The sequence below is a fragment of the Ixodes scapularis genome, unplaced genomic scaffold (assembly GCF_016920785.2).
Source record: "Ixodes scapularis isolate PalLabHiFi unplaced genomic scaffold, ASM1692078v2 PGA_scaffold4__175_contigs__length_147842914, whole genome shotgun sequence".
Classification (NCBI taxonomy): Eukaryota; Metazoa; Arthropoda; class Arachnida; order Ixodida; family Ixodidae; genus Ixodes; species Ixodes scapularis.
Genome location: NW_024609879.1, coordinates 25,310,186 through 25,382,274, shown reverse-complemented (window position 1 = coordinate 25,382,274; position 72,089 = coordinate 25,310,186). Strand labels below are relative to the sequence as shown.

Here is a 72,089-nt window from a genome sequence, read left to right as displayed (position 1 = left end):
GGCCGCTCTCAGTCGCTTGCCGGACGAGAGAGCCTGGAGGGTCATCCGGCTGTCCTTCCTCTCCAAGTGACCGGTTTCAGCCGACGCCACCGCGCTGTTCTAATTCGTGTTTCTCGGTTTGTCCCACAGGAGCTCGGTAAACACCTTACCGTCACACACACGTGCATGCGTGCTTGTCCGTTTAAACCTGTATCTTCACTTCCTGACACGACTGTTTAAATGTCTCCTAAACAAATATAAACCATCGTTCCTGAAATAACGAATTTCACAAAGTATGAAACTTAAAATATATAAAAGGCACGAACAATTCTTTTTTTTTGGCATGAAGGTAATTATACCTAAAATAATAAATGCATCTCGAAGCCTATCGCTGGTGTGAATTTATTTGCAGAAAAAAAAAAAAAAAACTGTAGGTATGGACAACTATTTAATTCTTTTTTTTCCCGCCTCGCTGGCCTTGAAAGGTGAACTGTTTTATATTTTTACTGAGACGATTAGGTATGAGCACGGACAACAATATTAACTTGCTTAATCACACGTCCTGGTTTGTCCGAAGATCTCAATCGAGTCCCATATTATGCAGTGAACTAAGTAAAGCACAGTAAAGGTTAAGCGACTACGTGCTGAATGGTACGTTCTGGTACGATTAGAGTCGTATTCGAAAGAGCTTTTTTTTAAACTTTTGACGAAAGGCCGTAGCTTGGTTTCAAGTGTACCTAAAAAGCTCAAAGCCACGAAATTTGAGTTAGCTCGCTTTCCAAACGCAGGGAGCATGATTGAAATTAATTCGGACATTTTGTGCAATCTTCCGAGCCCTGGGAATTCTGTTTACCACCAAGAAAACAATGGTGGGCATCTGGTAACCTCTCGTGAATGTCATGTCAACGCAACGGGTGTCAAGTTTTATCGTAACGCTGTTATGTTGCATTCGCCGTAACCAAATATGAAATAAGCTTAAGCGTCTGTCCTTAGTTTATCAGTATAAGGTAACAGTTTAGCGAAGGCAGTAGCGCAATTAAATATTTCTGATTGTGGCTCGTCTCTGCGGGCGGGTAATAGCGCCTGCCACAAATGCGCGTTTGGACCTGTCTATACATTTATGTAACATCATGGTTTTTGAATTGTTAAAGGACGCGACCTTTTTAAGTCCGTGTAAAATGCGGTGAAGATAAGGAATGACCGATACTTTCTTTTTTCTTTTTTAACTGGTTCCTCCAGCATGAAATCGGAACTAATCTATACGAGTTTTATTAAACTATCGCATGCTGATGAAATAATTGAGTCTGAGTATCCTGAATCCCTAATCCTTTGAACCTGGGAAGTGAAGCTAACGCCCATTGTGTGAAGAAATGATTTTGTTAAAGCGGATTTCAAACAGGAATAGACTATTCCTATTTTTACGAGCTTCGAATGCGCTGACTGGTAGTTTAGCAAACTCTTTGATGTTCTAGGATGATATAACCAGCAAATGTGTTCTATTGTAAATTCAACGAGGAGATCTAAAAACTGAATTCGACTCTCTTTTGGGGTCTCATAAGTGAACCTAAGGCCTTGGTTAAGCTCATGGAATACTTTAAGGACATGATCTAGTGTTTTTTCGCAACCGGAGGCTTCAACAAATACCAAAAAAATCATCAACATATCTAAAGATCTTAATGGTGTGATTTTCCAATTTTTGAACTAGAGCTCTACCTATTTTCCCGAGGAAAATATCGCTTAGTACAGGCGCTACTCTTGACCCTATACAAACACCTGACTTTTGAACGAACACTTTTTCCTCCCACCCTATAAAAGTAGATTTTAAATACACAGATAATAGCTTAAGGAAACGTTCAACTGTTATTCCGCATTGCGTTCTAAACTTAGTTTCGTTGTTATACTCCAAAATGCACTCTTGAACGCTTACCATGAGGTCATCATGAGGCAAAGAGTAGTATAAGTCTTCTACATCAATGATGAATGCTGTGCACCCCTCTAGATTGCTGTCTTGTAGAAAATCGATAATCACTTTGGAGTTGGGGATACGTAAAGGGTCAACGATTGAGAGCGAATTTAGGTGTTTTTGTAAATATCTCGAGATTTCGTGTTGCCAAGTGTTGCGTTCCGATACTATGGCGCGGAAAGGGATACCGGGTTTATGGGTTTTAGCAGAGAAAAACACCATTAACGTGAGGTCTTCTCCTTTTTGGGCTGCTGACGCGACTTTGTGTAAGTTGAGTTGAGTGAGAAACTTAATGGTTCTTCTTTTTATCTCAGCTGGACGTTCCGATACATCTCTAAAATTCTTTTGGATAGCTATATTAGCTTCCTCGAAGAATGAACCATTCGCTGTAACTACAAAACACCCCTTTTTGTCGGATAACATAACATTCAAGTTGTTGGATGAGAGAAAGTTAATCGTCGGATCTAAACTGTGGGATCTTTTGGGGCTACCTTCACTTTTCAGTAAGACGTCTACATATTCGGTGATGCACCTAGGTTTGTCCTCCTCTGGTACATTCCGTGAAATGAACCTGGACAAAACCAATTTGTCAACGCGTTTAAGGGTGGGCTCAAAGCAAAACTTCAGTCCTTTTTTCAGGATGTTCTGGTGTTGTTCTGGGACAGGTAGATCACCCAAGACGACAACGTTACCTTCCATTGGATCAGATTTCTTCTTGGGTGGTAATGTAAGACGAACCTGGTTCCAAAGAAACTCAGTGGCCTGTGCTGTGGTCCTTGACCATCCTGCTAAAAGACGAGAGGCTTGGTTCCGGTTTCGCATATATTTATTATTTTATTTGTGAATTCGGAGATGGCTTGATATCCTGTTTTTAAAGCTCGAAAGCAATTTAGATTGAACAATCATTTGCTTACCTCTAAGTTTATTTTGCCCTCCACTCAATTTACGGTGGTTTATCTTTTACTTTATTAATTATAGCGTAGCGCGCACGCCCTTATTTAACGCGACAGGAAAACGCAGTGTTCGCGTTCAGTTCGTCCTTTCAAAAAAATTGTGGTTGATCCGAATTATTTCTCATCCTTCCGTAAAAAAACTAAACGTTACGCCCCACATTATGCTGTAATCTTGAGGCACTTATTCTGGGTTGTTGGAAATATATTGCAGCGATTACTAACAAATGTTGCATCATTTGCTGAAGTTATTCTGTACACGATCTGATGAAGTCATTACCCTCGGTGAACGTATATAATGTTCATAATCATCATCACTAGACGTGGCACCGCGGGCCTCCGTGGTACGGGCTTTCTCATGTTCCGCGGTGCCGCGGCATTCCTGAGCCAATAAAAGTTATTATTATTATTATTATTATTATTATTGTTGCTGTTATATCTTGGCAACAACAACTTTTGTATACATATTTGTTCTGCTTACATGATTATTGACACCCGATGAAGAGTAATGCCAACATTTTAGACACACAAGTGCTGGTGCAATGTTAAAAAAAGGCCCAAATAATACAGTCAAATAGGCCCTCTCAAATGCGGAATGCAATGAAAAACCTTATATTACAACTTTATGATATTGGATAGTAGGCCAATATTCTGTAAATAGCAGGAGTAATCCGAAACACATTGGGCAATTTTTATGGGCCCTGTTTGCGGCGTATTTCGGACAGTAATAATTACTAGTTAATACAAATTACGGAGAAAATTTAGGGAATATCGACACAAGCAAGAAGGCTTACAATTAGTCATACTTCTTCCAGCCTGCTATAGTCCGCAGGCGACTTGTCATACTTAGTCCGCAAGTTACGATCGATATAGGGTGGAGGTTAGTAGCATGCTATAGTACGCTACTAAGTTACCACTCATACTTAGCATACTTTTTTCCGCAGGCGACTATCGGCGGTGTGTGGTATATAGTCCAGCATACCTACTCCGACGGCGATCGTCGGTACGCGCAGCTGGCTCCCAAATAACGAAGCATATATCCGCCCGTGAACACACGGCATCACGGGTTGTTCATCACAAGGGTTTCGTGTTACCGGTAAATAGCAATGAACCCCGAAAGTTTTCCCACAAGACGGTTTCATCGAAATTGAGGAAAACCGCAAAACCCCAAATTAATGCTGTTGTAGGGCGCCGAGCGCCATGAAGAGAAGAAGAGGAGCGCAAGCGTCAGGGAGCGCGCGACACTGGACAGAGCGTGCAGAACGGCCGACGATCTCGGTGGGTACCGAAGCAACGCCTCCGAAGATATCTTTCATAGCGTTAGATATTGTAAAGTGTAAATAGTGTAAATAAATATGTAGGACTTGCATTTGTTCCCTACATATTTGGTGACCCCGCTACGCACGCATTCCTCAACGTTTTCGCCGCCCTCGTACGATACATGGCCACTAGACAACCCAGTGAAGACGTCGGTGCGGTTCGTCTTCGACTCCCGCCGTTTTGCTCATCTGACGCCCCCTATGGTTCGCTCAAGTGGAGGCTCAGTTTTCTACAGCAAAGATCACGGGACAACTGACGAAATTCCACCAAGTCATTGCAGTTTTGTCACCATAAGTCGCAGCAGAGGTCTGGGACCTAATTCTCACGCCACCAAATCAGAACCCGTACGACACCCTCAAAGCGGAACTGCTATGAAGAACGTCCATTTCCCAACAACAACGACTACAGGAACTGCTGACAAAAGGAGACCTTCGCAATAAAACGCCATCCCAAATGCTTCGACGCCTCCAGCAACTGCTTGGTGACTCTCCTACGACATTTTACCCTTTGGTTCTTCGAGAAATTTTTCTCCAGCGGCTACCGGCGACTGTCAGGATGGTGCTGGGACCAACAACGAACATCACCATCGAAGCTTTGGCACATCTCGCGGACAGAGTCGTTGAGGTAGCCTCACCGGCTATATCAACGGTAGCTACAGACTCTCTGGCTGTTAACAGGTCGCAGCAAGAGAACAGCGACACAAGAAAACTTCTGGTCACAGATGTCATCGAGGACACGCGGATGCAGATCAACCAGTGGAGAACGCAAGTGGCCGCACTCATGACCTCTGCTCCATCGAGATCTCGCCAGCGTTCAAGGTCTCGTTCTTCACAGTTCGGACGCTCCTCACCACGACCCGGATCTCCTCCACCAGGTATCTGCTGGTACCGCTGGAAGTTTGAACACAAAGCACTAAAATGTCGAGCTCCATGTACAGCGTCGGAAAACGGGCCAGCGCGACACTTGAGGTGGCTAGTCGGAGCGCTCACTCCACCTCCCGCCTGTTTTTGTCACAGGCAAATACTATAAACCACGATTTGTGGTAGACACGGGTGCCGAAGTGAGCATTCTCCCCACGCCGCCCAGCATATCCCCGAGCAAGAGACAGCCATGTACACTACAGACAGCCAACAAGACACCTAATCTAACTTATGGCGAATCTTCCCTCACCCTCGACATAGGGCTTCGCCGAACCTTCCGCTGGATATTTCTCGTCGCGGCTGTCGTTTACCCGATACTTGGCGCAGACTTCCTTCGTCACTACGATCTCCTGGTAGACATGCTTCATCTTCGCCTAATAGATGAAACCACTCGCTTGACCGTGCAAGGCATGGAAATGAACTCGCCTCTTCTTCCACCGATCATCCCTGATCGTCCTCTTTCACCCAACGACCACCTTCTCAAGGAGCCCAAGTGTCTCACATGTCCGAACAACTTTTCCCGACCCGCACCAAATGACGTGACCCACCATATTGTAACGACGGGTGCTCCCACCTATACTCGACCTCGACGACTTGCTCCTGAACGTCTGAAGATCGCCAAGGCAGAGTTCGAACACATGCTGTAATTGGGCATCATTCGTCTTTCTTCGAGTCTGTGGGCTTCGCCTCTACATATGGTACCTAAAAAGGATCCCGGAGAGCGGACACCTTGCGGCGACTACCGTGCCCTAAATTACGCCACACTACCAGACAGGTATCCGATACCACACATCCAGGGCGTTTCACTATCCCTTCACGGCTCAACCATTTTTTCGAAGATAGATCTTGTTATGGCCTACCGGTAGAACCTGCAGATGTTGCTAAAACGGCCATCACGACAGCGTTTCGTCTGTTTGAGTAACTTCGAATGCCCTTCGGACTCAGAAATGCAGCCCGAACCTTCCAAAGGTTCATTGACACCGTCCTCAGAGAATTGCCTTTCTGCTTCGCATATGTCGATGATTTCCTAATCTTCAGTCGAAACGAGACTGAACACATCCAACATCTGCGACTATTTTTCCAGCGCCTCGCCGATTATGGTGTTAACATCAACAAAGGAAAATGTCAACTCGGGGCATCGCATCTAGAATTTCTAGGCCACGAAGTAGATCAACACTGCATACGTCCCCTTCCAACAAAAGTGCTGGCAGTCACCAATTTTCCAACACCCACAGCCATCCGCCACCTTCGCGAGTTCCTTGGACTGGTGAACATTTATCGGCGATTTGTTCCCCAGAGCGCTGCGATTCTGTTGCCCCTCACTTCTGTGCTGAAAGGAACCAAGACACCCTCGTCTTCTGTGCAGTGGACACCGATCGCAGAGTAAGCTTTTAGCCGAGCGAAGCTGGGACTAGCAAATGCGACGATTCTGTCACATCCCCAGTACAACACTCCAACTAACATCATGGTGGACGCCTCCGACGTCGCCGCAGGAGCTGTCTTAAAACTAATCGGCACTGTCTGGAAGCCGGTTGCTTTCTTTTCAAGACAACTGACGTCGGCGGAACAAGGTTACAGCACTTTCGAACGCGAGGTCTTAGCTATATACACTGCAATCCGCCATTTTCGAAATTTTCTCCGGCGAAGAGAGTTCTTCGTTCTGACAAACCACAAGCCCCTCACGTATGCTCTGCAAAATGGCACAGACGCACACTCACCTCGCGAGACACGGCCCTTGGCTTATGTTGCCGAATATACGACCAACATCCGCCATGTCAAAGGCAACAACAACCCTGTTGCTGAGGCTTTGTCCAGGAGCACTCCAATTTCCTGTGGACTGGGTTTCCCTCCTGCTGTCGACTATGATTCAATAAGCGTTGCCCAGCAACAGGAGCAAGAGCTTAAACATCTACGCCAATTTCCCAATCGGCTTGCATTTAGAAGATTATCTTGAAAAAGTAATCTCCTCGAAGGCAAGCCGACCAGGCACATTGAAAGTACATTGAAAAAGAAAAAAAAAAAAAAAAAAAAAAAAAAAACTTCACTTGAAGATATATTTTATTCAGAGCTTTATTTTATGTTCATCCAGAACGCAGCCCTGAAATGAACGTCTCTAAGGCTGTCTCCTTTTTTGGAACCCTATACCTTATATTCTGTACCTCTGTTATCGGGGCAGGGACGTTTTCAGAGTACTCGGGTTACGGGTTCGTTTCCTGAAGGCAGGGAATCATTATGTCCCTATCATTATTTTGACAAGAAAGCCCCGATAAACCCTGATTTATTGTGCGATGCCACGATTTTATACAAAAAAACATTGGATCTGTGAAAAAATAACGGGAAAAGCACATTAGCACCCGAATAACAATAACAATAAACCCTGAAAACGCGGTATTCCAATCATAAGGTGCCAAGGGAATCTTAGTTATGTACCAAATAGTTCAAATTACCACTTTGCTACAGTTCATTTCTTGTGTAACGAGCCCTTCTTCTGTCATCACTGCTCTTCCTTTTATTAATCCGGACATTCTGGTGAGCCTGGCGGCCCAATACATCTGCCGTACAAGGGTAGCCTCTTTGCGTATCAATCAGGGTACCTGTCCTCAAGAATTACTTGGCCTAGTGGGACTTTTGGCTGCCTCGACGGGTCACTCCAAGAGAATTCGCAAAGTCCTACGCTCGGAATACTGCCGACAAGCCCGGTTCCTTAAAGATTTTTTGTAGACGGCGTGTCCCGCACAAAAGGGGGCCTCGCGGAGACACTGTCTGTCCTTCTTTGATTTGAACAAGTCAGTGGGAGAGGTAGCCGAGTTTTTCTGGCAGCAAATTCGATGGAAGTTGCCAACTAAAATAAACGTTCCACCTCAAATATGTAGCTTTTCCTATTTTGGGAGGCAAGGTCCTCAGCCTTCATCCCAAAGTTCTGCACGCCGCCGACTCCCCAACCTTCTCAGCTTCTGAAGTTATCTCGAAGTGAGTCCAGCAGAGTGGATGAAGGCTTTAGACAACAATGTGTTTGGGAATGAGTAGATGCTCTTTGCAGCATGCCAGCCCGCACCACACGTCTTCATGATCCTCGTCCAATGGTCAGATATGCACTTCACAATCAGGTACGCATACAACGAGCAGACAAGGAAGGATCCTTTGTGCTCCTTTCAGAGGGAATGTTCCAAGACAGAGCTAATGCGGCCGAGAACAATAACTTTTCCCCAGATACTGTTTCCCTCAAAGAAGCCAAACATGGGGCAGTATACCCTTGTTCTACGATGTCGTTGCCGCAACTGGCCGTCAACACCAAGAAAGCGGAAGGGTTGCACCTCCAGGTGTTCTTCTATGCCAAGACACAAAAGGAGGCCTGTCCATTCCAGGCTATTGTCACGGACCGAGGTATTTTAGCGCCAAGTGGCTGCCTACCTCCAAGAGCACCTCTCCAGCTTAAGCCTCTGTGATCCATTTCTGTTCCGCAATTCTAAAGCAGTGGTGGAGTCACTGTGGTTAGAGATATTTGGCCATTATGAGATTGTTAGTGTGGATGTTGAAGATCTCTTTCATTCCATCCCCCATCCACCTCTGCTTTCCGCGGTTCAATCGTGCAATAAATGTAACGGCGAGCTCGCATTTCGTAATGCTACCGGCATCTCCATGGAGGACTTTTTAGAGCTTTTAATTTTTTACCTGAAGTCTACGTACACCGGATGGAGAGACGACCTTTAACTCCAAAAGTCAGGTGTATGTATTGGGTCGTGCGTTGCCCCTGTTTTCGGCGACATCTTCGTGTACAGGTTTCATCAAAGTGTCCATGATTCCCTGAATTCGCTGCCTCCACGAAAAGGGTTTCGATATGTTGGTGACTTTTTTATTGTATACGAGACGAGGTGGAAGGTGATGTTGTGCATCAGGTAGTCGAGAGCTTCGTTAAGTGCTGTTCCGGACTAATCTATACGTTCGAAAAAACCAAGGATGGGACCCTGCGATTTTTTTATTTATCGCTATCGGCCCAAACCAATCACCTATGCTAGTCGTACTCTCCCCGGTCAAAAAAAGCCATTCTGCCCTACACATACTTCCACCCTAGGAGTCTGAAAAATGGGCATAGCCATGTCATTCTAGGCTCGGCCTTGAAAAAATCGTGTTTTCATAGCGTGAAGCTCCTCTAAACTTGAAAGCCTTAAGGCGTCCGGTTACCCTCACGCAGTTCTAATGGAGGTCATGGGGTCATTGTTGAAGAAGGTTAAAAGGGATTGTAGCAACAGGAAAAATGTACAAAAGAAGCGTCCGGGCATAGTCCCGTACCTGCATAAATTGTCTCACAATTTAAAGCAAATCGCCAAGAGGTATGATGTCCCCGTGGTGCTTCCGCTCTCCCCCCCCCCCCCCCCCCCCCCAAAGGTTAGCCAAGATCTGCGCAAATGTGGGCTACATCCTTGACAATCGGTCACGAGCCGCATGCCAGAAGAAGTGCCAGAACAAGTTTTTCACCTGCAAGATTCCTCTGACGTGTGGCAGGTTCTACATAGGCCAGACTGAACCATGCCTTAACGACCGGCTCAGAGAACATTTGTATTCATTTCAAGCCACAGGAGGAGGGCACCTGCCTATACACTGTCGCTCCTGTCAGTGAACACCGACTTTTGGTGAAACAGTTGTTCTTGAGAGATTTCAAGACAGGACTACTCGAGAGATCTACGAGGCTTTTTGAAATTCAGAAGAAAGGACACCAATGCGTCAGTCATCCGTCCCTGTCGCTGAGTGCTAAGGAGGTGTCTTCTTTGGCCAACGCCTATTCGCACTAATTTTGGCAGGCCAGGCGTAAAAGTGTCGTTTCTTACTTTTTTTCTCTTTCCCCCCTTCTTAAGTTTTCTTTTTATTATTTTATTTTTTTCTTTTATTCCTTTTCTATCAAGTATGTACATACTTTCTTTCCTTTCTTTTTCTTTTCTTTCATATTTTCTTCACTTCACGTGGGGTTCTATTTTCGTGGCTTCTTTTACCTACTTTTCTCCTCTTTGTAAATAAATTAGTTGGGAGTCAGCGCTTTTTCGTTCTACTACTTGTCTCTTCCTCCAACGTTTTGTGCGCTGTTTTATCTTAGTGCCAAGGGATAAAGCAGATCGCATGTAGCGTCACTACTTCAGACAACAGTCAATAGATACCGTAAAGAGCAGAATAAACCTCCTATATTCGCTATTACTTCAGTTACGACAATACGGTTCTCGCAAACCAAGAGCACAAATAACTTTTGGACCTACACGCACCCACAAAAAAGAAAAACGCATACATAACTTCTTATTAAAGTATGCCTACGAAACACTGCACACCTGAAAAAGATTAAACTTGCCTTGATATTTGATGAACCTGGGGAACACGAGTGTGTGTTTTGAATGCAGCGCGTCCGAATCTACCCATAGCTTCCGGAAACCAAGTATTGCGAATTATAACGTTACGCTAATGCACGAATGACATATTCTCAGTTCGCTGGGTTTACTGGAATAAGCAAAGAAAGTTTACGTTTTTAAGAAAATTGTGAAAATACAACTTTGGGAAGCGTTTTATCAGACAGTTATGATATAATCATTTGTGACTGTAACGTAAGTAATATAAATATTAGAATTATTAACGTGTATGTGCCGAATGATAATAATAATAGAAAAGTGTTTCTTGATAGTATTCTGCCTTAGAATGTGAAAGAAAGTTGTTATCTTGGGTGACTTCAATGGCGTGCACGAAGCGACTGTTAGGGCCATCAATATTGAGCAGTATGATAGTTGCGCAAAATATTTAAAACGAACGACATCATATATTTAAAATTAAATATTAGGCAGAAGTTTGTCTGGCTGGGGAAATAATTATTAAAACATGACGACCAACCAATCCCTAAATCAGGGGCCCAACGTTTCAAAACCGGTTCGGCTTCTTCTTCAGGGGCGATTATGGAGGAAAGGAGCCGCCATCTTCTTCTTCCTCTATGACGGTTGCGTCTGTGCACGATCCCATCATATTTTGTATTCATGATGTGGCGAACAACCAAAGAGGCAGTGCAAGCTTGCGCTTTACACGTTTCCGTTCGACGAGTGGTTCTCATCGTGACAGAATTTACGGGTCGATCGAAATATTGACTGTAGATGAGAAATACGCTATGTTTTCCTTTTTTAACACGCTCTAGTTTCCTTTTTTATTGGTGGGCAACTTGAAAAGTCCAAGTATTAGTGGGATGTGTGAAAGTCTATAAACAGCATTCCGGAGGATGAGCTTAACGATGAAACTGTACAGAAACTGACCAGTATGACATGGGAGGGCGATAGAAGCGCACCTGATAATTTAAACAAACTTCAAAATGCTCAATAAATCTTTGAGCGTTCGAGCGTTCCGGTGGGTTAGTTTATCGGAAGAAAATCGAGGATAATCTCTTTTCTGGAGGAGTTTGAGAGAGTCCGTACATTCGAATGCGAATATCGGGGAAGGTTAGTGAACGACATTAGGTTAGTAAAAAACAATATTGTCACGAATGACAAATGGTGAGGCGGAGAATAACTGAAGAAACTAAACGTCTAATGGGGCGAACTTGTGCCCCAAACAAAAACAGAGAAGGGCTAGCGTCTTAGGCGTCGATGTCGGCGAAACAGCAGGATCGAGCGCTTGGGCGAGACTGGCTTTGGCTCGCCACGCGAAGCGCCTTATGTACACGCGTGGGCTTCCGGAATAATGGGCGTAGAAGGTTCGACGCGTAGAACATTCGGACCTAGAATAAGCAACAGTGTTCTTGAATGCACCAAAACATCAAACTAAGAGAATAAAAATAAATACGAGTAACTCCCAGTAATCGAACCCTGGCTCTTCGCGTGGGAGGGAAGCACGATAACCGTTAGTCCACGGCCGCACTGCCTACTTGGCCAGCTGTGCGCGGGGCAACATCACGCACAGGAAGCATAGAAGTATAGACCGTTTTCGTGTGACTATTGTCATAGTAAAATAAGACGATTTGGGTTAGGCGACGAAACCGAGAGTAAATATTTTATGCATAACAGCAATGAAACCGCACAGCCAACGAAAACGTACAACTATTGGCACACACCCATCGATATCTTGCGCCTTTCCATCGCCAAATAAAGTGATTTGCTGCATCGCCCCAACTCAGCTACATCAAAAATATACATAGCAGCGCCACAAAAAAAAAAAAAAAAAAAAGAAAAAAAAAAGGTTTTTAGAGGTGACTTTGTCCGCACTTGTGCCGAAAGATATATTTTCGATGAGCGTCCCACTAAAAAGCATTAAGGTCTCAGTCTGGACATGCAAAGAAAGGAAAACTTAAAGCGGAAAAACAGGATGCAGTGGCCATTCGAGAAGCGTTCACGAAGCATTTAGAAAGCATTCATTGAATGCTATAGAACTCTTCTGTGTACTCTCATCCCCAGCCACCTAGGAGGCGTATCCGGTATGGGCGACCAAAAAAATAATCCAACGTTTCAACCTGCAAATAGAAAAAATAAAGGGGAGGAAAAACGAGAAGGTGTGACGGTTACGCTCATATCCTAAATGCCTTCTATTGGCGTGGCAAAGGCAAAACAATGTTTTCGCCCATACTGGAAGTGACGTCAATTCAAGATGGCGATGCACTTGCAGAAAACGTCTATACTAATCTCTTCCAGGGGATGTAACGTGAGAATGTCGCCAAGCTTCAAGAGTATCTGGCGGTTAAGTGCATTATTGATCACAAGATAAAGAGAGGCTAAAAGGGCCAATAGGCGTGGCCCAACTTTCACCCGCAATCGATGATTCCCAGACTAAACGGTCTCCAGGACCCAAGGATTTGACTGCGGAAATATATGAGAATTGCAAAAACGTCATGGTTGGGTTCCTTCGTGCAGTGGTACTTAAAACACGGAAGTGACAACCGCATTTATAAATAAAAGTGTACTGTACTAATCCCAAGTGTCGTCGATGATGAAAAGCTACAAAACTATAAAGTCCTATCGACCAATAGGGGTCAGTAAAGTGGATCATAAAGAATTGATTAAGATATTCCCCAGAATATTAAAGGAGGTTATTTGTGAAATAATCGGAGAGCACCAGACATGACCCAATAAAGGAAGGTGTACTGTAGCAAACATTTACTTTGCAAAATTTATATTAGATTTGTGTGAGGAGCATCTGGATCAGGTGGCATTGTTTCAGACCTTTAACTTTAATAATATCTTTAACAATAAATTTGTTTATTTCCATCAATCATGATGGGTGCCCTAAAAGGGGAAAAAAAAGCTGCCGTCGGCAGCTTGACTGGTCCTCGAGCCCTAGACACTGGTCAAGCACAATCATGCGGATAATTTGCAAAAGACAACTTATTGAGTAAGAACATCTCACGCACTGTGTATCGTATAAAACAAAGCACATAATTGCTGACAACACTTTCCTTAATCTCACCTTATATAGCGTGCAACACTGTGTATGGTTTAAAATATGAAGACATGTAAACGTGGGCAAATTTATTATGTGTTTTGTTCAAGTACCAGAGACCGGATGTACCACCCAAGTTAATGAACGCACAACAACGCGCATTAATGTATTGTCTGCCTGAAACAAGGCTCCGTTATATCACCTCTATTGTTTAAAGTTTATTAATAGGCTTTTTTTGTAAAAATGCTCTTAAGAAGAATATATAGACGGATCCAAGCTCCAGACTAGAGAGAGATCAAATTGGTGGCGTATTCAGACGTCAAGGCCTTATTTTGTATGGATTACGCAAAAATTTCAGAAGTGGCGAGGAACCTAAAATCATTTCATGAGCTATCAAGTACGGCAGTCAAAAGGGAAAAGTTCTGTCGTCTTTGTCATAACACGTGGGCAATGAATCTAATATTTGCAATGGAACCACTTTTACGCAAACGCAAACTGAATATTTGGGAGTTACGTTGCTGCGCAATTGAGGGCCAAATGTTTAGTGGTCGACTGTTGTCCAGAAAAATGGAGAAGGTACAATTTCTCAATATTTTGGCGCGCTACTGCTTGTAGCGTCCTCTTAAATGTTAGGTCTCGTGATATGCTTTAAGTCTTAAAGTGCACCACTGCGAATTCATAAAAGCTGCAGAGGGACTTTACTCTCTTTATCTGGAGTTCAGAGTGGGAAAGAATTTGCCGCGGCACCCTTCCCTATTGCATCAGAAAAGGATGGCCTTTTTTGCATGTTTTTTTTATCATACGCACACCAGCTGGGAGCACGTGGAGCGAAAGCTCGCGCTGCAGAACCTAAGACTCCTCGGGTCAATCTCCACCCCGACCCGCTTCAATGTGGATGAGCATCGTACCTGCGTGCGGTCGTGCTCCACTAGTGCGTGGTGCACGTTAAAGACCCCAGACTAACGGTTGTACTCCACTGGCCAGTTTGATCTTCTGCAGCTGAGACACCAGAAGACCATTGAGGCTGACTAACTGCCGGCTGTGTAAACATACTCAACATTATTATTATTATTTTGATCAGACCATCCCCTTTCTGCGCGCTCTAATCCAGACCAGGTTGTCAGTAGACATTTTTTCGTTCGTTGTTCCATCGTGCTCTCGTAAGAAAACCAGGATAGGTAGCCTTCTTTGCGAACTAATGGTTTGTATGCATGTATGTACTTCTGGCGGCAATTGCCCTTTTTAACGAGCGTCTATAAAATAGACATGCCATTAAAAAAAGAAGATAAAGAGAAAGATAATGAAAAGGAACTAGAAAGTCTGAGAAATGGTTCGTAGGAACTCTGAAGTATCACGAGTGGGCTTTCCACCATGCCTCGAGCCTCCTCTTTGAGCACATCACATGTTTGTTCTCCTCCGTAAAACCGAGGGCCTGCTCAATGCGGGTGCCGACGTCTGTCGCAGGTACGATTGCCGGACACTCAAGAAGCAAATGTTGGATAGTTTCTTCTACCTCACCACATGCACTGCACACGGTTTCGGTCACGTTCACATCGTACCGATGCCTGTAGATGCGGGTGCGTAAGGCACCACCGCGGGCCTCGGCAAGGAGTCGGCTGCCCAGTGTGTTTCCACACCAGCGGACGGCAGCGATGTTGGTCTTGAAAGTCGCGTATAGGTGCATGCTGGAATGTTCTTCCATGTCGGCTCTCCACCGACTGGTCTCGGCGGTGTTAATTTGTCCTCTCACCTGCGCAACCCAATCTTTCTTTGTAGAGGGCTCGTCGCTCATCGAGAAAGCGCCGTACTTTGTCCCAAAGCCGATTGGTACGCCTCCTCCATGTCGTGTGTAGGTTCTTTAACTGAATGTATAAAAAAACCATTCGTGCCCAGCGATCTCCGTCCATATGTCGCAGTCGGGCGTAATACTCCAGCTTGCTGCTGGCCTCCCGTGCCTCAAACGAGGACCAGCCAAGGTCACCTTGTACAAGTTGATTAGGCACTCTCCCGTGACATCCCAGAGCCTGGTGCCCGATATCTATTTGTCGTCGCTCAAGGTGTTCCCTAATTTCTCTGGGGACAGATGTAACAGCATTGGCGAAAGGGAGGCCTGGTACAGCGACAGCTTTCCACAGTTCCCGGGTTATTAAATAACGGTCGCAGCTCCACAGGCTCTTTCGACGAAGCACATTGCGCTTTCTCAGTGCCGATGTCTTGAGGTTTCGGTGGTGTTCTGCCAGATAATCTGCTGAAGTAGTTAGTGTAACCCCGAGGTATTTGTGCTTGGTACTAACAGGGAGCACAGCGTTCTGAATGGTAAGGGATTGAAGGACCTCCATGTCTCCGGAGAAAAGCACAATTGCCGACTTTATGGCATTGAACCGTAGTCGAAGTCGAGCCGCTTCTGTTTCACAGGCGATGAGCAGCACATTCATGTCTGGCACGCTATCAGCCATAAGGACAACGTCATCTGCAAAAGCGAGTCCAGGAAGCCGCCAATTGACGACGTTTCCATGCAGAGTGTGTTGCAGGGAAAAGCCAACGCCCGTGCGGTCTACTGCTTTCTCTATATCGGATGTGTAGAGCATGTAAAGAACAAGTGACAGCGAGCAGCCCTGACGTAGTCCTCCTCACACCAGAACGTCATTAGAGGCGACCCCGTTAAACGTTGCCATCACGTGATTGCCATCATATAGTCGTTGTATTAAGCCTACCCTGGGTTCAAGCATGTTGAGCTGTTGAAGTTGTTTTAGCATCAGAGAATGGGGGACACTGTCATATGCCTTAGCAACGTCAAGAAAGCAACCGATGAGATTCCGCTTTTCCACCCGCGAGGTCTCTATGCACTGCGTCAGGATGAATACGTTGTCATCAAGCCGACGATCTTTTCGAAAACCGTTTTGTAGTTCCGTGAGTCCGTGAGAACACCAGTACTCTCGGCCCAATAGGATATGCGCGAATTGGGAATGTTTGCAAACAGCCTCTATGCCACAGCTGTGACAGTGAGAGGGCGATAGTCACTCAATCGTTGTGTGTTGCCTCCTTTCTTGGGAATGAACGTGACTCGACCACGTCTCCAATCACTGGGAACTGGATCCTCTCCGCGAACTATGCGACTAAATAGGTGCGCCATTTGATCTCGTGAATCTGATTTCAAGCGCTTCAACATCTTAGCCGAGATTCCGTCCAAGCCCTGCGATGTATTCGCGTGTAATCACGTGAGTGCGCGATTTATATGCACCCGTCCCACAAGGGTTACATATTCATCTGTAGAGGCCATCGATGGGAACACTTCGTTGGGCCAGACTTGGTCATGTCTGTTTTCTGCAGGAATTTCCACATCAGAGCCAAACAGAAGGTAGAGTTGTTGCTCAAGCAGTTCTCCAACACTTTGAACTGGACCTCCACTGTCATAATCAAGGAGTTGAGGAACACTGTCTTTGCCATCTAGAGATCTCATATATCTCCAGAATTTTTCTACAGCTCTTTTTCCGCCATCTCTAATCTCCGCCATGACATTGCATTCGTGTGTTTGTTTTTTTGCTTCCACAATGTCTTGCGTGATTGCCTTGTTCTTTCGGCACTCTTCTCATAGCCGCAAGGTAAAAGGACTCTTCCCAAAGGTCTTCACCGCTTGTCTGTGTCGCCGGTTAGATTCCTGTTGCATTCGAATTGCTTGTTTAATTTCAACATCCCACCATGGAACAAGGTTTTGCTTTCCTCCCGTCTCCTTTACGATGGAGTGCTTAGCAATGACTATCCTCAACTCGGTTGCAAAATCATCATAGCTGCGGGCTTGCGCACGTCGAGTACTCTCTTCAAAATGTTGGACAACAATATCTATGTCTTCTTCGCGCAGTAGGGTTGTAACCTTGCGCGGTGTGCAGTTCCGAGTTTTTCCAACAGTACCAAAGTGCAGGAAGATGCTGTTGTGGTCGCTGCTGACACTGCACTCGCCCTCTTTATCCACAACCATTTTTTGAAGACGCCTGCCAAGTCTGTTTGACGCGAGTGCATTATCTATGCAGGTCCGATGGTCTCGCACTGTCCATGTATATTGTCCCTCACACTCTTCCCTTAGGTTCAATATTTCCAGTTCGAGATCCTCTGCCAATTGTCTCATCATCCTGCCGTTGCAATCTTCCCGCATGTCTAATTCAACCAGATGTCCGTTAAAAACTCCCAATATAAGCACGAAGATGCCTCGATCCAATTTGTGGATATCTCGACGCACACACTCAAGGACGTTTCTATTGTCTTCGTGGCAGCTGCTTCCCACAGAAATGAAAATGATGCACACAGCTGCCAACACGTTGCCAATTTTTCCATGCACCCATAGGTGTTCCCGGCAATCTTCCGATGTTCGAAGCCATGGTTGTCCATTACTGGACCAAAGGAGTCCAATGCCTCCACCTCGCCGCTCTCCTTGAACTCTATTACAGCCAGTCCAGCACCAGGCTGGGTCTATAGGGGGGGTTCTCCATGTCTCGCAAGTGGGTTTCCGCCACGCCAAATAGAGAATGACCCTTATTGTAAAGAACCGCGTACAATTCATGCCACTTTCGCTGCCGCCTTGCACCATTGACATTCATTTTATTTTTTTTTTGTCTGCGCGTTTTTGTTTGGTGTATTTGTCAAGCGCCAAATAAAAGTGGTTAACTCGAGACCTTATTGAAACCGTGTTTCGTTTTCCGGTACCGTTCAGCGTTGCATGTGGGCTCAGGGCATTACGTTATATTACGTGTTTAAAATATGTCCATTCCATTTGCTATAGCTACATCTTCCTTTAAACTACACACGGGTATTTTTCCTGCGAAAACTTCCTTTATAGGAGAAATATATGAACGCCGTGAGGTGTCCACTGTTTTTATATGAAAGACACCTGAAGCCCTGAAACGCATATATTTAAAATGCAGGGACGCATTTCTTTTTTTCTGGGATGTCCTCAAGCAAAGTACTAAACAAACAACCTTCCGACGACACCACACGGAGTTAGGTTCATTCCCGTAGAAAAACACTTTGAAATATGTACTGATTATTTCATAATCCTGGGCCTACATGCCATATTTCTAACTAGAAGGCCGTACCTATTGCTGAAATAGATGCGCTACTCGAGAGGCTGTATTTTACTGAAACTGCAGGCGGTGTAATAAGTGAGTATGCGGCCTTATTTCGCCCACCTGAATAGGTACACCGTTTGGGCAGCCTTGAACTTCTTGGAGAAAAAAGATATCTTCATGCGCGCGTTGTTTGGCGCGAAAATAACGTTTTCGTTTAAAGCGTTTGGTTTTTTTGTAAGAAAAAAAACAACAAAAAAAAACAAAAAACTCATAGGCGGGTTTGGATTTCGGCCGAGGTGCGCCATCTGACGGAGGCTAATTGTGAAGGTGTAGTGTAACCGAGATTTTGGTTGCACGATCGTAAATGTTCAAATGTTATTTGCAAAACTGACCCAACCTAGTGTCAAGTCCGCGCAACGCTTACCGTTGAACAAAATGAGTCAGCGCATTAGATAACAACCGAACGCAAATGTGAGAACCAGCCTTAAGACCACGCCAGTCTCACATTACTCCAGGGTAACTGCACTCCCTTAATTGTTTAGCAGTGGAGTTTGAAAATAACCGCAACACCTACACTTATGCGGTTTGTGCAGGTGAGTATTACGGCTAGGGGGACATAGCATAGGGGGCGAATCGTAGCGATCAGTCGGTTAGTTAAGCAAGATTTGTAAATTACCTTCTTTAATTAGTGAATTTTAATTAGGCTTCACTTATAAACTTGCTGAGCATCATCGAAAACAACTCAATCAACTCTTTCTAGAAGGGTATAACTAGGGCTCCGCGTTTTCGGTTTTTATTTTTTTTTCAAAATTCGGCGTACTTTTTTCGGTGTTTATTTTAAAATTCAATTTTCGTTTTTTTTTCGGTGTATATCTATTCCCCAAAAAGTTTACCGATTGTTTTCGGTGAATTTGAAAGAAGCACAATCGGACACCGGGTGAGATGATCCTTGTAGCTCAGATATTTGTGATCACTCAAAGAATAACGACACATATATATGCATCGTCATCGCTACAACTTCCTTCAGGACACACCTCGAAATCGGGGAATTCGCGGGCATAATCTTCAGCGCTATTCTTTTTCCTTCCCATTCTGACAACGTGACCGTCTGAGGTGGTGAACGTGAAAAGACCAGAAAATGGAAAAAAAAAAAAGAAATCCATTGTATTGATGTTTTCAACCACAGGGAAGTTTGAGAGAGTGTGTTAAGAAAGGTATTAACGGCTCTCTTCGATCCTCCGAAGTGCATCAAGCGAAAAACCTCATACTAACTCACACCCGAACTTTTTTTTTTTTTTTTTTGGACCGAGAACTTTACACACTAAGCCCGATCACAAAAAGGGCACATATGTCCCTTGAAGGCCAATCCAAGACCTCTTTTGTTGCATTTTGAACCTTGGGAGAGGGCAATTACGAAGGTGTCACACAATGTCGAACATTGCAAAGCCCTCTCTCTCTCTCCCCCTCCCCCACCGTACTTTTATCGGTTAAAACCGAAAACGCCGAACCTACAAACTGACCTTTTTCGGTTAAAACCGATTTTTTGAAAATGGATTCGGCGTACTGCGATCGGTTTTTATCGGTCCAAATCGAAAACTCCGAACCCCAGGTATAACGCAGGGGCAGCACATTACGGCGTTCCATAACAACGCTCCATTTGCACGCACTTCTAGGTGTCGGTTTCTTATTGGAGCGCATCTCTGCGCCCGCGTTCATGCTCTCCAGTGGCTGCGACACATAATACACGTGCACGCCACTTCCCTCCATCCTACGAGGAAGGCGAGGGGTTGGCTTCGCGCCGCGAGCACTGGGCAGCAGGACCCTGGCCGCAAAGAAGCGCTCCGATAAGAAACTGCAATCTAGGAACGCGTTCATATTAGGTGCTTTTTCAAAACGCCGTAAAACGCTGCCCCTGTCATATTTCTCTTTAAAAAGAGTTGATTTAGCGGTTTCCGATGGTGATCCTCAAGTCTGTGATTGGAACCTTATGTCCAATTTCACCCTTTAAAAAGCTAACAAACAAATTACATTTAATTAGAGGACTGATTGTTACGATTAGCCCCCCCCCCCCCCCCCTCCCCTATGTCCCCCTGGAAGTATAACTCATCTGCACATGCAGCGTAGATCTAGCTTTCACAGCCTTTTTTAAAGAAATCTGTAAAGCTTAAAAAAAACACAAAAAGCACCTTTTATTCTTACATGGAACTAAGATGATCGCTGAAATATGTTTTGTTTCGGAAACTTGCAAAAAAAACATAAGCAAACTGCACTTTTTTTTCTTTTTCACTTAGGTTCCGCATACCTTAACGGACTCTGCGAAGAACTATTTCGTTTCGGTATAGTGGAAGATGTCGCTCATACATACTCCATGGTTTCCGCTGCTGCTCACGAGATAGGACACATGTAAGTCCTTTTGCGAATATTATTTTAGAGCTCTGCTCACTGGCAAAGCTTTTTTAAACGCAGTTTTCTGAATGATACATAAGAACAATTATTAACTCAAAATAAAAAAGTGCCATTTTTATAATAATTGTTTATCTACTTGTTTTCTATATGAAATTGAGTATTGCAGAACCCACCTTTAGGCTAATTGCAACGGTATGTAGAAACTGCCCTACCGGACGAATTTAATGCACCGGTGAGTCTCATAGTCGATATTGGTTCAAGACAAACTCCTATGAATAAAATGAATAAAATATAAAAATCATGTAGTCATATCTGTGGAATTACCAATTATAAATAGGTCAAAACAATAGTTTTTATCTAATACAACTATTGCACATGCAATATTTGACGAGTTAATATATATCAAATTATAACATTTCTAATGAATTGAACCAAAATATTGCTAAATAATACTTAAAATAAAATGTCCTAAATGAGCCAGCTGAAGGCACATCATGGAACACAATCAAAACGAAATGTCAACATGAAAATTAACTTAGAGCGGGTTGATAAAGATGATTTGAAAAAACACTAAAGAATAAAACATGTAGGAACGAGGACGAACAGTAGATTTCTTGAAACAAGCAGCAGACATTTAATGACTGAACCATTATTGCCGTAAGCCCTTCCCTTCCCTGCCATACGAAACTCCTCAGAAAAGGAAATAAAAAAGAAATCCTTCAGAAAAAGACGAAACCCGGGAGAAATAAGAGTCTGTTAAGGCAGAAGACAAAAATGAGAATGTAAGCGAACTGCTCAGTTATCGAAAGAAAATGTAAAGGAATAAGAACGGAAGTAAGATTTTGAAATATTACTTGAAGACGAGCGTGTCGGTGAATTAGATGCAAATGCGTGAAAGAATAAAAACACAAAGGACGGTGACAAGAGAGAGGACCTCTTTTATTTAGTCATAGGGAATGTCAACAAAGATATGTTTACACCTTTATTATCAATGGAAGACAAAAGTCGATCTCTTAAAACCAAAAAAAAAAAAAGCCCAGAATACTAGTACCTCGTCGTGAAACTTGTGCTTTTTAAAACTTATATTTATAGTAAATTTCACTTTCCTTCACCCATTGCCTATGTTTCCCCTTCCAAAACTTCGATATCTTTAAGGGTGATGATTATATTTCGTGTATTTCATGCTGTTGCTAAATGTATTCGTAGAAATCGAAAAAAAAAGAAAAACTAAGAAGAAAAGGAGGGGATTACTTTACACCTGCCACGTGAAATTTATTTCTATCTTGGATAACCATAGAGGAGGCGAGGCAAGCGTCAAATCATCCCCGGCCATCCTACAGGATCAAATTATTTATCTTCCAAATCTGTCCTTCTATTTCCCGATAGCTTCGGCTCATACTTCGAACAAGTGCGGCTCTGGTCCACAATCGGCTGAAGAGTATCACTGGATGCTCATTTTACTTTAAGAATGTGGTCTCTGAAACGAGTGTTGATGTATCTGCCTATAGGGGTGGGACCACCATTCTCACCGTGTTAATGACTATAGACTATCTTCGTTGTTTACAAATATAAACTGCCGCTTACGTTCCAAGCGACTTCCGGTTGCTCCGTCTTTTGCAAGCCTGTCGATCTTGCTCACGTTACCATTGCAAGCAAGCATAACTTCTACACGACCAAAAAGTCGGGGAATATTTAACGAGGGCCTTTGACTGTACAATTTAACATATCGGAGGACGCAAGTTGGTGTAGAAGAATATTCAAAAACGTTTACCAGATCTCACGCCGATGCGTTTTCTCTTTTTGGCATTTTTTTTGGAGAACTGGAGGTTTAACGTTTCATCTACATTTCCAGCAGCGGTGCTAACGTGGCCTTTGATCATTCTTTTTGTAAACCGGAAGTTCTCTGGGACGTCAAGAACTAAAGCACCGTCTGGTGGCGTCTGCCATGAAAAGGCTTCATACACCAATGCGCGGTGCTGACGTCACAGCGCTGCGGTGGTACTGCTATTGGCAGGGCGCATGCGCAGACGCTCCACTTCACGCGAGTCTGGTTTCTGCGCACGCGCACTATCCACACCTCGCGCGGGATTGTTTGGAAACAACGGGTCGGCCTATGCGCTCTTGTGGTTTTCACACCTTTGTAGCGTCCGTTTTGGGTTTAAGAAACGTTCGACTTTAACCAGCTCGCCTGGTTTAGTGCGTTATTTCCGTTCCAATATTTACGAGTGTTCAACCCCGCGTTTGAACTCCTCAGCCTAGCACGCGCATATCTGTAGCTGGGGAAAGCGAGCGAATCACGCGCAGTCGCACAAACACTGAAAACGGAACCGGCCAGAAGCGATGTCTAATCTACGATGACAATACGCAGAAAAGGGATAAGATAAATGTCAAGTGAAATAGGTTTGTTTGGATTGTTCGTGATTGATGTCAATGTGTTAGATATAAATATATAGGACAATGAAAAAGAAGTTTAAGGTGACAGAGATAACATTTTAATCATGCACCACGGCGTAACAACAGCCGTCTTGATGCTTAATGAGAATTGAGCAACAACTATCTGTTTAGTATATATAAAAAATTTATGTTTTGGTGCGATGGAAGTGTGGAAATGTATTTACTCACATATTCTTCCCGTGATGCATCCCGTTGTTAGAGTGTGCATTTTGTGTTGTCCACACTTCACAGTCCTCAGTGGCTTTTGTCACTCACAGACTCGGAATGCCTCACGATGGGGACATTCCGCCCTACCATGCTCCAAACGTGACATGGGAACGATGTTCGGTGACGTCGGGATCTCTCATGGCACCTTCACTTGGCGGCAGAAATGGATGTTTTTTTTCCCACTGTTCTCTGCAACACATGAGGGTTTTTGTAGGGTAAGTAAGGTTCCTCTTATGTTTTAGAGAATGTTTTTGTTTTCTCTATGTCTTAAAACTGCCTTCGCTTAAAAATTAAAATAAAATCTAAGTGCAAGAACTATGACCAACATTAAGGCAGCGGATCAAAAAAAATTCAAACAATGTATACGCATTTTAAGGTATTTAGCGCACAACGTAGAAAGAAGAACCGGACAGAAAAGAGCGACCTTTTCCGTCCTGTTCTTCTCTCTCCTTTGTGCGCTAAATACTTAAATATGTTAGACTACCAACTAGCACAGATGTCAACTTCACTGCAATGTGCACGCCACTTGAATGTTTTAGTTTTTTTTTTGTCTCTGTGTAGACTTCGGAAAATGTAGCCTTTTATCTATACTGCATTTATTCTCAGGTCAGAGCGCAGTCAAACACTAGAATATATTAAACCACAGACGCGTATACTTAACCCGTAAGTTGATGCGAAGTCGCTGAACTCGATTACTTGAGCCGGGAAGGACATCGCACAAAAAGCGAAGAAACGGCGTGACGTTGCACTTCTACCGTTGTAGACTCGTGGCGTCGACTACGCTCGGACCTCATGTCAAACGATGTATGGAGATGTTTTAAACACACTCATCACTTCGATCCCGTGTTACACGCTCGGAATATGACATGAAAATTCACAAGTCAGCGCTATATGAACAGAAGTTGGGGCGTAGGAATACAGCTTACAATCGTATAGCACAGCGTTATTCCAAATTTGAACACTCCGAAAAAAAAAACAGTTTATTTGACTAGGCAGCCGGTGGTCTCGGGTGCTGGTGGACATCCCCTGCGCCAGGGCAGAGACTCGTTGGGTCAGTGGCCTGACTCGCGTGCAAAGTCGTAGCAAGACACCACGCTTTTTAACGCTAAGTACGGGATGTCCGATTAAAAAGCCTATGGCCTAGTGAAAGGTGGACCTGGGAAGCATGCGGCATGATAACGTCTTTGAATTGCTCTGGCCCATGCTCATTTTTTTTTTCGAATCTAGAACTAAAACGCAACCACAAGTATCCCTTTAAGATCACCGTCTGTACGTGTGCCGTTAATATGTTTCCTTCTGACAACCCCGGTGCACTTTTACGCCCTGTAAAAATAATTAACATGTCAACTAAGGGTATGTACACGCCCTATTCGCGGTACTGCGGTAGCCCTAGTTTGCTCCGATTTTTCACTATATAACTTCAAAGTCACACAACTGAGGCAACGTGCTTTTGAAGGTTCTGTTAGAACATACATATCATAGAAGAGTTGCAAAAGATATTTTTATATGATTTTTAAACTAATCCGCATATTGTGAATGGCGCCATTTCAGCGTTTCGTATTCTCTTACCGTTAACCAGGAAAGCAATACTTAGCGCAGCGATTAAAAAAAAAATATGGCAACATGTTGGCAGCGTTTGAAAATCCTAGCATTTGTACACGGGAAAAAACAAAACTTCTGCATTATTGCGCATTGTGCCGTGTTTGAGGTTATTTTCTTTTTTTTTGCTAATACTCCACTCTAATTAATTTAAGTCAATTTTCTTTGAGCGTATTTTGTTGTTAAATATTTCTAAACCCGTAGCCGCGGCAGTTGTTTTGGGGGAGCTGCCCGAAATTGGCCATCTTGCCAAATCTACAAAAACAGCTTCGGTCTGAGTACGCTTAATTTTTTTTTTTTCGGGCTGAAATCTAATTGTTGCCCAAGACAAAATTTGTTTTTGTTCTTTTGGCATTGAATCACCCATATATATATATATATATATATATATATATATATATATATAAGTGAAAGATGCGTACTGTCGGAGTTACTAATTCGAAGTTTATTACGACGTTTCGAGCGGGGACCGCTCTTCATCAGGTAGCGAGTATACAGCCCGCGAATGTTTATATACCCCTAAGAAGAAATTAGAGGGAGTAAAGTGCCGTAGAAAATGGAAACAGCGTTGACAAAACAGATAGATTACACAGAAAGGAGAGGGCACCAAAACTTGACAATCATAAAAAAAAAAAAAAGTTGTTGGTGGGGAGATTATTTCCTCTCACAAAAAAAAAAATAAATAAAAATAAAAATAAAAAAGGGGGTGGCTCGTCTTCAAACCAGAAATAGGATACATGTGACCACCGACGCCCCCAAATCCCGTGACATTCCTTTGTGCTAGAGGTCGAAGTTAAACACTTTGGGGGATTTTTCTTTGGATAAGGAGTGGTAGGGATGTGACAGTCTATGCCTGCCTGAGATTAACCGCTTGAGCCGCATTTATCCGTTTTGGAGGTTCTCTTCGGACTTAAACGTATTAGGATGTGGTTTAACTATCGATTGTTAAGTTTAAAGATCTCCTAGTGTCTTCAGTGTGTGCATCTAGAGAAGCTCAAGGGCGGAGAGGATCAGCTCTCCAAGGAGCCAGCTGCAAACTAAACAGCCTTCCCGGACTTTCATTAATGCCCTGGTTGAAGGTATTAAACTTATAAATAAAATATGATTCTTTTTGCTCTCTTTCAATTTTTGTGCTGAAGCCTGATTCCAAAATTACAACAGAAATGTGCTTGATTGAGTGATTAGAAAGAGACAGGTGCTTTGAGAGCGGAAGGTCGGGGAGTGTTTGTGCGTGACATTTGTGGTTGTTAAAGCGTAGTCTGAAAGCCAAATTAGTCTGTCCGACGTACTGTTTATTACAGACATTGCAGTGCAGGAGATAAATCACGTTTGACGTGCCGCAATCGTAGCTACCCCTTATGTTCCACGTGAACTCTGAATTTGTGCTCGTGGCGTTCTTTGTTTCTAACATGTGCTTGCATACTTTACACCTGGGCTTTCGGCATGGTCGGCAACCTAGGTTTGCGGGAGTGGTAGTTTTTGATTTTACTAAGACGTCCCTGAGATTCCTGCCGCGTCGATAGACGACCCGAGGAGCGGCGGGAAAGATTTCTTTGAGGCGGTCGCTCTGTGACAGAAGATTGTAATTTTTGCTCAATATGTTGTTGATGTTTGGAAGATTGCCTGTATACGTTAAAATAAGGTTAGACTATCTGCTTTCTTGAGGACGCTCTATTCGGTTGCCAATGATTTCTGAGCGGTCGAGGTTTCTTGCCTTGTTTATAGCGTCATCGATTACTTTTGCTGGATACCTCTGCTGGGTTAGTACGCGTTTCAGTTCCTGAGCGTTTTGTTCAAAGTCGTTGTTGTCTGAGCATATGCGCTTAAATCTGTGCGCTTGAGAGTACGGCAGACTAGTCTTACAGTGTCGAGGATGGCAGCTGTTAAAATGGAGGTATTGTTGTCTATCGGTAGGTTTTCTGTAAAGTTTCGTACTTAATTTGTTGTTGGAAATTTCCACAGTTACATCCAGGAAGTTTATGCACTTTTGTGATACGGAGTGAGTAAATTTTATCGATGAGTGAGCTAAATTGAAGGCGGCGATAAATTTCATGAGTTCGTCTTCAGCACCGGCCCAGATCATGAATATGTCGTCGATGTATCTTGTGTAAAACAGCGGTTGAGTGGGGCGTTCAGCGAGAAAGGTGGTTTCCAGTTGTGACATAAATATGTTAGCGTAATTTGGCGCCATCTTAGTTCCCATAGCGGTTCCATTGGTCTGCAGGAAGTGCCTATTCTCAAATTCAAAGTGATTGTTCTCCAAAACCAGTTTCATCAGAATTGAAAGGACGTCCCCCTCGATGTCAAGTGTGTGCTGAGCGTGTTCATACGCTTCGATCACTGCCGCAATTCCGTCTCTGTGGGGTATATTTGTATATAGGGAAGCCACATCAAGGGTTACGAGAAAAGCGTTATCCGGAATGTCTAGTGGGGAAATTTTCTGCAGGAAGTGGCTGGTGTCCTTAACAAACGAAGGGAAGGTTGGAGGAATGTCCCTGATCAGTGTATCGACAAGACTCGAGCTACGTTCGGTGACTGTGCCTATTCCTGACACTATGGGTCGCCCGGGGTTGTTGACCTTGTGTATTTTAGGAAGGAGATAAAAGCGACCGGGTTTAGAGTGGGATGGTTTTATGGCGTTAAAAACCTCCTTGGTTATTTTGCCACTTTTCTTTAGAGCTACTAATTCCTTTATGATGGCCGTTTCAAGCCTTTGTGTGGGGTCTGTCGGTAGTTCGCGGTAAAATGATGCGTCATTCAATTGCCGAAAGCCCTCATCAAGATAATCTTGTCTGTTCATAACAACTATGGAGCCGCCCTTTTCTGCAGGTTTAATAATTAAATCTGCCCTGGCGCTGAGTTTTGTCAGGCACTCATTCTCTGGCCGAGAAAGGTTATATTTTGTCGATCTTTGCCTCTTCACAGCGGAAATGATTTCGCGTTGCGTGATATCAATGTACATGTCGAGGTACTTATCTCTTCGCGGATTAGGCGTCCATTGCTTTTCTGGGTTGGTCAGAATCGTTTGGTTAGGATTCGGTTGGCGGTCGTGAAAGTACTCGCGGAGCCTCATGTTTCGGGCAAACTTGTCCAGATCTTGGTACAATTGAAACTCGTTGTAGTGGCCAGTTGTGGGGCAGAAGGTTAATCCTTTAGAAAGGATGTTGGTCTCTTCCCGCGTTAACACTGCGTCCGATAAATTTACTATGTTGCCTTTGTCCACTGTTTTTTCGCAATGTCTCCCGGAACGCGCTGCAACTTGCGGCCGGCAGCCAATCGTGTCTAGAGCGGCGGAGTTATTTGAAGCCAGCGACGGTTCTGCGTCTGCAACCCGTGTAGGCCCTGGCGGTGGAGAGTGGGCATGGATAGTTGCTTCGGCTGCCATCGAATCAGTACTCATCATGAACGTCGGTTGGGGACATGCGTCAGATATCTTGTCACGCTCGAGTTTTCTCTTTTTCGTTATCCACAGCTCGTTGCGTCTTTTCTGCTCATATAGCTCTATTTCGGCGTTTTCCTCGCAGCTTAGTGACCCGTCGTTTCTGATCTTGATTTCTGTGATCCTTCTGATCCTTCTGTGGAACGACTCCGCGAAGTCCTGGGCCACATCCGATCCGCGAGGCCAGAAATCAAGCGTATCTACCTCAGCCTCGTCTTACCCCGGAGTGTAAACCGCCGCCTGCGTTTCTCCAACCACCGATTCGTAAGGTGGTTCAACGGTCAAGTCAGCACCTTCAACATCGAGGCAAGCAAGCTCTGTCGCCGATCCTCGGGCACCTTCTTCATTCGCCACGCATTCTCGGAGATGCCAGCGCGGCGCGTGCTCGCTGCCGATGGACTACACCCAAGCTCCGAGGGTGTAGCCCTCCTGGCACTCCATCTCCAGAACGTCATCATGCAAAACAAGGAACAAGGGCCAACCGGATGGAGCGACACCCCACGAGCCACCAGAACCCCAGAGTCAGCTGATTCAGTAGGCCCTGCTTCGCCCAGCACAGAGCGTGGTGGCACTCAGCCGACCAACACTACGACCCAGGATTCGCAGCCGCCCACAGCAGGCTCCCGACGGAGGAGCACCCCTCCAGCGGAGGCGAGAAGCCCTTACCTCCTACGGGGCAACTTCTGTACCTTTTCCGATGCTGTCCGCAGCCGTCCCACGCAGCAGAAGTGACTCTACACAGAAAAAGGTACTGTGACGCCCGACCATTCTAAATCCCGAGCATTCCTTACTGTACGTAAAGCCGTTAACAAGCGCGTCAAGCACACCATGCATGCAGAGACGCTTGCTCTTTACTTAAAAAACAAAACCTCGCCCAAAGGTCTCCGTCTATGCCTGAAACCATCATCAGATTCCTTTAACCACATTGAGCATAAACAATGGAATGAAGTCACGCTTGAGGCCTCACTAAAACTAGTCGGAATCACAGAGCAACACCACAGAAGGAAGGCGGCCGAGCTATCACATAGAGAAATCAAGATCAGAAACGACGGGTCACTAAGCTGCGAGGAAAACGCCGAGATAGAGCTATATGAGCAGAAAAGACGCAACGAGCTGTGGATAACGAAAAAGAGAAAACTCGAGCGTGACAAAATATCTGACGCATGTCCCCAACCGACGTTCATGATGAGTACTGATTCGATGGCAGCCGAAGCAACTATCCATGCCCACTCTCCACCGCCAGGGCCTACACGGGTTGCAGACGCAGAACCGTCGCTGGCTTCAAATAACTCCGCCGCTCTAGACACGATTGGCTGCCGGCCGCAAGTTGCAGCGCGTTCCGGGAGACATTGCGAAAAAACAGTGGACAAAGGCAACATAGTAAATTTATCGGACGCAGTGTTAACGCGGGAAGAGACCAACATCCTTTCTAAAGGATTAACCTTCTGCCCCACAACTGGCCACTACAACGAGTTTCAATTGTACCAAGATCTGGACAAGTTTGCCCGAAACATGAGGCTCCGCGAGTACTTTCACGACCGCCAACCGAATCCTAACCAAACGATTCTGACCAACCCAGAAAAGCAATGGACGCCTAATCCGCGAAGAGATAAGTACCTCGACATGTACATTGATATCACGCAACGCGAAATCATTTCCGCTGTGAAGAGGCAAAGACCGACAAAACATAACCTTTCTCGGCCAGAGAATGAGTGCCTGAAAAGACTCAGTGCCAGGGCAGATTTAATTATTAAACCTGCAGATAAGGGCGGCTCCATAGTTGTTATGAACAGACAAGATTATCTTGATGAGGGCTTTCGGCAATTGAATGACGCATCATTTTACCGCGAACTACCGACAGACCCCACACAAAGGCTTGAAACGGCCATCATAAAGGAATTAGTAGCTCTAAAGAAAAGTGGCAAAATAACCAAGGAGGTTTTTAACGCCATAAAACCATCCCACTCTAAACCCGGTCGCTTTTATCTCCTTCCTAAAATACACAAGATCAACAACCCCGGGCGACCCATAGTGTCAGGAATAGGCACAGTCACCGAACGTATCTCGAGTCTTGTCGATACACTGATCAGGGACATTCCTCCAACCTTCCCTTCGTTTGTTAAGGACACCAGCCACTTCAGAAAATTTCCCCACTAGACATTCCGGATAACGCTTTTCTCGTAACCCTTGATGTGGCTTCCCTATATACAAATATACCCCACAGAGACGGAATTTCGGCAGTGATCGAAGCGTATGAACACGCTCAGCACACACTTGACATCGAGGGGGACGTCCTTTCAATTCTGATGAAACTGGTTTTGGAGAACAATCACTTTGAATTTGAGAATAGGCACTTCCTGCAGACCAATGGAACCGCTATGGGAACTAAGATGGCGCCAAATTACGCTAACATATTTATGTCACAACTGGAAACCACCTTTCTCGCTGAACGCCCCACTCAACCGCTGTTTTACACAAGATACATCGACGACATATTCATGATCTGGGCCGGTGCTGAAGACGAACTCATGAAATTTATCGCCGCCTTCAATTTAGCTCACTCATCGATAAAATTTACTCACTCCGTATCACAAAAGTGCATAAACTTCCTGGAGGTAACTGTGGAAATTTCCAATAACAAATTAAGTACGAAACTTTACAGAAAACCTACCGATAGACAACAATACCTCCATTTTAACAGCTGCCATCCTCGACACTGTAAGACTAGTCTGCCGTACTCTCAAGCGCACAGATTTAAGCGCATATGCTCAGACAACAACGACTTTGAACAAAACGCTCAGGAACTGAAACGCGTACTAACCCAGCAGAGGTATCCAGCAAATGTAATCGATGACGCTATAAACAAAGCAAGAAACCTCGACCGCTCAGAAATCATTGGCAACCGAATAGAGCGTCCTCAAGAAAGCAGACAGTCTAACCTTATTTTAACGTATACAGGCAATCTTCCAAACATCAACAACATATTGAGCAAAAATTACAATCTTCTGTCACAGAGCGACCGCCTCAAAGAAATCTTTCCCGCCGCTCCTCGGGTCGTCTATCGACGCGGCAGGAATCTCAGGGACGTCTTAGTAAAATCAAAAACTACCACTCCCGCAAACCTAGGTTGCCGACGATGCCGAAAGCCCAGGTGTAAAGTATGCAAGCACATGTTAGAAACAAAGAACGCCACGAGCACAAATTCAGAGTTCACGTGGAACATAAGGGGTAGCTACGACTGCGGCACGTCAAACGTGATTTATCTCCTGCACTGCAATGTCTGTAATAAACAGTACGTCGGACAGACTAATTTGGCTTTCAGACTACGCTTTAACAACCACAAATGTCACGCACAAACACTCCCCGACCTTCCGCTCTCAAAGCACCTGTCTCTTTCTAATCACTCAATCAAGCACATTTCTGTTGTAATTTTGGAATCAGGCTTCAGCACAAAAATTGAAAGAGAGCAAAAAGAATCATATTTTATTTATAAGTTTAATACCTTCAACCAGGGCATTAATGAAAGTCCGGGAAGGCTGTTTAGTTTGCAGCTGGCTCCTTGGAGAGCTGATCCTCTCCGCCCTTGAGCTTCTCTAGATGCACACACTGAAGACATTAGGAGATCTTTAAACTTAACAATCGATAGTTAAACCACATCCTAATACGTTTAAGTCCGAAGAGAACCTCCAAAACGGATAAATGCGGCTCAAGCGGTTAATCTCAGGCAGGCATAGACTGTCACATCCCTACCACTCCTTATCCAAAGAAAAATCCCCCAAAGTGTTTAACTTCGACCTCTAGCACAAAGGAATGTCACGGGATTTGGGGGCGTCGGTGGTCACATGTATCCTATTTCTGGTTTGAAGACGAGCCACCCCCTTTTTTATTTTTATTTTTATTTTTTATTTTTTGTGTGAGAGGAAATAATCTCCCCACCAACAACCTTTTTTTTTTTATGATTGTCAAGTTTTGGTGCCCTCTCCTTTCTGTGTAATCTATCTGTTTTGTCAACGCTGTTTCCATTTTCTACGGCACTTTACTCCCTCTAATTTCTTCTTAGGGGTATATAAACATTCGCGGGCTGTATACTCGCTACCTGATGAAGAGCGGTCCCCGCTCGAAACGTCGTAATAAACTTCGAATTAGTAACTCCGACAGTACGCATCTTTCACTTATTAACTTTTCCCGGTCCATTGTTTTCATATTTACCTTACTTTACCTATATATATATATATATATATATATATATATATATAATTTGTTTTTATTTTGCCAAAATTTAAAATTATAACCGGGCATGCTCGGCGGAACTTATCTGAAAACAGCCTATAGAGGTTTTTCCAAGCGCGAAGCTGAGAAAAAGTAGGTATTAAAAACAAATCTTGACTCGCTTTTATATCAATTATCGTTCAAGAGAAGGCAGCGTTAAATGCAAAAAAAGGACACGTAAGTCCAGTACTTTACCTTCTAGTGTGTTCAAATTAATTCTTATTTTAATATCACAAAACATTGGCTTAAAAAACAATAGGTTTGGCTGCTAGTAAATGAAAATGTACGCCAGAACATTGTTTTTTTTGTGAAGTGTTTTCAATTAAACATTTCATCTTGATTCTCACCTTTTTCTTCAAAATGAAAGTCTGTTCTAGCAACACTGAACGTGTGAAATTAATGGCAGGAATTGTTACCCTGTCTAGATAGGAGAAATATTTTTCGCCTGATTCAAATTAACCTATTATTGTGTAAGTAATGCTGTGGAAGCTCACTTCATCACCTGCTCAGCCGTAGGAACAATTATTTTCAACATACCTTGTTTCTATACAGCGAGTTCAAGCCTACCAGTGACTTCGTGCCACTGAAATTTGGAAAATTGTTTTTAATGTTTTAGCACCGGCTTTAGTTGTCATTTTCTCAGAAGCTGTTTAGAATTTAGAGATACTAAAAACCATATGGGAAAAAGTACGCTTCGGGCATATAGAAAATGCAACCAGTTTCAGTCGGCTCCGTAAATTAACTGTATTGGCCAGAATCAACGTGGAAAGGCTACAATATATGTGCAGTTAGTCCAAAAAGTAACCATAGTGTTGGTATAGCGTTCTCAAGTGCCTTTGGTTTCCATATATGTCGTTGGTGCAGGACGGGGATTCCACTCTTCCGATAACCCTGGTAAACACGGATCATATAAAACTTTAGTTTTACATGTTGTAGTTATGAGCTGATGAATATAACTTAGCCGCGATGAAACGTACCGTGGAGGTAAATAATATTTCTGCGTAAAGATGAAGTCGATTATATTAATTGCGTTTTGGAAGGACACGAGTGGTTTTACGGCGCTATGATAGAGATGTCACTTAAGCGCTAACTTCTCATTCTACAGAGCTCTAATTACAGACAGAGCTTAAGTGGTGAAAATAATCTCCCGCCCACTTATGGCCACAGTTCAGTTAGAGCAAGAGAGTGCAAAAAATCCAGATTTATTTGGAACAATTGGTAGCGAGTTAATTAATCTTTCTTGACTTTACGTATCCCCAACATATTTGACATGATGTGAAATGTTAAAAAAAAATAGGCATCTCGTATAGAAGGAACTCTAGGAACGAATGTAGGAATGAGCTTTCGAGGAATTACGTTGCTTCAGTACTCATGGTCCTTTGCAATACTAATTACATTGAAAATCAAAGTAGCATTAAAGCACAAAATAAGCTTTTATTTAAATTCAAATACGGGATAATCTCGTCTCTACAAGGGCGCATAAAAATACGCTTGGTCGAATCGCCAACATACGTTGATTAGTCAATGCCCACTCACGTTTCGGTGACTATCTAGATTCTAGAAACAATTAAAAAAATAAAATAGGATTAAGTGCAGTTGCCCAGAGTGATAAAAAGGCAACCACAAAACTAGCGAGTGCGGAAACAGGTCGCGATTACAGCGGGTCGTTTCGACAAATTCCTCCGTCGAAGCCAATGATCGACTTCCTTGCCTCACTCTTGAATATTGGAGGAGATCGAACTATAAGGGGTGCTCTGACCCGTTTGTTGTCTCCACACCTCGGTTTTTACCAAAAAAAGAGGTCTGTGAACTGGCTACAGGTTAACGTAAAAATATTAACAATAAACGAAGTGACGTTTATTCTTAGTGGGAGATCTCTCCCGAAAACAGTCGTCAGGAAATGCGAGCTTGACCCACTTGGGATTCTGTGCTCAGCTGGGCATAAGCAGCGTGCATTGTTCATGCAGGCCGGAGAAACGCAGCTGATTTCAAACTACGCGGCACATTTTGTTCTCGACTTTTTTAATAAGACTAAAATAATTTTATTATGAATCGTTAGACCACCCATAAGCATAACGTGGTTTCTGTATACTCATTTTTAGCATTGATGCTCACAAACGTTCGAATATTTCCAGACTTCAGACGGAACAATGTTACAAAGTGAAGTCGAAGAAAGCCTTCCAAGCACCTTGCCAACTTCCGGGCGTGGGACTGAACATGACAGATTTATGCAAGAAGCTACATCCTGACACCCCTGGAATAACGGGCTTCTCTGTAAGAGGCATCAAATCAATTATTTCAGTATTCGGAGGGACCTAGCAATCTACAGAGGACTTATTTCATCTCAAATTAAGAGGGAAGAGAGGTCCGAATTTCTAGTTTCAAGTTAAGACATATATGTTCTAGGGAAGTCACTATTTAGAAAAAAAGAAGATAGCCACTAATTGGAATACCTATTTGTTCTCCATTTATGGAGCAAGAAATGACCGCGGTTGAAATTAGCTTCTTTTCCGATTGTCGAAGGTAGCGTGTTTGACTCTCTCTTCTCTAATGGCTTTGTCTCTGTGTTTTTTCTTTTCTTTTTGTCTAGATCTATGTGGGCACCGTGAAACGCTTTTAATATAATTAAATTTAAAAAAAAAAGTTATATTTGTTTAGAGAATTCGTCTAACTAACCTTCTAGGTCAATTTCATATGAACATTGCACGGTTGAGTTTTGCGAAGTGAGGTTAAAAACACAATCAAGCTGGTGAATAACTCATTTAAAACCCGTCTCGGAATTGAAATAGATATCTGAGACCTGCCAAGATATATTTAAAACTATTATGCGCAAAAAAAGGCCCAAAAGGAGTAGTAAAATTTATTCAAGTCATTTATTTGTACGCATTATTTACTGTAATATCGTAACTTAAATGCTAGAAATTTAGAAAGTTCAGTAGCTGAAATTAATGTTTTCAAAAAACACTATTTTCCGGTTTCGTAGAAAATATTTCTTTCTAGAAAACATTCTTAGTTTATAAATGTAATATTTGGTTTTTATGACCTGTATTAAGAAACAATATTTTAATATGCCTGTGTGTGTTTAGCTAGAAAAACAGACAAACAAAAAAGTCAAATTTTGGGGTTTTACGTGCCAAACCTACGACGGGCATCTGGCACGCCCCAGCGGAGCCACCGAGGCGGCTCTAGAAAAGCAGACATTATCGAGCTCGGGTGTCTCTGTGGTTTTTAGGGTATGTTGGTATGTCACTCGGGTGATATGTCCACGCCATATTTGCGGACTTGCTGAGAGGAGACAGGAGCGAGACTGAGACGGCGTAAGTGTTATAAAGAACTGTTTTATGTAGAAATAAGAAGTCTTTATGCAAGGTGAAACAAAATAAATCAAATATTGCACAAAGCATTCTTTTTAGCGTGCAGGCACTGAGACAAAGTTCAACCAATACAGCAAAACATTGCTGCTAAGACTCCTAGGTTCGAATTTTATCCCGACTTCGAACGTACTAGCTGCGGCTCTCCGTCCTAAGCTCGCCGTGGCGTCCACCCCATTTGAAGCATTCGTGTACAAAATAATGATTTAGAAAACAAAAAATATATACTCCAAATAGCTTGTTTGTCTTACATTCGCGACACATTGCACGCCACTACAACCTTCGGCCACAAACAGACCCCCAGAGGCCGTGAACGTCTAATGTCCAAGAAGATGGAAGCGCAATATGATAATACAATGAGGTTATAAGACATAAACGGAGCAGGATGTATTTTTAATGCCTAGTCATAAAACAAAACACAATCTATTTCGTTAGTAATGATTCCACACAGCCCAAGCTTATGAAGAAAGGTATTGCAGAATGACGTTTTAAAGCTTCTGTAGCAAAGCCTTACATCCGCAAGAGCTCGAACATTTTCATAGTCAAGTCGTGAGACTGCAGTCGGTAGTCTTTCCAAAGTATTTTGTATTAGGTGTCGGGGGGAACAATTTAAAAATATTAAGAACTCCTCTTCACTCATTTCTGAAGGAGTGTGTTAAACTACCTCGCGTCCCGTTGTGATTAGGTACCTGCACATTATTCCCGGCAGCGTTAAAGCTGCTTCCAGGTTCAGTATAGGGGTTGTCTCTTCAGCACTTCCAAAACTAAAGCCCTTATGCAATTCAAACTAAATCGTAGGATGAAACCGATTTTTAGGCGAGGTAACACATACTTGCAAATATGTGGCTTGCGAAGTTGTTAGTTTAAAAATCTCCTTTTCCTGTGGCAAAATCTGGGAAGGCCAGACCAGCAGGGCTTGTGGGCCTTATGCCTTTATGAAGAGCTCTATCAGAACACTAAAATGTGTGCTGCAATAACTGTTGCCGCCTTTCCCAGTTAAATAATATTCAAATATAGGACAAACATCTAAATAAAAGCCTTAGAGGAACTCGTGGCGTATTTTTCTTTCTTCATTATTGTCGTTATGTTTGTGTTAGTACAAAATCAGTTACTATTTCCGATGTTGGCGGCCCTTCTTAACCAGCCTGACAAATTTCTTTGACGGTGTTTTAATTATTGTTTTGAGGGACTGTTGTCCTGTCCGGTTTCATGTTACTTATTTATTCATTTTTATGCAGATGTAGCTTGTTATGAAAGAACACGAATATCAATTGAACTTGGAACTTCAAACATTAAAGAACAAATTTCCGCCGACGACCCTGAACAAGAAGCTTCCAATAAAAAGCTAAACTAAATTCAGTGTCGCGGCATATAAAAAACGCAGTACAATATTAGACAAAACAAGAACACCACCACCTAAGCTAAATAAGCACACACTGTTTTAGTTAAAAAAAAAAAAAACGAATGATTATGTGGTCGATGACGACGTAATTAAGCAATGTCGGCAAATTATGAAAAAAATTGCTGTCCATATATAGTGCAGAAATGGCGTGCGATTCATTATGTGTCCGTTGAATAATGATTATTGATTCCCGTTTAGTCAAATCTGAAAGATCCGTATTATATAACCTAGATAACGTTTTATGATTGCAAAAGCCTAAAAGCACGTGGTAACACATTGTATCATGGAAAAAGTCATTACGGGTGGGGCAGTAAGCATGGTGTGGCCATCATAGATTCGCCATGCTTACGTCATTCCATCCATCAGGATCCATCATGAATCCACTATGCTTACGTCACACCACTCGTTATCAGTTTTTCCATATTACGATATGTTACGATATGCGTCGATGCCACTTTGGCCATCATAATTACGTACTTACATTTTCCAATGGGGATGAGAAGCAATACACTCTATACTGAAAAAACAACATAATATACGGTAGGCATAGCCACCGCCAACTTCCGTAATATTACGATTAAGATTTGGTACTGGTGTCAGCGCTGTGTGTGGTTTTCACTTGTGCTGTATTTCTTTTGTGCTGCTTTATTTATTTTGATTATGCAATGACTGGCCTAACTACACACGTTGATCTGCAATCCTAACTGTCCCCGTATACGTTTTGCACAGCAATAGAAAAATTATCGTTAATAGTTGATTTGGGCGCTTCCATTCAATGTATCCACTGTGCAATATCTGCCGACTAATTTTCTTTGTTGGTATAATAAGATGTCGACTAATGCGCTCTTATTTTTTTGCCAATGCTTTATTGTTGGTGCTCATTAACAGTTTTATTTTTATTGCCTGTTGAGCAGTGTCTTACTGTGACTGGGCTTCGTCAAAGCCCCAAAAACGTTTGTGTCCGAAGTAAAGAAACAATCGAACGAACCGGCCATTTCCTTCGCGGTCCCATCTACCACCTACATTAATAAAACAGAATGTGTTCTATGAGCCCATTTTTATGGATATCTCCAGCATTTGGATGAACCCCCGGCTGTAACGGCCAGCTGTATTAGCCGGATGAAATGAAAACCGTGGACCGAAAAGAATTCAGTTCTTAGGAAACCATATCAAAAGTCGCACGCGCACGATTTGAACTCACACCACTGAGATTGTGAGCCAAGTGCTTTACCGACTGAGCCATCTAGGTTTTATTTTTTTTTTCTTAATAATCAAGCTATCCAGTGTCAGTGGTAGCTAAGACGCAAACGCGTACGCATTGGCGCGGCACTGAAACGCGCGGTCGCGCGCTTCTCGGCATTTCCGGTTTGGCTAGGCCATCTCGCGGCGTGTTGTTAGAGAGGGCAGCGAATCTTAGGCAGGCGGTACCGTAGGGCCCTTACAAAAATATGTATGGATACCTCTAGGACGTTCTATAGACCAGCGTCCATAGGCAGGACAAAAGGCATCTATAGGCACACCACGACCTCTGTTGCCTCCGTGAAGTCGTCCTATGGCTGCCCTATAGAATATTGGCCAACGGACGTTCTTTGGACGTCCTATTCTATGGATGATGTGTGGTCGTCCTATACCCTCTCTATGGCAAGACGCCATATAGAGTCCATAGGGGCTCTATAGGGTGTCTACACAGGGTCTTTACGGTGTCTATAGGGCGCTGCAGAAAACCCATACGAAGTCTACAAGGAGTCCCTAGGGAGTCCACAGGGAAGCCATACAAGGTCTAGACAGGGTCTTCAGAAAAGCCATACAAGGTCTACCGGGAGCCCATACAGGGTCTGCAGAGAAGCCACTCAGTATGCAGGGGTTCTGCTACGGGGTCCGCAACGACCTACGTTTCTAGAGCAAGTCAGTTGGTAAACTGCTAAAGAGCTTTCTCTGAAAAAGCGGCACCCCGATCTGTACTCGAAAACCAAACTGATCGCGATCGCAACGCCACCATTCCACCCGCAGCGGCCACTCGGATAACTGCACGACTGCGTGTGCTGGTTTGGGACTATCGATATTCGACCGCATGTTTCTGTTCTGCTTTGGCTTTAATCGGCCACTTTGGCGCCGAAACATATACGGTAGAAGAGGGGTTTCAGGGATGCCAACCCCTGTCTCCCAGGCGGACGCGCCGCGAATTGCCACCGAAGTTAGGACGCACCCAAGTCGGGACGCGCTACCTGAAGTCGCCGGTGAGGCATGGCTGTAAAAAAAATATTAATTGTGCAGCAAAACCCTGTAAGCTAAAAGTGTATGGAAACATCACGCTCTTGTCATTTTGTACTGATCTCCAATAAAGGATTCTACAAAAACAGCTTTTCACCATTTGTTTTTACGCAAAAACGTGCTCTGTAAAAGTCATGTTAAAGAGTGTAGGGTCCTGGGGGTCTGCAAAGAAGCCATACAAGGTCTATAAGGAGTACGTAAGGGGTTCACAGGGAAGCCATACAGGGTCCACAGGGAAGCCATACAGGGTCCACAGGGAAGCCATACAGGGTCCACAGGGAAGCCATACAGGGACTACACGGGATCCTTATGGAGTCTGCAGAGAAGCGATAAAGGGTCTGCACGGAGCCCCTACGTGGTTCATAGAGAAGCCACTTTAAGCGATGGCGGTACCGCGGTGTGAGAATCGCACTCCCTAGCTCCTGGATGATTGGCCTCATAACAAAACGGCTTGCCTACACTTTCCTGACGTGAAAAAAAAACAAAGTAAATCTCTGATACTGCGTGTATATAGCAAAACTACAATTACTTACGCGTCGCTCGCAGACGCAGCCCAGTATACCGCTTTTTTACGACGATCATCCAGATGACCGCAATTTTGATAGGCACTAGTGCGCCCCCTATTGGTTGTGAAACTTGCGAATATCTACGGGGGCCGCAGCGACCCACATATACCTACCTCCCACTGAGAAAGTAAAAACATTATTCCGGCACATACTAAACACTTCCATCTCCACAATGAGGTTGGATATGCCTCCAGACATCAATGTAACATATTGATACCCGGAACTTAATTAACAACTCTTTAACTCGGACACCTCGCTACACCTAAAGAAAACGTCTACCCGGCATCACTTTATTAATGCACCAATATATAGCTCACACCATAGAGAGGCAATAGGATGACCATAGATTTACCGGCACCATAGAACGGAAATAAAAAGGAATGAAAAACTTTTTCTTTCGCGAAGATCTCTAGAGCGTTGTTGTGTCCATTTTGTGGCAAACCAGTGGTACATAGACGGTCTAAGAACTTTTTACAGGAACCCATAGGATGGACAAAGAGGTAATAAAACGGCAAAAGTATGGACATAGGACGTCCATACATATTTTTGTAGGGGGGACGCACTTCTCTTCTGCCACAGTGGTTGTGGCTCCTACAAAGCCAGAAACCCCCATAAGTGGAAGGCCTATCACACATTTGTGGCTCACCAATCTTTGTAAGAATGATCAAGCTTGCCTCTCATGCAGAAAGCTCGACGTCTTTCGAATAAACAATCTGACTTTTGGAGGTCTAGATCTTATTCCAAACTAAGCAAGACATATGATTGCTCTGAATGGACATAACGTTTCATTAAATGATATAATTGTTTGCTCGACAGACCCCGAAATATGACGGGAAGTGCAAATTTCTGTGCATTGCGATGGTCAACACTACCATACATTTCTTCACTCACCGCCATATAGATGGAATGCCTTGCGGCAAAGGAAGGGTAAGTGGAGTGGGCCTTTTAGACCGTTGACGATCAGTATTTTCCAAGAGTTTTAACTTATAATAATTAAAGACACCTTACTTCGTTATCAGTGAAAAAGTTTCGTTTCTGCTTGATTCCAAACAATTTTTTAATGACTACTCTTTTGAAGGCGTGGTCGGCCTGTTTGTGATGGTCGTGCATCCTAGTCACAAAGTACATGCATTAAAAACTGCGGCTCGCGGTCAAGAGCATTGATATTATCCAAACTTTGGTAGGCCTCTAGAATTTTGCCCTCTACTCACGAATAGACCTGTACATCAATATTTTCTTAAACTAATATGCATGTGTTACTGGCCAAATGTTTGTTGTTCAAGTCTGGTTTTATTCAAAAAAGAGGAATAGGAGATACACAGAAGGAGCCAGCAAGAAGTCGTATTGTACTTAAAGATGTAGACCAACTTTTTTTTTGTTAAGTATCAATTGGTTATTTTGGAAAACAAAATGTACGATCCTTAAATCCAAGTTCAAGATTTAGTTCAGAAATACAATTGTTGCTAGCAAAGGCGAAACAGTTCTTCAAAATTTAAGAAATGTGAGAGCGTAGTATCCCAGACGTAACTGCATATATGAACACCATGTTGCCTCGTTACAAAAGTAGCCATAAAAAATAACACTCAGCTGCGATGCTTGAAATTCTCACCATTACGGCCTCAATATTGTAGATATATTGAACTTTTCACTATGTGTTTCTTGAGTGTGCACTCATCGGCGGACGTCATTGCATTCTGCAAGCGAAAGGCGTGTTTTCCTTATTCCATTTTTCGTCGGGGTTTATCGTTTTGTGGTTTTGCAGTATTTTTTTTTTTAAATAAATCTAAGGGCGAATACAGGCTGAGGAGTAATTTTATTTTTATATTGTCCATGCGAATTCCGGTATCACATACAAACCCGTCTTGAGATGTGTGGCTACAGTTATATTGCGTTGAAAGTATTCAGCAAAATATCAAATACGTTTACAATCTCCTGTAACGCCGAATTAGAGCGCAACTCTCGAGGAGGAGGAGGTGATGGTGGGAAGGGGAAGGTATGCCCCTATTTCTTCCCTGCTACATTTAGCGCGAAAAAGTTTCGCCTAAATATAGCAGGAAATATTTTAGCGGAATTTAGCGGGAATATTGGCAATGTTTGATACTTGTAACGTCACGCAACGTCACACGTGATGTCATACGTCACGTGCTTCCAATAATGACGTCACACGAGACGTTACGTGTGACGTCATGAAGGTAACCCTCGTGAGGGCAAGCCTCGTGACCTCGTGAGGGTAACACTCATAACCCTCTTGAGGGTAACCCTAGTGACCTTTGTGAGCCTAACCCTCGTGACACTTGTGACAGAAACCTTCGTGACTTTCGTGAGGGTAACCCTCGTAACCCTTGTCAGGGTAACCCTATGACCCTATTGAGGGTGACCCTTGTATCCCTTGTCAACCTCGTGAAGGTAACCCTCGTGACCCTTGTGAGGGTAACCCTCGAAACCCTTGTGAGGGTAACCTTCGTTTACCTTGTGAGGGTAACTCTCGGAGCCTTCGTGCGTGTAAACATCGTAACCCTCGTGACGGGAACCCTCGTAACCTACTCCTAACGCCACGAGGGCTACCCTCACGAGGGTAGCCCTCGTGGCGTAACACGTGATGTCAATATGGAAAATTCCCCATAATGCAACGCGTGGTTACACCGATGGCGACGCCAACGCTGACGCCGCTCAAGCCGGAAACGAACCCCTAAGAGCTCCGCTCTAAAAAGAAAATAGGTTCTAAGCGTTTCTATTACATGCAAAAGCCTTCCTGCAACAGCCCCCCCCCCTACTCCCTCGAAAGAAGGAAGAAAAGAAACTGGATTTAAAATTTGAAGCGAAAGCGCAAGTGCAGAAGAATAATGAGTGAAAGAATAAAAAAAAAGGTCGATCGACCGTACCCTTAGGGGAATCGAACCCATTACCTCATGATAATGAGGTAATGGGTTTTTAACTCTCAACCCTCAACTATGTAACTTTTTCATATTGACATTGCCTAGGACTACACCTTTGCCACGGTGTAAGATGTACATCAAAACAAAAACTCGCAGCTCTTTTTTTTTATTAAAAAAGTGAAAGCCGTTTACACCTCCCTGTAACGCCGAATTGGAGCGCAGCTCTTGAGGAGGAGGAGGGAAGGGTACTGAGGGGAGGGTAGACCCCTCCTCCTTCTCCTCCTCCTCCCCTCATTCTTTAATATGCTCCGGGGAGGTCAAGTGACCTCGGGGGGGGGGGGGGGGTGTCACGTGACTTCGGGGAGGGGGGTCACGTGACCTTGGGTGTCACATGGGGGTCATCTCAAGGTCACGTGACCCCCAAGGTGACCCCCACGTGACCTCAGGAAGTCACGTGACCTTGGGGATCACGTGACCTGGAGGGGTCACGTGACCTTGGGGGGGTCACGTGACCTCAGAGGGGTCACGTGACGTGGGGGGGTCACGTGACTTCAGAGGGGTCACGTGACGTGGGGGTCACCTTGGGGTCACGTGACCTTGAGATGACCTTGGGGGTCACGTGACCTTCAAAGGGTCACGTGGGGTATCTTGGGGTCACGTGACCTTGAGATGACCTTGGGAGGGGTCACGTGACCTCGAGGGGTCACGTGACCTTGGGGGTCACGTGATCCCAAGATGACCCCACGTGACCCCCAAGGTCACGTGACCTTGGGGGTCACGTGACCTTGAGATGACCTTGGGAGGGTCACGTGACCTTGGGATGACCTTGGTTACGCCGACGCCGCTCAAGCCGGGAACGGGCCCCTAAGAGCTGCGCTCTAAAATAAACTGCTCATTCTCTAACCCTCATTTGCCGGCAAAATGTAGCGCTAGCGGTTTAAACCAGATGCCTCAGCTGCAGCATGAAGCGTTATCTTATTCAAAAATTGTGATTTTCAGAAACTTTTAAGTGAAAAATTAGTCCTAGTTTCGCCCGTTTTCGGTAGCTGGCGGCACTGAACTCCATGTATTATAGCGCTCCGCCGGCGGCCATTTTCGCATTGAAAATTTCTGAAAATCACATGACTTTTGAATAAAACTGTTACAGGGTCTCTTATGTTATCCTTAAGACGACTTGAAGGCGAAAGCCCAAGCGCCGATTCCTTAAAAACAGACAGATAATTTACCCGCTGAGTCATCTCTCTTAATGTAGTGAGTCCTTGTTGGCAGCACCGGGAACAGCGGAGCCAGGACTGGTCCTTTCATATCCACGGGTCCTGTAGGAACGGGGCTGTGATCTGTTCCCACTGTCCACATTTCGCCCACAAACTTGCTCTGGGTTGAGAGAACGCTTTTCGGGTAGGATATTCGCCATCTGCGCGCTTGTTCCCTAAGCGTTCTCGAGATTCCTGCGCGCGAGGATCAATGGTTCGGGGAGCTGCACAGTTCGTCGATTTGTAATACTCACTATGCCTTTCGTACTCGTCGGGGTCTTCACGCAAAGCAAATCTTGGTTCAAGAGCGGTATTTCTTCTTGGAGGAGGCCGGTACCGGAGTTCAGCACCGATGAGGGCCTCAATTGTCGACGCAGTCCGTGTCATCTCGTCACGATCCTAAAAACTACGCCCCCATTAGGTGTGGGTGGAAGCGTGGGTGGCTCTGACGGACAGCCCGTGCTATTTTTTCTGCATCTGGGGCCGGCGCGTCAGCAAGGTCATACGCCCTTGGAACGCCGTCACAAACTTCTATGAGCAACCCCAGCAGGAGCTGTGTACGGGCGCGGAGCTCATCTTACATCCGGATACTGTAATTCGCTTGCAGGAGCTCCGGGTTGAATCGCGAAACACAATCCGCCATACTCCACAAACTTCGTTGACTTCTTCTTCAGAGCGCTGCGCTATCAGTGAATGCGATCGACAAAAGGCGAGTGAGCATGGTTTTGTCGTCATTTCCCAATGCAGCTTGGCAGTCTCGCAGTTCCGAGACGAACATTGCGACTGACTTTCTACCTACGTACTCCGAAAAAACTAGAACGCTATGCGAGAGCCATAAATAGTCCCTGGGAGACGGTGTTCCAGCGGGTTTAGGGCTTCAGCGCGTCATCTGCTCCCGTTTTAACTGAAGAAGCCTGGTCATGGCTATTCTTAGTTTTGCTGAACCACCCTCTGATGATACGCCTGCCGGGACCGAGACTGCAGGTTTAGCACCTGTTTTTTTTTTTTTTTTTTTTTTTCCCTGGCGGCGTTATTTGCGAGTGCGCCAAGTGTCAATTCGTCGTCATAACTCACGTTTTTGACGGCGTCCTCTGTATACCACATCTTGTAGTAGTGAAGGCTTCCGCAGGTCGAAGGAGACATGCTTGGGCGAATTCGTAGAAAAAGCCCAGCAAATGTGGGAAAACTTAGGAACGTAAAAATGACTATGTAAAAAGCAATAACAAACCCAGTTCGCGGCCATATCTCAGACGAGCAGGCAGCATTTCACGTTTGGGCGCCAGTGTGGGCTTTCACTTGTTGCTCCCCGTCTCGGGAAAGAAACAGCACACCAGTTCAGCAACACGTAAACATTTAATGACCATTATCGCCCGCGCCCCGATCCCAACAGCCCCCGCGCACACGCTGGGACGGCCCCTTATGAGCGGGGAGCGCCGCTGGCGTGGCCAGGTGCCCTTGGCACCCTCGCGGTGCAGATGACCGCTGACGATTGTTGGAGGGGCAACCTGGGCCAAGCGCTTTGAATCCCCACGTTGTCCACAACATTCACCGTGACATGCCAATGCGGATAGAGATTGTCATTCCTTGACTAACACTCGGTCGAGCGTCTACACAAAAGTTTCTTCATCACATAGACCAAGCCACAACACCAGTGTCCCAGTTGTGGTCTAATTGAAACAATTCAGCACAGCATTTGCGTTTGTTGTGTCTACGATGTAGAAAGCACCAAACTCAAAAGCACATTGGCATACCTCAATAGCCTGTCCTTATTTGTGCCAAAGGTGCTTGGTGCCTTGAACGAGCCACATAAAGGAGCAAAGGCCACAAAACCTCGTGTTTTAACGAAACAAGCCTGGCACCTGTTTATAGACGATGAACCTCAAGGTTCATGAATAGTGCCGGGTCTAGGTGTTCGCGACTTGTGTAACTTTTACGCATTTCATTATCTCCTTCTTTTTCAAACTTCCCTTTATTCTCCCAATTCCTCTCCCCCTGCACAAGGTTGCCAACCGAGAAAATTAGCCAAGTTTACCTCCTGATTTTCTTCTTTTCTTACTTCCTTTCTTGAGAACATGTGCTTACTGAGTCAAGTGGATATTTGAGAGAAATGAAACATAAATAAAAAAAAGTCTTTGCCCCATATGTTGTAAGCGTGAAAGACACACGGCAAGTAGAAATCTGGGCATAAGCTCTATTCTCAACTTAATAATAAAAAAATACGAGGACAAAAATAATGTCTTAAAGGAATATTCTTGCAAATATAACTGGATTCAGATATTAAGTTTGTCCTGTATAGTGACTAATAAAACATGATAAAAAAAACTAAAACAGAAAACCGACAAGACACGAAACCATGGGTAGAAAACAAGTTTAGTAACAACAATGCAGGTACTGTAGTTTCTTCCATGACAAGGTCACTGACGGAACACTATGACCTCAGCTTCGAATATTTCACGTGTTCTCTTATGAAACATCCTCACGATACCGGTGTTTGCACACAACAGGACACATCCACTGTCCCTTAAATGCACGGCGATATGTCCCGATGGCGCGGATTTGAGAGAGAGGGCATGTTTGTTTAGCCTAACATCCAAACGTTCGGCTAAGAGGTTTAGCCTAACGCAAACATACTCCACTCTGCAAAACAGTATGATGCTACAACGTGTTAACTTTTGGTCTTCGTTCAGATCAGAAGGTAGAAAAAGGGTACTCGCATTGGCAGAAAGAAGATAATAAAAGTAACGTTTTAATACTTCAGCGGTTGGAGTGGCCACACAGGCTGTGGTTTTGTCGGTCACGAACGCCACAGAGGCATTCCAGCCTCACACGTGCTCGTGCACACACAGTGCTCCGGCTCACGAGGTCTCGTCGCCGTCTTTTTTTTATTTAAGGGGTCGCTTACTTGTGGGAAGTCTACACTCGGCCGTCCTGGAGCCTTAACGTCCTCGTTAAGTTTGAATTCACACTCAAATATTAAAGTAATAGATGAGCACACACGAAAGGAAATATCACTGAACGACTTCACATTAAACAGTCTTGTAGTCTAGCAGGCAGCGTGCGTTTCCTTGAAGGTCTTCTAGCTGCTGGGAGCCCCTCTTGCTCGTCTCCCGAATCTTCGGAGGCGACATCGTCGTCGAGGTACGGCGCTGCCGACGTCGTCGACCATCCTCTTAACTGGGAGACGTGCGCCGTCGTTGCGAACCAGCTCCCAAAACTTTAATCGAGCTCTGCCACTCGATAGGTATCTGCGGGCAGCACCTCGGTGACAACCAGGGGTCCTCGGTACTTGGGTTGTGTCTTCGTTGGGTTTCCGGTATGTTGTGTTGCTCTCCTCATAAATACAACTTCTCCCACATCGTACAGCTTTGCTGGGTAGTGCCGACGATCATACGTCTGCTTGCTTCTTTCCCATTCCTCCAGCAACCGTTGTCTTACACGTACTCGCAGCTCGCTAGGATCCTTCCATGTGGCCTCATCATCCAATGCTATACTCGGCGACAACTTTTCTTGGCAATGCAGTGGAGTGTACAGGCACGTGTTTTCTGTCCTACTTTGAGCGCTGGATAAGGCTGTGCGTGGGCTATCGTCAACTTCCTCTGCATTGCCAAGAAAAGTTTTCGCCGAGTATAGCTCCGGTAGCGCAATTCCGTAGAAGCTTGGCTTGTATCCCTGAAGGAGTTCGAATGGTGTCTTCCCTGTTGTCTTGTTCACAGCATTGTTCAGGCTGCACTCTGCTTGTTTGAGTTTAACGTCCCAGTCTCGGTGGTCGGGATCTTTCATGGCTGTTGTGATGACGCAGCACTGTTCGGTTTACTCGCTCGACTTGGCCGTTGGCCTGGGGGTGACGCGAGGAGTTGAGCACGTGTTGTATGGTGCGTGTTGTGCATAACTCTTCGAACGCTCTCGATGTAAAACACCTTCCACTGTCTGTGATGATGGTTTTAGGCAGACCTCTCTGAAGTATGAATTCCTCCATCGCACAAAGCACATGCGTAGCTGACGTGTCTCGGGTAGCAAAAAGTCGCACAAACTTATGTTAAGTTGTCGACCATAACCAGGAGGTGCTGGTTGCGCTTCTTGCTTTGAACAAACGGTCACATATGGTCAAGGTGCACTGTCTCGAAGGGACGCTTGCCAGGAGGGTTGGGATTGAGGATTCCTTCCTTTCTTCCACCAGGGACCTTGTTGAAAATGCATTCAAAGCATTGCGAGATGTGCTTGCGCACATAGTTGCGCATCCAAGGAAACCAAAAAGTTTCCTGAAGCTTTGCGACCGTTCTGTCCACCGAAAAATGCCCTAAAAGATCGTGGCACTGTACCACTACCGCTTTACTCATTGCCTTGGGCAGCACAAACTTCATTGATAGCTGTTTGTCCTGATCAATGATGTGCATGAGCTTGCCATCCGTGAGGGCATATTTCTAAGCTTTACTCTTGTCCTCTTTTGTACGGAGGTCTTCAAGTTTTTCCAGTATCTCAAACAGCTGGCGCAACTCCTCGTCTCCTCTTTGCATGGCTAGTATCTGATCCTCCAGACTGCAGGTCAGGCACACTTCAAAGCGCCCTTCCAGAAGATCATCCATGGTGTCGCTCGAGCTTTCCACGGGCTGCCGACTCAGTGAGTCAACATGCAACATCTGAGTAGAAGGTCGGAACCTTATCGTGAAGTCAAATTCCTGTATGAGGTCATACCAACGCGCAATTTGAGGCTTCTGAGTTCGCTGGGCATTCAAGTAGATGAGCGCTTGACAGTCCGTAGCTACCGTGAAGTGAATGGCCAAGAGGAGGGATTTTAGTCGATCCACTGACCAAACAATGGCCATGAGTTCAAGTCTTGTTGAATGATACTTGCTCTCAGCCTCAGTTGTCTTTCTGCTCACACAGTAGACAAGATGCCAAATATTGTCCTTTCGTTGAAGCAACATTCCACCCAGCCCATTTGATCTAGCGTCTGTATGCTATTCACTCTCTGCCTTAGGCTCAAAAAGCTGCAGCACAGGCTTCGATGTGAGGCGTCCTTTCAGGTCTTGTAAACTGTTTTCTTGTTCTGTTTCCCACTCGAAAATAGCATCTTTCTTTGTGAGTCTTGTGAATGGTTCGGCGATCACAGCATATTTAGGGACGAATTTCCGAAAAAATCCACTCAGTCCCAAGAATCGCCTTGCGTCATGCACATCCCAGGGGTCGGAAATTGGGCGATTACATTCATCTTGGCCTCTCCTGGCTGCATGTGCCCTCCGCTCAAGCGGAACCCCAGAAAGTCCACGCTATCTTTGGCAATCGCGCATTTGCTGAGGCGCAGGGTCAAATTTGCTTCCTTAATTGCTTGCACAACTTGTCGTAGCCGGTGCATCATATCGTTCCACTCTCGCGCTGGTATGAGAACATCATCTAAGTAACACATAAACACTCGTCCCCTTAGCGGGCCTAAGACACGGTTCACAAGCCGTTGGAAGACAGCTGGTGCATTCGTGAGGCCAAACATCATTCTTTCGAACTGGCCTGTTTCATCTGGCGTGATGAATGCAGTCTTACGCTTAGCCTCTTCCGTTAGCGGCACTTGCAGGTATCCATGTGCAAGATCCAAAACCGTGTAGAGCGTCGCTCCAGCAAGTCCTTCGAACTGGTTATCGATGTTGGGTAAAGGGTACTTCTCCTTCCCTGTCTGGGAGTTCAGTCTCCTGTAGTCGACCACCATCCGATTTTCTCCATTTTTCTTGTCAACTACTACCACCGGGCTAGAATAATCGGATGTTGCCTCCGTAGCCACACCGAGATCTTTCCACTCCTTAACAGTCTTCCGTATTGTTTCCCGCCCTTTGGCGATTGTACGATATGGCCGCAAAGCAAAAGGGGTGCTACCCGGAGTCTCAACAATGTCCATTTCCACGACTGATGTACAACTCAATCCACTTGGCGTCATTACAAAGCACTCTCTGAATTCGTTCAACAGTTCTACTAATTCAGACTGTTGCGCCTTGGTTACTGCAGGTCCAATGTTAACTTCTGTTTCCTAAATGGGTCGTCGCTCGACCTCGCTCGCCTTATCTTGGTCGCGACCGGTGTGGACTTCAGAAGTGTCCTTGATGTCAACCTGCAAGATTTCGAGTCGGTTGGCTCGCCCAAGTGGTTGTCTCTTCCTGATGACGACACCACCATTACTTGCAGGATACATAGGTATCGTCACCTCACCGAGAGTAATGTCAATGAGAACGTCCGTCCCGTAGTGTCTGTAAAATGACAAGGCCTGTGACCCTTTCGTCTGCCGTCAGAGACGGCTGACGAAAAAGTCACAGGCCCTCCCCCACTTGACATACTCTTGCTTATGTCAAGTAGGACAGTTCAGTAAACGTTCGTCCAACCAACAGGTCCACCGCCTGGGCTTCATCCGGGACAACAAGAATTGGAACATCCTTCGCTAGGACACCATCAATCTTTGTCAGCCGTGCATCCTCCAATGCTCCTAGACACAGGCACGCTGCTGTTTCCAAAACCACACAGGGGTGTTGACTCCGGAACAAGCTCTGTGCCACATCGAGCTGCCGCTGACGCACGAAGTAAACCGCCGGAACTTCCCGTGTCAATGAGTCCAATGAGGGAGTACTCGTCATTTAGTATGACTTGCTTCAGCAAAACACCAACTCTCACTGTTTCATTCGATGGTTCACTCACTGTATTTGCCTCGTTACGCTCTGGTTGCGCCACCTCTGCAATGACGTTGGGTATGATCAGTTCCGTTGCGGCGCAGGCACTTAAAGGGTCGCCTAAGCTGGGGGCAGTCTCGTGCCAAGTGGCCGTACTGGTTGCAGTTGCAACATTTCCATTTCTCCTGTTTCATTCGAGAGTGGCGGCCGTTTGTCAGTGGTGTTCCTTGCATCGCGAATTTTTGTTGCGAATTTCGCACCTGGCTCTTGGATACTGGCCGCATCCGTCATGCTCGTCTTGTCATGGGGACCACCAAAACGTTCTTGCCTTTCGCGTTCGATCCTCTCAAATTCTTGCATATCGTGCAGGAGGTCGTCATCGTCGTCATGGGTTTTCCCCAACAGCATCGTACTTAATTGTCTTGAACGCAGGCCCGTGATAACTTGCTCCCGCGTATCGCAAAAGTCAAGTCCCGCCTCCTTGCACAAGCGAACTTTAGAGTGTAAGTAGGCCGTTGTACTTTCGCTCCCTTGCTTGACGGTACCCTGCATTCTTCTCCAGCGTTCCGCTCCACGCGTCTGGCTGACAAAGGTTCTGCGAAATTGGTCCTCGAACTCTTCCCACGAGGTGATGTCAGCGCTGCGTGAGCGTAGCCAGTCCTTGGCGGCTCCCGTGATGTGGGACTTGGCGCTCTCGAGCAGAAATGATGACGGCCATTTATGGAGCGTCGCCGTTCGCCGCAGGTTCTCCACCCATTCTCGAGCTGAGGCCGCGTCCTCGCTGACGTCAAATTTTGAAACGCTCTTACTAAGGCCGGGCATTACATGGAATGTCGTCACGCCTTGCGATTCCACCGCCGCTGATGATGTCGTTGCTGTAGTCGAAATCAGGCGTTCCAATAAGTCCTTCAGCAGCCGATCTTTTTCCACGATCAGGTTAAGGAGTTCACGCACGGAGACTCCTTCGCCTTGATCGGTTGCTTCGGCTGAGCTGGTCGTGTGTGGAAGCTTGTCCTTGTCCATCTTCGATTTAGTCAAGCAGCGTGAAGCTCGTGGTACTTCCGGGCAGTTATCGATCCACATCCCACTTCTGAGATGTTAACTTCTGGTCTTCGTTCAGATCAGAAGGTAGAAAAAGGGTACTCGCATTAGTAGAAAGGAGAAAAAAGTAACGTTTTATACTTAAGCTGTTGGAGTGGCCACACAGGCTGTGGTATCGTCGGTCACGATCGCCACACAGGCATTCCTGTCTCACACGTTCTCGTGCACACACAGTGCTCCAGCTCACGAGGTCTCGTCGCCGTCTTTTTTTTTTTTTGAAGGGGTCGCTTACCTGTGGGAAGTCTACAAATGTGAGATGTTAAAAGGGCCAAATTTTCAAAATAAACGACAACTGTTTGTGTTGCCAAGGCGTTCTGCGCGACATTTCTGACTGTTTTAAGCATAGCACTGATATGTTATACACACACTTTTACTTGTGCACTGTATTACTTTTTAATGAAGGTTTCTTGTGCTTCTGTCAAAAAACAAAGCTCGTGCTGATTTACTAATTCGAAGTCTTTTTTTTTTTTAGATATGTTTCAGAGATAAGTGTGGGAATTACAGCACTGATCTGCCTCCGCTACCAACCTTGCCTACAACCGAAACGCCCACACCAACAACAACGACCACTACAGACAATGATGATGATGATTACGATAATGAAGGCTCAAATTAGAACTGGCGTTGTAGGAGAAGCTCTCCCGATGTCCCGTCCTGTGTCGTGTAAACAGCATGAGGTGCTAAACATTTTTGGAACGTGGCTATTTTGCGTATTCCTTGGTATAACGCAAAAAATATTTGCTCCGAGCCTGCTCACTTGCTCTATAAATTGGCAGTAACCCTTAAAAAGGCAAGAGGATCTGTGTTTACAGTTCGAAGGATTTAATTTATCAATAAAGTATTGCCTGGTAGGTCTTATTTTGAACAATTTGACTGAGTTGCCCCATGTGCTCACAAAGATATGTAGAGTACTTCTAATTCTCATCCTGCATTCCTTTAAAATGCTGCGTCTCAAGCCATAGGAGCTAGAAATAAAACACAAAAAGACACAGATGAGCGATACGTGTGCGTAACATTATACCACGCTTTTTAAATTATAATACCTAGCGTCATCCAACATATATACCGTTGAGGGAAAGTTATATCAGTCTCACCTTGATAAAACTCCGCCGTCTTGGAATTCTCTAATCTCGTCTTGCGGCGCAACTTCTAAAATATTAGGTAAGATCAAGTACTATGTATTGCTTTGATACACTTATTTATTAAGGTTGTTATGCAGCGCCTAATATGTAATATTGCGGGGAGGGGATGCTTATACATTTAGAAGAATACAAGTATAGGATTATTTGACATGAACATGCACACATTTCAGTTATGATGTTACGTAAAAGAGAAAAAAACGTAAACATGAAATAGCATAAATTATTAAAAAAAAGTTTTGTAGAGGCGATGGACAAAATCTCAATTGGTAGCTTGTTTAATACGCTTGTTATAGAAGGAAACAAATGTGTGAGCCAGGGGGAAAAATGAAAATCATGACTACTTAATCATTATTTAAATCATGATTTAAATTCAACTAGTTTGATAATTAAGTCAAATATTTCGCGCGAAAATGTTCTGAAAGTTATATTTTCATTTATCATTTACTGATAATTTGATGCTTTCCTTTTGTTTTGATATCTTCATGTTTAAACAAAGCAATCATCAAAGAAGAAAATATTTACATCAGTGTGAACGCTGGCATCGAGCTCTGCTCTTCTGAGCAATCAGGGCGCTGAGCCTTATTTCTACCTTCCAGATAGTCAGTTACGTAAGGAAACCGAGAACGCTAAAGAAAGAAACAACAAAATAAAAAGAGTATTGTCCTCTACAAGCAAGTCAGAAACGGAAAAGAAAAAAACAAATTGAGCTTTATTACTAACTTTAAAAAATTAAGATGGTCGTCTTCTAATATATTATTAAAGTGTTGTTGATTAAATTACTTCAAATTTACAGTAATTATTTTTCCGCACTATTGTTAGTGATTCAACAGATTAGTCAAATAGTTTTCATGTTTAAGAATGCATATTTTTTTAAGAACCACTATTTTTACTTTCAGAGATTTAAGCAGAATGAATTTATTCGAAATCCAAAAATTATTATTTCTTTTATATACAGAATCTTACTTTTTTCATCTTGGCGCGGGGAGAATAAAATCACGACGATTTAACAATATTTAAATTGTAATTTAAATCTCGACCTATATTTGACCAGTTTTACTATCATTACTTATATCGAACCATTCACTGTATACTGACGTATACTGGGCTGAGAGTTACAGTGATCATACACGTAAACTATAAGCGTTATGGTATAGTCATAAGTAATAAGTATGGGAGGGCGAATATTCGAAATTTCGAATACGAATCGAATGTTAGACATTTGATATTCGTGTTCGATTTGTAAACCAGGTCTTCGGTAGTTTTCCATTATTCCTTGTGACACAAATATTCGAAATTAATCGGAAATTCGAGATTGTATTTGGAAGCGTAGGTTTTTGTTTTCATTTCAGTTTCAGCAAGCAAGGCCCATTGACATCGACATAGCTGATGGTGGCTTCAAGCTAAACTGGAGGCGTCGGTGTCAATAGCGGGAGTCTGCGAGTTTCTGTTCACTTGTAACTCCTCACATTTTAAACTGTGCTCACTTCCGCGTTCGCCCACCTGTGTTATGTCGAATAGAGGGGATTGCGGGGAACCGTCTGCGAAGCGGAGGAACAAACGGGAAACGTCACCAAAATGAAGAGAAAGTGGTGCACTTTGAAAATATCTTGCGAGGACGGCGGCATCGACGGCGCAATGTACGCCATGCGAGTTAACGCTTAAAGCGCGATCCAAACCAACGCGTCTTTTTGCGGCTGTAGGTCGTGCGCGCCCCGGATGTGACGTATTTCGTTACGTTTTTACTTTTTCCGGCGCGCTTTCTGGGTCAGAACCGTGCGGTTCGGTTTGGACGATGCCAGCTTCGGGCGAGCGCGCACGCGCGCACGCAGGCACAAGCGCTTTCTGGCGGTGAAATGACGAACAATCGAAATGCAGCTTTGGTTCCGAGCGAGTGTCCAATGAAAATTAATCTGTGGGATCGTTACGCTGGTTGAGCCGTTGGCGCCGTCCCCGTCTTCATTCCTTTGCTTTCGTGATGGCGTTTCGTGAGGATCCCACGTACTACAAAGCTGGGATTTCTAAGCTAATGAACCTTTGTGTGTTAAGGTAGTACGTCAGCAATGCAAGAACCGTCAACATGACTCGGCTGACTCCTTTTGCGTCACCGACGGCCGAGACTTCTTCGAGTCCTTCCGTATGTCAAGAGCCAGGTAAGTTATGCTAGCTTTTATTTGGTATGTTCTGTATATTTTGCATCATATGTACCATCGCATAAATATTAACGTACAGCGTGTACCATCTCAGTGAAATAAGGACCTGTACATTCGCGAGACGGCAAATTCACAAGGTTTATACGTCTAAACGCCTGGCTGACTACATGAAGGTACTTTGCTTCCCCCTGCCCCCGCTCTCGCGACCGCGTGCGAGACAAGAACAAGCGTTGTCTTTGCCTTTAGCGGTGTGTACTACCAGGTACTATCACGTGGGTTTAAAGGCTGCTTGCACGTGAACACCGCAGGTATACTCGCTTTTCACTGCATAACACCAGCTGGCCGAGGCACTGTGCTTCTTGGTTTGACTCGTTGCTGAAAGCGTTGAGGGTGTTCTTCGCTCACAGCTGTCTAGAGCCACATGGTATGCTTGCTTTTCTAACCGCATGTCTTGGTTGTAGGTCTGAGGGTGCTTCCAGGTAAGTCAGGTATGATGTTTGGTTTGCACGCGTGTAAAGAGATTGCGAGCTTCCCTGTGAAGTGTCGAATTGACAGTTTCGGATCAGTCTTTTTTTCCTTGTGTTCATTCCTTATCTCGCCGAGGCACTCTGCTATTCGGAGATTCGCGTGCTGCAGCGCGACCGGGATCTTACTCGACCACAGCTGTGTCGGGCCTGAGGTTTGCTTTAAGATACATGCGCTCATGTCCCCTGACAATGTCTAGGCACTTCAGTTGCAGCCGTTTCTTGGTAGCAGCATGGGTTTAGTCAGCTTGGGTTACTCTTGCGAGTAACTGAGTAAGAAAACTGAGCACTTCGTCGACTGCTCAGTTCCGTATTGTGTGTATAATGCTTTCTTTGTTTCTTTTTATGTGTATTTTGCAGGTACGGGCCTGGGGCTCTCGGCATAGCCTGACTGCTAGAGAATGCGTCTGCCGATTGGTGGATGGGAGTTGTTTATCACAATGGAGATCAATCTTTATCGAGCATCATTGGTGTACACACAGCGGCCAAGAATTTGTTCCCTTGACTAAAAGTTAGCAGTGCGAGAAATGTTTGTCGCACAACAGATGAACCGGAACTCCATTTTGGTAGACTTGACGCTTGCACCCTCAAACCAACAGGCATGCCGGTTCTGCTAAAAGTCTTCCCTCGACGGCATTCTGCTCCCCCCCCCCCCTCCATTCCCCAGGACCAGCATGAAATAAAGACATTTCCTTACAGTTACTTTCTGGTTTGTTTACCTTGCCTTGGCGTTTGAGTGCATGTAATGATGGAAGTGCCAGCATTTCTTGGAGGCTAGAAAGACTGTAGGGTGCACACAAACTTGTCCTAGGGCAGTTGATATGCAGCTCTATTCGGTATAAAATAGCTTGATGCGTGATTAAGATTATCGAAGTGTGTTGCTATGTTTAAATTGTAGGCACATTTTATATTTCAATGACATTGAGCTGAAACATTGCGCTTTCAACGTAATAAATGGTAAAAAGTTTGTACCTCTCTAACTTCTGTGTTTTGTGTCTTAACTTAAAGGCTCCTAAAAGGTTTGTAGCATCCCCACATAAGATGTTATAATTTCTGTGGTTCCACCACTATGCAGATTGTTCTGCAAAGGTTGTGCACAGTAAAAGTGATGTTACATAGATCTTGGCATATTTCTGGTGATTTGGACACTTTTTTAATGGTTTCAACTATAGTTTCCGAGACATGGGGGGCAGCTTCCATGAGTGGGCATCTCAAAAACGGATATGGTTGGCCTTTAAAAAGGCTGCTTGAGAAGGTTTTGCCAGTGCTGTCAGAGTAGTTGACTATGAGTGATAAGTAACATTACCATCATAGAGGACGGGCGACACAAGGCTTGCAGAACAATGTACAGCAACGGGACTGCCATGTACTGTCCAGCAGTCTTTGTGTATCAAATCCTCTAAGCTAATATCGTTACAATCCTTCCCTAGTCACTCTATCGGGGAGGTGCGGCACCGCAAAAATCGGGTTGTTGGCGGGCAGTCGATGGCTTGTTGGCTGCAGGAAGAGAAGAGAGGGTGTGGGATGTCACTCAAAAGGAAATGTGTTCCTTTACAATGCCCGAGTCCCACTAGAGCGACAGGCAGAGACAAAAGACAGCGACAAGCCTCAAACCAGAGTCTTTCACGATTTGACAGGCTTTGTATAATAAAGGAGGCTATGCTCAAACACGAGTATCATGCACACGAGCGTATCATCGGCAAGCTTGCAATCGCTCGTGCTTACGTCATGAGCACCGAACGACTAAACACCTACCAAAAGTGCCATCGCGAGCATGCTGCATAGGTTTGAGGTTTGTCGCTGTCATTTGTTTCTGTCTGTCACTCTAGTGGGACACGGGCATAAGTAGAGTTTCATGTCTTCAAAGTTTAGTAGTATTTGGAAAATTCAGGTCTTGGCTTACTTAGCTTTTCAACTGTCCCAAAAATAGATCCAAGATTTGTCCTCAGCAGAAATTAGCAAAATAATTCCCCTTTTCTTTAACTGGTCGATATTTTAAAAGGGAAGCCAGAGATCTTTTTTTGGGGAGTCAGAGTCTCTATTGAGCTGTTTTGCGAGAAAAAGAAATGCCACCCAGTGTTTTTTTTGGCAATGTATAACTTTTCCTATCCGAATTTATTGAATAAATACAATCTGGCGGATCTTTACCGGCTGGTCATTTTTTTTTCGAGTTTGTCTGAAAACACGGAATCCTTCTTTAACCAGTAGGCACACTTTGTCATTACTAATGTACTAAATGAATTCATGGTGCTGACTATGGTTTCAATACTTCATCAAATAATTTCTTTAGACAAGCATACAAAAGAGACCACAGGTGGCCTAGCATGGTGTTCACCACGTAAACAATCTAATCTCGAAGACTGCATAAACGTTATGGCTTTCTGGAATCCGAAATATATTATGTGCAATTATTAAGGCCAAAGCTTTATATGTTTCATCGTTCGGTCCTTCAGAAAAAAACATTTCGAGAATACGAAAGGTACCAAAACGAAACGTTTATGTGACATCTGGAAATATTAATATTCCTCCGAAAAAGACGTTTAACCCACGTCCCTCGGCTGGCACCGAACCAGCAACCTTTCATTCAGTAGTTCAACGCAGTACCGCCACAAGGGGAGGGGTACCACCACATCCGTAATTCATGTGTCTGTCTTTAATGCATCGGTGCTTGGGTTTTCGCCTTCAAGTCGTCTTGGGGATAACATAAGAGACACTGCGTTTTTTTTTTCGAAGCTAAATGCAGTTTCGCACAGCTTACCATGGTTATTGGTGGCGGATGAAGTTCAGGAAGTTGTGGCCTCTTGTCCTGCAGTGGCAGCACGAGTGTGCAGTGGCTGCACGAGTGAATCTGTGCTAGCTCCAGGCAGTGCCTGACACAAATCCACTGTGCTCCGAGCTTCTTCCTGACCTGGAGCTTGATGAGCTTGCTCATCTTGCGGACCCCAAAGATACGGTGGACGTGATACCCATCTGCCGCGGAGTATTCCCTCTTTGAGCCCTTTTCTCGATTCAGGAAGACGGGCTGCATGAAACAAACATGAATAATTATCCCATTAGAAATAGCAAAGTTGACAAGGTGTAAATACCCTTTTTAATCAAGCATGTATAATCCTATCTGAAACAAAACAAACGTACAACAGGTGATCCCCCTTAAGAGGGATTTGCGAGCCGCACTTGGACCAGTAAAGAGCCGCATGCGGCTCGCGAGCCGCGGTTTGGCCACCCCTGGTATATACCATAGAATACCGCGCACCCGCCCATACTACATCAAGCGTCCATACCCACATTTGGAAGATCTGAGAAAATATGCACACTACATTGATATGTAGAATTGATGACCGGACAAGCGCCCATCCCCTATTTCTTATGATTATCTCAAAATTTTGAGTGGGCGCTTGGCCGGCATTTTACGGTGTGCGTCATTGCATACGCCATCAAGGTGATGCAGCTTGCAGCCTTTTCATTCTTGCACGCCAAAGAAGTATGAGATGCCTATGCGTCCTTGAAACCACTCTTCCCGCAAGAAGCTTCCGATCTGCTGTGATGGTGGGAGGACAACTACCAGTTTGAAAAATCATGCCGCCGTGTTGGCCGTGCCCTGATTAGGAGTAATCCGTGACACTGTTCCAGATTTTCTTTTTATCGTTCGCAGATATCTTATGCTATAAATCGAGAAACAACGGTTCCCCGCGTTTCGACATTTTTGCTTTTTGTCTTTGCATTCCTATATGAGGCATACCCCAGTTGGGGTACTCCTGACGTAGAATAGTTTCAGCATTGCGATAATTCGGAATTTGTGGCATTTGGAATGCTTCCTGTAAAAGGAGCTCACACTCTTGCATGTACTTGCATCCACTTTCTTGTGCGGAACTCAATCCTTATAAATAGGCCCATCCATGTGCCACAAGACACTACACTTAATAACGAGAATAATATATATTTAGACTGCAGACACCATAAAAAGTCAAGCGGACCCTACCCAATTCTACTGGATTTCGGATAAAATGCACAACTTACATGCGGGTTGATGAAGACGACGTCAGCCATCTGCCGCAGGTTTTTTTGCCTCGTCTCCGCTCGCCAGCAGGCGGTTCAGCAGTAGTCTGCGGCCCTTGGCTTCCCGGTCTACCCAGCACCTTGGCAGCAACTTGAACACCAAAATGCTGCAAAATTCACACAAAAAGAAACAACCCTATTGAAAATTCCATCAAGGTACGTAATTTGGGACACTGACTGCCAGTCAGCAGCCCTGGTGGAACGTGCCCTGATGGTCCATCAGACGACGTCTGACTGCCACTGATGGAATGTCCCAAATTACGTATGTGGTGGTCTTTGATGGAACGTACTGTAATGGTCTTTGATGGAACGTATTGTGGTGGTCTTTGATGGAACATATTTGACGGAAGGTGTGATTGTGATCACTGCTGAGCTGATAGGATAGGCTAACCAGATTGCAGCGTGTATCTTTATTAGGTCACAGAAAACGCCTTCCTTGAGCGATGCTCGATCTGGAAAGGTAAAACAAACAGCACTGTTAGAATAAATCAAGTTAAAGCAAGTGGTAACTGCAATGGTGGAACTGACAAGTGGTGATTTGGAACTCTTGTAGCAGGCAAAAACTGGTTTTGGGGCAGACATTCTCACTTTCGGAGCAAACATTTTACCAATGTTATTGCGTCATTACCAATGCAGATGTTCAAAAATGCTATAACAACTTGGAACCTAATGCTGGTGCTGAAAGCTTCTCAGCAATGGTGACAGCTGCTCATATTGAATTTGAACAAGGGAATTTCATCAGCAAGGGCAGCATTTATATAAAAGCTCGCATTACGAGATGGCCATCTTGGATGGCTATGAAACGGTTCATAAGCCGAGGTGGCCATCTTGCATGGTATGAAACGGTTCACAAGTCCTTAAAATGAATGTAATTCATGACATCAAAAATCGGAAAAAGTGTGTACCCATCCTTATTTCTTGTTTTTTTTCTTTCACTTTTGAAATTTGTGTTTTTTAGGCAACAGGGACATTCCTTCACAAACGGGCCCACGTGCACCCAAAGCATGTTTCAGAGAAACGCCCTCGATGTCTGAACCTTCCGGGACGACCGTATACACTTTAATTCACAAAATGCATGCGACTCAGCTGAAGCTAGAGAGCAAGCATGCATGCTACGACAGGCAGCCCTGGCTTCTACGGACGAACGCGAGCAGCAGACATATCTGAACTACGCTCGTGGATGCTTTTTGTCTGCGCTCTTCATGAAACAATAATAATGAGCTGCAACATAGCGGTAATGCCAATAGCCCATCTGTAAAAAAATTTGCCCTCTTTTACGGAGAAATTCTCTGGCACCTATGCTGCCGGAAAGGTCATCCGTAATTCTAATAACGGAAAAATCCTTTTAAACACATACATAATCCGTAAATAAAAGGACATTCCGCAAAACAGATTATGGAAAGTGCTCTACTATCCGTAACGCTATTCAAGAGCTGTCCGTAAAACAACGGACTGGAATATGCATTCCGTAAAACCTATTGCGGAAATCGCTCTAGTATCCATAAAAGTGCTTAAAAGTTGTTGGTAAAAGGGCAAGCAGAGTAGGCTTTCCGTAACCTATGTTACGGAAAGCACTCTTGAGTATCCGTAATCCTATGCGGAGCACAAGTTTGTCTGCTTCTTGCACAGGGGTTGCGGTGATGTCAGAAGGCCGAGCTCTTATTGGCTCATTGAACAAAAAAAATAGGGGGTAGACCTCATGGTGTCTAGCATTGTGGTCTACCCACTATATCCTTCCAATCAAAGCCAACGAGAGCTCGTCACCGTTCTGACATCACCATAATGTCTGTGCAAGAAGCAGACGACTTGCTTTCCGCATAGGGCGGTGTCAATAGAAAGGTGGGCTGTAAAATGAGCTAGAAGAATTAATGCCTCCATCTAGCAAGCTGAACTTATCAAAGGTTTACACAGATTCCCATGAAAACTTTTAAGGTGCAACTCCAGTCTGTGAAAAATAGAACTACATTATTTAAATTTGACAATGGGCACCAATGTATACAATCGAGAGCTGCCACAACCTGTTGTGGAAAGCAGGCAACACAGCTGAGCAATGCATCTGCAGCAAGTTTCCTCAATGTCAGTTGTTTTTTCTTCTGTCAGTTCTGGCATTCAGACCAATGTGCAGAATTATAGAAGGTAGTGGGATTACAAAACATTATCTGCAGTCTGACTGACCACCGCAGTCATTGCATTTCTAAACAGCGATATAAAACACCTTCTCGACTACACCAAACGTCACTCTCACTCCTCTGCGTCGGCACTCATGCTTGAAAATAAAGAGAATGCTGTTTTCATATTCCGCAGAGACGGAACTGTGCCTTTACATGTCACAATGGTGTTCACTGCTAAAACAGACCTTTGGTAAGAAAATGAGCTCAATGCTTGTAGGTACAGATTTCTCCAGTTCACTTAACAGCCAGTCCCTTAGTGATGCTGCCCTATACATAAAGTAATGTTCATTATGACGCTGATACAACCAGGTTTTCTATAAAAAAAAGTTACAGAATTTTGAATTGGAAAAGGATCCCTTTAAACGAATACTGAGTACTCTTTCCTATGCTGCTTGCAGCAATCATGCAATGTCACCTGAATAATTAATGAGAAAATAAGAAAAGTACCTTCGAACACTTTATGTGGGTCCTTGAAGAGCCAAAGTAGAGCCCCCCGTGGTGTTTGGCCTTTGTTTTCAGATGCTGCATGTAGCACGATGTGCTAAAGAGAAAACAGAGAAAAAATAATTAAATATCTATATCAGATGCAAATTGAGCTTGTGCATAAAACACAGCCCCCTCAGTCCATTTAATTATTAGCCATGAATCTTATACAAAAGTCAAATGGACATTGCCTCTAATTGTTCATCCTGTGATCCCATATCTAAAACCAATGTTTGACTTGAGGGTCTTGTTTTCCTGTTCCTTAGTCAAAACCGATACACTTCAAGCCTAAATTCGCTCAAAACTTGGAAAAAAATTCCAAGGCCGGAATTGCAATAGTGATTTGGTTTATAATGTGAAGCATTTCTTGAGAACTGACGAACCAACCGGAAAACTCGATCCAGTTTGAGTAATGCTTTATTTCTAAGGTTCATGTGATGTTGCAGATTAGTCTATGTAAAACTGGCTAAGCTCATATTCCAGACTTTCATAAGTTTGGGCAGCCACTCAAAATCTCCCATTAGAACGAAGGGCTAGTTGCACTCTTTCTCGTTGTCGGATCAGGTGGTCAGCCTCGAGTGCTTAGAGTGTGTGAACATAGAAACATGATTTTCTCTTTAGATATCCCTGAAGGTTTTCACAGAACTGAGCGGGTGAAAGAGTGCATGTGTACTAAAACTGCTATCAAAAACTGGGGACTAAGCAGTAGCTTAGTCTAGAGTCCCCAATCTTACAATTTGGGAGCTCCATCCTACCCACGTTTGAGCACACCTGTGCACACGCTTTTGAGTTGAGAGCGTGGTAAAAATTTAGAGTATTTATATATGGCATGCAAGTCTGTTTGCAAGCTCCACACTTAGTGCACCTGATTACCCCCAAAATGTGATCTAGCCATTCCCTTTACCCCAAGTGCCTACCACTCAAGGAGCTTGCTTGGCCACCTCGTCAGCGCATTCTGGCTGCGCATTTCTTTTGTTGCCCGTTGAAAGGCGGACCCTTCATAATTTTCTCCGAGAGACTGTTCCGATGCGTGCGAACGATGCATTTTGGTGTACCTGCATGCCATATACTCCAATTTACAAGTGGGATTTGGAGCTGACAAAAGCATAGGGTCAGATGCACGATTTTAAAAAGCTTTCTCTCTGCGTGAGCGCTCATACAAACCAAGCTGTCATCATGTGCCTCTGCCGTTGCCTGTGCTAGAGTCAAATCGGTCACACAAACCATAAAACAGACCAACCGACTGGTGAAAAGTGACAAAAATGTTCGCCCACAAATGCTGTCGAATTTAAAGTGAAAATAGGTCAAGCCGAGACGAGCAACCCATTAAAAAAAAGGTACCATGAAACTTTCATTACACCAGTTCTTTTATATCTACAAGAAATAAATATGTGAAGCCAACCGCTTAAATTAATTTATAGAGACCATATCGGATCAGCACAGACGAGGAAAAAGCCAATCTTGTGGAAGGCGTTCTTAATAACTGTGGCCTTTGATCTAGTGAAGCTGTACAAGTTAGGATAGAATAAATGTTAGACACAGATTTTTCTCCATACATTGTGGACAAATAGGCATCCGACTATGACTGTGGAAAGGAGGGGGACACAGGCAGCAGCTGTATCTTTCTTCTGCGTGCACCTCGACCAAGTCGTATTAATTTGGGTTGTGGGGACCTGTACCTGCATGTCTTGGCACAGAAGTCCGCCGAGCACAGCGATTTCTGTGCCAAGACATGAAGGCCACAAGACATTTTTCAAAGAATTGGGCAGCTAGCAGGACTAGTGGGCAGCGAAACCACTGCCACCCACTGTGAGAAAAACCCTGGTTAGATGTGATCAATATTGTTTAAACAGTTTTCAGAAGGGTGCTGTCAGTCACATCAAGTTTGCTTTTCTCTCAGACCATGCTAGATTTTAAAAACTGAACTATTTACTTGCCAGCAAAAAACATGTGCAGCCAACTCCACAAAATGACTTTTTCAAAGTGACCAATCGTCAAAAACTGCTCCACGTTTTACAATTCCAAATGTAGTTCCTGAAAAAAAAAGACAAAACACGAATGACAATCTATACAAATGAGAGTTGCTTAAATCGTAGCTGGCTATAACCATCCAAGGTAATCCTGCAGTACAATGGCCACAGGAGACTGCCAGAAATCAGCTGACTTGTGCTCCAAGAAATTCCTACAAACAAGACTTAAGAACCATGCAGTTCCCTTTACTTAAAGGTTACCTTATAATGTGTTAGAATATACAAGAAAACATATTTCAAATCTTAGAGCAAGACCTTGTAGGCATCGACATAAACTAAGCGAAAAAATTATGCGATTAGAGGACCCTTACAATATTTTTCGCCTTGGGCAAGATACTTTATATAAAAAAGACTACCTAATTAAGCTAGTTAAGAAAAACATAGCCTATATTGGTTACTCCTAAGAGGTAATTCCAGTATCTTACTTTACTTCTTTTATTAAACAAATAAACAAGGAAAACTAGGAACCGGCTATGCTCAGGTTTTTTGCACAAAGTGCCTGTATCAGTGTTATTACATCTTATACTGAAGCAGCAGTTGCTTTTCTAAATTTTCATCCACAAGTTTTACATTACTGAAGGCAAGCACATCCATTTCCATCGCTGAACAAGCTTTCAACTGGCACACTTGGTGGAATGGCTTGCATGCACAAGGATTTGTTCCTGGTTAAAACCTCAACAATATACAAAGCCATTGCCTCTGAGGTTACCTTTCTCCACCACTGATCCTCACTGTAAGCACAACTTTTGGAGGGAGTTGAGAAAAAAATATTCTCCTTGTTTATCTGTTGTCAGTGTTTTCTCTGCATTGCCAGCTGCGCTTTGTCATTGGCACTTGTCATCCATAATCCGAAGTGCATAATCTTTTTGGTCATTGTCTATCCATGACAATCTAGATATAAGGTATGCATCACATCATGCTCCTCAATGTAACTGTAATTAGAAAATTAACTCCAAAAGAACATTGCTACTTTTTTATTCAGTAAAAATAACATGATACAGAACTTACTTCCCACAAACTTAGCGTGTGACAGTTAGTGTTACCAAGAAAACAATTGTTACATCAATATGTTGCTTGCAACGTGTCACTACTTAATACTACCTGCGATTCAAACGTGGCAAGTTCATCGGCTACAAAAAGCCAGCAGCAGGTGACCTAGTATGTTTGAATTTAGCTATAGTAACTAGATTCAAATGAATTTAGCATATTAGGATTGAATCTAGCTATAGTGAATAGTAACACCAGTTGGGGTCAAAACAATGTTACATGCGACGGACACTACTACAAAACTTGTCGGAAGTGACACCAGCTGGATCAGCGTTGTCTCCCTCTCAGAGTCATGCTCGATCTGTAATAACTCACTTTTTACTTACCATGAAAATACACCAGCGAAGTTGACTCCGTAACTCGACTTGTTCAAATAGTTAAATCATAAAACGTTGCTCGACATTTCGTATCTTCTGAAAAACAAGACATACACAAGACTGTCAGAATGCCAGTTAAAGCAAGTGAGAGTAGCTTAAACCGCAGTTGGCACTGGACATGCAAAGTAACCCTGCAGTCCATGCATGGCTGCAGGAGGCTGCAAGAGATCAGCCAACTTGTGCCCTGAAAAACCTCTACAAAACAAGAATAAACCATGCAGTTCCATTTTGATGTTAACTCATAATCTGCTAAAATATGCATTAGAAAAAGGCTTGATACATGTTCAAACTGGGGCTTTAGGGGCAACATGTTAGATGTGGCTGATATCGCTACAACAGTTGTCGAAAAAGTGACATCAGCTACATCAGCGTTGCCTCCCCCTCAGGGACATGCTCATTGTGTAAGAACTCAGACTGGAGACTTACCATAAAAAAATACAAAAGCGAAGTTGACTCCGTAATTCAACTGGTTCAAATGGTTAAATCGTCAAACGTAGCTCGACGTCTTGAGGTGCACACTGTATTTTCTGAAAAACAAGACACAAGATTGTCAGACTGTCAATTTAATCAGGTTAGAGCAGCTTAAATAGCAGTTGGCACTGGACATGCTAACCCAGACAACCACGAATATCCACAGGATGTCCACAGATTGTCCAAATATTAAATATCATAATAAACTATTTAGAGGACATTCATTATATATCAAGCAATTACCTTTAGTAGAATGCCAATTTGTAATATCTATGCAAAGTTTCTACAAGATGTTTTTTTTGCGTTAAGTCAAGTAAATGTCCAGAAGATGTTGCATTATTTTTGAGTATTTATCTTTTTATGATTGAACTCAGACTGTATACAAAAGGATAACTAGATCAATACTCCGTTACACCTTAAGTCAGAGCGTAGCCAAAGGTATGGGTAGCCGGGCCCCACAAGTGGTAACATTAATGCGCCACTACTCTTCTCACGCACTCAGTCTCTGAAAAGGACTGATTTAGTGGTTTTCGATAACGCTGAGAAACTTTCTAATTAAAACCATGACTATTTCCACTAATTAAAAAGTTAATTAACAATTTTTAATTAATTAGCTGGTTAATTAATATGTTTTTGGCAATTCCCGACGTCTGCCGTGGCTGGTAGTTTGTTCCCGAAGACAGTTTTTTTTTTTTTAAACGCCCTAATTTTTAGGATTTTTGAGTCTTCGCAAATATGTATATAAAAGTAAGCCACCGTACTCGAAAAGGAACACCGCCGATTGTTTTCTGGGGGAGGGGGTTGCCGGTCTGCCTCAAAATTTGTTTATCACTGCATTAAGCATGGCAAATCAAACATAATAAATTACGTGTCAGTGGAAAAAAAACATTCGCAAAGTTATGCAATTTTGAAATTTCGTCTTTACTATATTTTCAAACTAAAATTATGGCAATCTTGGAAAAGCGACGTCACTGGCGGGGACAATCACGGCTTGGGCTGTAGATTTTGGCTTGCCGTAGACCTTGCTCTCGAGAAATTAGAACTGGTTTCTTGGTGTAAAAGGGGTGCTGTGAAAGTTCGCAACAGCATTCGTTCAGTAAGATAAAATTAATGCTACACATACACGTACCTACCTTTCTGCCGGAAAGTTTTCCCACTGGCGACATTGCGCCATTGGAAAGGGCGGTCAATTTGAATGTTGTTTTTTATTTGTGGTTTTTGCAGTAGCTATTCCGAATTTATACATTCTAATAGACCTTTTTCCAGTAAGGAGTGCCCCATGACGGTTTCGCCGCCTACTACAAATGGAGGGCAACCGAACTCGCCTTCTCCCATAGGAACAGATTAGTGTCGCAAGAAAACAGTGCCCCCCAAAAATGGCGAAAGGGCGGTCAAGGTCAAGTGGAAAGGGTGTGCGCGTGCGCAGACGCTTACTGGAAAAAGGTCCATTAGCCTTGCCCCTTGCTTCTTTAATCCGCTTTAAAGCGATTACAGAGCACCAATCATGCGGCGTAAAGTTTGGAGGCCTTTAAAGAAATACGAAATTTGAAATATATCCGTCGTGCTCCAAAATAGGTTGAATATGATGCACAATATCTGTAAATGGCAATCTCGCGTTTGTATTTTGAGCCTGGTGGCTGTATTTTTTTGTTATAAACAGCCCACTCTAGCAAGTGCTCGGAAAAGGCCCAGCTTAGAGCACGTGACATCCGACGTAATCGTGACGTAGGTCGTCTCGGGACGTGCAAAGCTACGGATGGCCTAGTCGTTCCAGCCACTGAAGCGGCTGCTCTTGTACGAATTTTGAGTGACAGGTTAATCTTTTATAACCTTGTAGGGGGCAATAGCTACTTATGGAACACACCAAAGGGATTCTCGCGAAGAGGGGAGTTCCTCCTTCGCCTCTTCTCTCGTCGTGGCCGGAGGCGAGACAACCTCTGTCACTAGCTGTCAAGGTTCCTAGACAGGCATTACAAATGAGGCGTTAGCGACATCCACCAAGGGCTCTTTGTTAATCGTTTAATTCATTTTAAAATTCTTTTTTGTGACTTTTTTAACAAGATATTGGTGTGTTCGATGTGAGACTGCTCCTTTGAACACATATAGACCATAAAATAAGCGCCGAAATTTCGTTGTAGTATACCTTTAAAGGGAAGAACGGGAGCGAGAAATAGGGAGAAAGTCGAGGGGGACAAGGGGGCAGAAAAGCACGGAGAGGAGGCAACACCTCGCGACTCTGCACGCGTTACTCCGCCAAATAGTTTGGGCATTTGGGCGCCAGTTCTGGTTACATTCTGCATCAACGGTGCCTTCTTCATGCAAATACAGCACGTAAACTTTTGTCCAATGTCCCAGTGATTCGGAAAAAGCGCAAGTGTACATTTACTGAAGTACTTAGGATACGATCAAGAGAAAACGTACTCTTTTGGACGTGACCGCGACGCCGGCCCTCTTGTCTAGCGTACATACGCTGTGCCACTCCGCCGCTCCTGTTTCCTTTCTAGGGCATTGGATTGCATCCGACTACACTTTGCAGGTTGCCTTAGGTCTAAAGGTGGGGCGACACGATAGGAAGCAGACACTGACGCAATACCTAACATTTTTCGTTACGTTTTAATGCACGCGATTAGAGAGGTACTGGTACACATATAGCTCTCGCCACGAATGCCCCTTACCTCTTCCCATGAGCACAATATATATTTGCTCCACAATGCGTGCTACCGCGGCTTAACTTTACATAACATCCAGCATGTGCTCCTGCCATAAAATAAACATATCATGCAAGCCCTTTGCTTTGATACGGACGCCAGTGGCTCAGTCACGCGAATGAGCCCGCTCACCGAACGGTACACAGCGACAGTCGAGAGAACAGATTGACTGCACCGAGAGCCCACCACCGGCTTGGTCTGTTTCGACAAACAAACCTGGTCGAATTTCGCGCACTGCCTCTTCCGCGAACGTAGGGGCGAACGCACAAACACTGACGATTGAGACGATAGAACCCACAACGGCCACACAGAGAAGACGCCATCTTTTCTGCTCAAGACAGGTGTCCCCGTGGTGCGTATTTGAATAAACACTAATAACAAATTATATACAAACAGTGTATATTATTTATTTTTTATTTATAAATACCTAAAATTACAAATAATAAATAGTAAAGAATTGTTATTTATATTTTGTTTTGTTTTAAACTGGAACCAACAGTTACAACTCGAACTATTTGCAAGTGCGCCGGAAGACAGCGTGTTTCGTTTCGGACATATTTCGGATCACTGAACCCTGTGTTTCGGATCCTAAGCATCCTAAGTTTGCGGCGTGCTAAGAAAAGTTGTCTTCAGAGCTCAAAGGCTCAGAATCTTCCACCGTACTCTCGGCGTGGCGACCGACCGAGCAACGGAAACCTAGCGGCGCTCATTCCCTCGAGTTCTTGACGTTCAAAACAAGCTGCTCTTTCCCATCAAGGGTGCCCCCGTTTGAAAGGTTCGTGCTGGTCTTATCGTTGTTGCACCGCGTGTTTCGCCATGCCAAAGGCGAAGTCGAAGTCTTGGGCAGGTCGCGCGGGTGCTAGACTATCAAGGAGCTCCTTTCCTTTACTTGAAGCTTTTGACGAGGGGCCGATTCCGTTGACAGCGCCATTGGTTAGGGCAGTCCTTGAGAACGAGACTACGCGTGAGCACGCCGGCGCCAGTTCCGAAACTATGGAGGCGGGGGCACGGACATCTTTACCATCTCAAGAAGATAGTGAAAGGGAGTTTAGTTCAGACTCTTTGCACTCTGTCTCTTGCTTTGACTTTAAAGAGGACAGCGATGATGTTAATATTCGATCCGATTTGAGGCGATGGATGTTGGAAGAGAACTTAACGCAAAAGGCCGGAACCTCTCTGCTAAAGCTACTCAAAAAGCACAACTGCTTTAATGATTTGCCACAAGACTCTAGGAGCTTGCTCAAAACTCCAAGAGCAACTGCAGTTGAAGCTGATATTAACGTAGTCACCCCAGGAAAATACTGTCACTTTGGGCTGCTGGATGGGTTACGGCAAACACTGCAAGGCTTTGAGGAGCTTCCATCTGTAGTCAATCTTTATTTTAATATAGATGGACTTCCTGTATCAAAAAGTTCAAAGACTCAGCTGTGGCCGATACAGTGCAAGTTAGCCAAGTGTGAGCTTCCACCTTTTATTGTTGGTATTTATGAGGGAAAAACGAAGCCTAAATGCTCTAATGAATTTTTATCACGGTTCGTCAGTGAGCTGAAGACTGTTTTGGCAGACGACGTAGAAGTAGGTGCAAAGGTTGTGAAAATCTCTGTCAAAGGCTTTGTTTGTGACTCCCCAGCGAGAGCATTCGTGTTCATGACCAAAGGGCACAGTGGGTACAACTCTTGCCCGAAATGCACTGTGGAAGGGAGTCATCTGGGAAGAGTTTGCTTCCCCGAAACAGCAGCCACGTTGCGTACTGATCAGTCTTTTCGTGGACAGGAAGATCCTGACCACCACCATGGAGTGTCAGTGTTAACCGAGCTTCCCATAGACTGCGTGCAACATGTACCGCTAGATTACATGCATTTGGTTTGCCCGGGGGTAATGAAGAAGTTGCTGCAGCAGTGGGTGGGAGTGGCACTGGGGCCTGCAGGGCGCAGTGCTTTGTCTGAACGGAGTGAATCTTTCGAGCATTTTATGCCGCGGGAGTTTGTCAGAAAACCCAGGGGGCTTGACGAGCTTGACCGTTGGAAGGCGGTGGAATTCAGAACATTCCTGTTATACACAGGACCAGTTGCACTAAAGTCAATTGCTGCTGAAGAAGTGTACTGCCACTTTATTGCATTTCACTGTGCAATATCACTGCTTGTGCATAAAAGGCTATACTATTTGCAAAATGGATATGCTAAATCTCTTCTGGAGTCTGTGGTCCAAGAGTTTTCCAGGTTGTATGGTGCAGAGCAGGTATCGCACAATGTCCACTGTCTTTTGCATCTTGCTGACGATGCTCTGTGCCATGGACCGTTGGATTCGTTTAGTGCGTTCCCGTTTGAAAACAACATGAAACAAATTAAGAAAATGCTTCGCAAACATGAGGACCCCCTGCTTCAGCTGTGGAATCGGAAAGAAGAAAACAAACAACAGACAAGCAACTCTCCTGTGAGGGTGCTTCCACCATATCAATTTGGCAAATCCCACAGCTCCGGTCCAATGTTGCA

General features: G+C 44.3%; 2 protein-coding genes across 2 annotated transcripts; one reads left to right on the top strand and one right to left on the bottom strand.

Moving 5' to 3' along the window:
- Positions 1 to 18,679: 18,679 nt before the first annotated feature.
- Positions 18,680 to 41,663, top strand: LOC120836096 (zinc metalloproteinase-disintegrin-like lachestatin-1). The gene is made up of 6 exons (XM_040205356.2): positions 18,680 to 18,806; positions 20,872 to 20,983; positions 23,698 to 23,862; positions 35,090 to 35,228; positions 41,381 to 41,491; positions 41,643 to 41,663. Exons 1-6 carry the CDS (start codon positions 18,680 to 18,682, stop codon positions 41,661 to 41,663), a joined length of 675 nt encoding a protein of 224 aa, XP_040061290.2.
- A 6,246-nt stretch (positions 41,664 to 47,909) lies between these two features.
- Positions 47,910 to 48,473, bottom strand: LOC115315977. The gene is made up of 2 exons (XM_040205358.1): positions 48,315 to 48,473; positions 47,910 to 47,990 (listed from the first exon to the last, which is right to left on the bottom strand). Exons 1-2 carry the CDS (start codon positions 48,471 to 48,473, stop codon positions 47,910 to 47,912), a joined length of 240 nt encoding a protein of 79 aa, XP_040061292.1.
- Between the last annotated feature and the right edge of the window lie 23,616 nt (positions 48,474 to 72,089).

What these genes read in the sequence shown, in the direction of transcription:
- LOC120836096 (XM_040205356.2), top strand. Translation starts at nt 18,680, where the DNA reads ATGCGGCCTTATTTCGCCCACCTGAATAGGTACACCGTTTGGGCAGCC. An exon ending in GCTCACGAGATAGGACACAT is followed by an intron (nt 20,984 to 23,697) that starts GTAAGTCCTTTT and finishes TGTCACTCACAG; the next exon opens with ACTCGGAATGCCTCACGATG. An exon ending in CTGGAATAACGGGCTTCTCT is followed by an intron (nt 35,229 to 41,380) that starts GTAAGAGGCATC and finishes TTTGCTCGACAG; the next exon opens with ACCCCGAAATATGACGGGAA.
- LOC115315977 (XM_040205358.1), bottom strand. Translation starts at nt 48,473, where the DNA reads ATGAAAGATCCCGACCACCGAGACTGGGACGTTAAACTCAAACAAGCA. An exon ending in CGCTACCGGAGCTATACTCG is followed by an intron (nt 47,991 to 48,314) that starts GCGAAAACTTTT and finishes AACCCAACGAAG; the next exon opens with ACACAACCCAAGTACCGAGG.